The 59,696-nt window shown below is 42.4% G+C and overlaps 1 protein-coding gene across 1 annotated transcript; it reads right to left on the reverse strand.

Annotated features, from left to right (window-relative positions):
- Positions 1-9,743: 9,743 nt before the first annotated feature.
- pcsk1 (proprotein convertase subtilisin/kexin type 1) lies at positions 9,744-36,835 on the reverse strand. The gene is made up of 14 exons (XM_023997151.2): positions 36,408-36,835; positions 34,973-35,077; positions 34,604-34,726; positions 30,277-30,423; positions 28,971-29,047; positions 26,266-26,354; positions 20,565-20,737; positions 20,006-20,218; positions 19,781-19,881; positions 19,444-19,677; positions 17,583-17,740; positions 14,774-14,907; positions 14,414-14,575; positions 9,744-14,186 (listed from the first exon to the last, which is right to left on the reverse strand). Exons 1-14 carry the CDS (start codon positions 36,594-36,596, stop codon positions 13,752-13,754), a joined length of 2,340 nt encoding a protein of 779 aa, XP_023852919.1. The 5' UTR covers positions 36,597-36,835; the 3' UTR covers positions 9,744-13,751.
- Between the last annotated feature and the right edge of the window lie 22,861 nt (positions 36,836-59,696).

Here is a 59,696-nt window from a genome sequence, read left to right on the forward strand (position 1 = left end):
GGCCGCCACTCTGCTTCCACAAAAGTTCGACATCAGTCCAAACACCCCCTCCGCCTTGCGCACAACCACAACCACGCCCTCGAATGCAAGTACACATGCGTGTTGAGGTCCGTCCCGCTTCGAGGTTGGTAGAGCAGACAACCGTTTGACATTACTGCTCCAAAACTTCTGCAGTACAATTATAAACCAACGTTAGACGAGAACCGAATTTGATATCTTTTATATGTACGCATCGACCAAGAATAGTAGACATCGGCATGTAAATTCTGAATTCCATCTGCGTCGTTCTGACGCAATAACAGACTACCACTGTGATGACATTTTTACCTCGACCAAACAAGTCAGCCCATGTCCATGACACTGCTAACCGAGCGGTTCATAGAGAACGGTCATCTCCTCGATCCTGGTAGAGGAATTTAGACAATTTATTCCTCTGGCCCAAAAAGCTACCTGTCAGTGCAAATTCCCCTAGCGTTCGCATGTCCAATGCACTGCTCCCTTATATCCAAAACCCTCTGTGAACAATTCTGGGCATGTTGTTTTAGTAATGTTGACAACACAAACCTGCATCTACTTTCAATCCAAGTGCGGCCCCTTTCCTATACTCCCAGCAACCACCTTGCCACCCCCCTTTGTTGGCTTAATCTTCATGCTAGTAATCCACTGATCTGCGATTGATCAATCCAGACTTCCCTATATCTCCAAGATTGAGCATACTGGATAATTCTTTCATTAGGCATTCCCAGTACATCATCCCTCGTCCCATGTGAGATGTTCCAACTTGCTTGACCACCGATAGCTGCCCAACTGCCTAGCGTACTTATCTTTGCCAAAGGAAGATGCCCACTAACCAGAGATGTTATCAAAAATTAATGGTACTTGGACTAATCTGATTTGTTGACAACTTAAGGCTTCATTTTTAGAGGACACTTCCAACAGAGCGCCTTTTTCTTTAGTCGTCGCATCGGCGTACTAATATACTAAACTCGGTCCCACCAGTGCACGTTTCTAGGTACGGAGGCAAACATGAAAAACATCAAATCCAACTGATTCGGGTCAAACGGAGTTCGAGCTCCCGATGCGAAATCTAAGTGACTGCTATGTCCCTATCGTCCGCAGACTCCGATCTTGCACGGAAAGCATAAATGACCAAAAACAATGATTACTGGCCACACAGCTCAACACAGTTTGAACCAAACACCAAGCTCTGCCCAAGCTATCATCTCACCCCTTTTCCCTGGCCATCTCATTTTCCTTACAATGCTAACATAAGAATTTCCTTCGCGAACCACCAAACTACAACAGCTCGCCTCGAACGGATACTTGGCCAAACGCCCTGACAATCCAGTCTTGTAGAAGCTATTTTATCAGAGATTACGTGTGATCCCTCAGAACACGATTAGGTCACATCTGACAGTGAGCTCTATAATCAAGCTCCTCTGGGAGATGACTCCCATGATGCAACCTGAATCCAGAACGGACACCATCTCTGCAAGCAACCCTCCACATCAGCCCTCTATTGATAGCAAAGAGATAAATCCAGTAACTGATAAGTAACGACAATCATTTTATGTTACCCACTGTTGACTGGTTAAGTGGCCAGAAGGAACCTCGAACCCTCCCTATAGGACACATTGACAGCCCGCTAGTGTCTCGTCCAAGAAGGCACCTTAAAAGACTCTCACCCTCGAAACTAAGCTCTCTGGTCTATGAATTCAAGAATTGATTCTCAGTGCCTGTAAACCACAATTTCTACCTACGGGGATTGAACACTTCCTCATCGGCTACCCATCCCAATCTGGAGCCTGTCTGTGCCAACTATCCTCATGTCGAAAGATTTTTTTCTAGCGCAGACTGGTGTAACTAAACCTCCACAAAGAATTCTCAAGTGTAGCGGCACCGATGACGTCCTGCATATTCTCAGAACATCTCTCTGTGTTTATAACCATTACTCCAACACTCCGGACCTTCGACTCTCAACAGCGACACATGACCGTTACGCACCCCCGCCTTCAGACCGACAAGCCCTAGATAGCTTTGGACAAGTTTCTTCCTATGTACGCGATAATTTCCCAACACAGACCCAGACTTTATAACATACTGCCAGTGATCACTAAAGCACTCTTCAGAGACTCTGAACATAAACTTACAGCTGATGCTAGCAACTCTCCCCATCAAACCTGATCAGATGCGGTTGATGGATTATAGAGTGCTGAAATGAAAAAGAAATAACTCTCAACCATTTTTCCCATAATAATCATGATGTCCAGGCTGGTATGGCTCAACCAGACCCAAAAAAGAACTCTGTGCTTCCACTTGCCAAAAGGATTCAACAACTAAGTAAATAAGTTAAGTGCCCGTACAATACTATAAATTCACTATATCCGCGTTTTAACTATATATATAACTTCGCCCAAATTTAAACCTTTTTGCTTTATCCATTATGATATATGTTGTATTAGTGATGCGAGGGAAAAACGAATTGATCAATTTAGAATAATGCTGTACGTAACCAACATGTGAAAAGTCGAAGGTCTGAATACTTTCCGACCCTGTATACCTATAATGAACGTTTTTGTAGGTTGTAGTATACTGTAGTATTTACTGTTGTATATATGCGAACATTACTGTTGTATTTACTATAGTGTTTTTGTTTTATTATCTTTGACATAGAAGTGGAGGCTTTCTCCTTAAGGACACCTACTGGAGAAATAATGTACCATAACCTGTAGGTAGTTAGGACTGGGGTCTGAACGGATAACCTGTAGGGAATATATGCAAATAAAATACTTTAGTATTTACTATAGATAAAAAGTGTACTGTTTTTGTGGACTGTAGCGTTCTTGCGAACATTACTGTAATATTTACTGCAGTGTTTTTTTGTCGATAACACTGTAGTATTTACTATAGTATTCTACAGTATACTACAGCATTATATAGTAAGTACTACACATGATCAAGGGATACTACAATTTGTAGTATAGTATTCTGCAGTATACTACAGTTTACTACAGAATTCTATAGCAAACTGTAGTATGTTTTCATATGGGTTTATAGGCCGCCTTTGTACTTATTCTGAAATTGAGACCCTCAAGAGTTTCAGACTCTTGTCCAGGTCATAAATGCAATGATGAATAGTTCTTAGTTGGCCCAATAATAGATTTTACAGAATTATTGGGGGGAAAAAGTGTGCTCAACGATGAATTTTCTTGTGGTCGTGTTTATTGAGATGTATCGTTCTCAAAATATGTTTTCTGTCAGAATAAAATGCCCCTTTGACAGAACCACATTTAAAGAAATGTGAAATTATTTACATCAATCAGTCACCGTGTGCTGCTAGCCATCATTCTAGAGGCTGCTGGCCATCATGCTAGAGGCTGCAAGGTGAGGTACAACTGGTCTAACCTAGTCATATCATGTAATGAGAAAGTAGAAAGTAGGCTAAGGAGAGAGAGTCCGTGATCCTACATCTGGGTTTGTCTAAGCAACAGCTTAGCATTATTGAGTTAAAACTAGTGGTATAGGACCCCTGTCAGCATTCTTCAAGTAGCATGTTTAAATCACTTATCCCTTTAATCAGTGTTCAACGTTAATCAGTGTATAAAAAGGACCGTAGCTGTTTGTTTGAAGATTAAACCAACAGATATGCAGATAGCATACAGTGYCTTCCGAAAGTATTCACACCTCTTGATTTTTTCAAAATTTTGCTGTGTTACAAAGTAGGATTAAAATGTTATTCTTGTGGAAGAAAAATTGGAACATTTGTAAAAAAGTTATGAAAAATAACAGTCAGCTTTAATTTGATGGTATTTTCATCCATATCGTTTAGAAATTACAGCACTTTTTGTTCATGGTCCCCCATTTTAGAAGAGCAAAAGTATTGGGACAAATTCACTTATGTGTATTTAAAGTAGTAAAAAATTAAGTATTTGGTCCCATAAGTTTACAGCCAAAAGAACAAAAAATGCTTCACTGTCCTGTCACATCTGCTCCTGCAATGCCCTCTACTGCTTATCCTGTGTCTCCTTGACCTGCCGCCACTCCCCCAGTGCTCTCTCCCTCTGCCGCTCTGTGTGTGTGTGTGTGTGTGTGTGTGTGTGTGTGTGGAGACAGGTGTGCTGGAGTCAGAGCAGATCCCCACCAGCTAACCTGTTCCATAATCAAGACCACTACAAATACTCAGCCCTGCCACTTCCACGCTGCCAGATCGTAATCTCTGCTCAGTCAGTCTACGTTTCTAGCCGTTTGTTACTATTCAGATCCTGTTGTGCCTGTTTTCCTTGACCGACGCCGTTTTCCTCTCCGCTACAGTTCTGCCCACTCTGACTCTGGTCCCTGTCTCCAGTCTCCACGTCTCGTCATCCTGCTACTCTGTCCTGGATTCCCCACTCTACTATTCCCTTGGATTCCCCTCCGGACCTGCTTACCCTGTCTTAACCAAATCAAATGTATTTATATAGCCCTTCTTACATCAGCTGATATCTCAAAGTGCTGTACAGAAACCCAGCCTAAAACACCAAACAGCAAGCAATGCAGGTGTAGAAGCAGCGGTGGCTAAGGAAAAACTCCCTAAGAAGGCCAAAACCTAGGAAGGAACCTGGAGAGAGAGAGAACCCCGCCTAATGAAGGGGTGGACCAGTCCTCTTCTTCGGCGTGATGTTCGGGGTGAGATATTATTACAGAACATGGCCAAGCATGTTAAATGTTCAGACAATCAAAGGAAAATTAACATGGGTCAAATACATAATAATACAGTAGTTGTCGAGAGTGCAACAAGTAGCACCTCAGGAGCAAATGTCAGTTGCTTTTCATAGCCGATCATCTAAGAGTATCTCTACCGCTCTCGCTCTGCTGTCTTCTAGAGGTTGAAAACAGCAGGTCTGGGACAGGTAGCACGTCAGTGAACAGGTCAGGGTTCCATAGCCGCAGGCAGAACAGTTGAAACTGGAGCAGCAGCACGGCCAGGTGGACTGGGGACAAGCAGGAGTCATCATGCCAGGTAGTTCCTGAGGCATGGTCCTAGGCGTCAGGTACTCCGAGAGACAGAGAAAGAGAGAAAGAGAGAATTAGAGAGAGCATACTTAAATTCACACAGGACACCTGTGTAAGACAGGAGAATACTCCAGTATAACAGACTGACCCTAGCCCCCGCGACACAAACTAACTGCAGCAAATAAATACTGGAGGCTGAGACAGGAGGGGTCAGAGACACTGTAGGCCCCATCTGATTATACCCCGGACAGGGCCAAACAGGCAGGATATAACCTCACCCACTTTGGCCGAAAGCACAGCCGATGCCGCAAGTCACCCGACTAGAGCGGATACTCGTTCAACCACCAACCTTACCGACTCCTGAGACAAGGCCGAGTATAGCGCCACAAAGAGCCTCCGCCCAGGCAACAAACGCCAAGGGGGGCGCACAACACAGAAGGAAGATTCAGAGGTTGCAGTTGTTACTCAACCCACTCAAGTGACGCTATCCCCTCCTAAGGGATTCCGGCATGCGACAGAGCTACCCACGTAACGCCTAGTGTTGACCTCGAGCCCCTGTTAATAGGGTTAGAGGCAGAGAATCCAGTGGAGAGAGGGGGAACTCGGCAGGGCAGAGACTCAGCAAGGGCCGCGGTTTGTTGCTCCATAGCCTTCCGTTCACCGCTTCACACTCTCCAGGGCCAGACTACCTGCAATTCATATGACCTACTGAAGGAGATGATTCTTCAGAAAAGACTTAAAGGTGAGACGCGGAGTCTGCGTCTCCCACATGGGTTGGCCAGACCATTCAAAAAATGGAGCCTCTCTAGGAGAAAGCCCTGCCTCCAGCTGTTGCTTAGAAATTCTAGGGCAATTAGGAGGCCCGTAGCAACCGTAGCGTACGTGACCGTAGCGTACGTGTAGGTATGTGCGGCTGGACCAAATCGGAAAGATAGGTAGGCAGCACCCCTCTCGCGTCCAGCCTCAAGCTCCGCACCTGGTTTCCAGCAACCCGCCTGAGCTTCCCCTGACATGCACTCCATCTCCCCACTGTGTTTTCCAACAAATACCTTGGTTACTTCATCCCAGTCTCCTCGTCTGAGTCTGCTCTTGGTTCCCCTGTTCTACTCCGCATAACATGTCCCAATAATTACATAAGTGATTATTGTTAAGTATTCAACCCGCTGTCAATACGTTTAGAATCACCTTCGCAGCGATTACAGCTGTGCCCATCTACCAATATGTCCCTTTTGTGAGCGCAATGGAAAAAACTCCCTTGTCTTTTGTGGCGTTTGAATCATGCGTGTTTTGAAATTCACATGGCTTCCAAGGGTTGAGAGGACCTTACAATTATCGTACGGTGGGGGTACAGAGATGAGTGAGTCATTCAAAAGAATCATGTTAACCACTATTAACTTTCAAAGAGTGAGTCCAAGCAACATTATCTAGAAAGTTAATACATTTTACTCCTGAAAAACGTATTTTATAATTAAAGGTACTTGGCCATTAACAAGGGATTGTATGAGATACTGGTGTGTGGAGAGAGGTAGATGACCGCAAGACTTAAGAGGTTTTTAAACTGGGGACTGTAGAGATAACCGCTAAAGATATGACAGAGACATACACTCACCGCGCAGACAGAGAGAGACAGAGAGGCAGAGAGAGACGACAGAGAGACAGGCAGGAGAGACACAGAGAGACAGCAGAGAGCGAGAGAGACCACAGAGAGAGAACCAGAGAGAGAGGAGACAGCAGAGAGGAGAGAGACACTCAGAGAGAGAGAGAGAACACAAGAGAGGAGAGAGAGAGACACAGAGCGAGAGAGAGAAGACACAGAGCGCGCGAGAAGGAGGAACAAATCAGAGAGATTGATTCCTGGTTTAAGGAGAGAAGAGAGGGTTGAACGGGATTGGTAAGTTAAATGGAGGGAGAGAGAGAGACATACAGAAGAGAGAGAGAGAGACAGTCAGAGAGAGGGCCGATGAGAGAGACACATGAGAGAGGAGAGAGAGACACAAGATCAGAGAGACGAGAGATGATAGAACACGCAGAGAGAGGAGAGAAGACACAGAGAGCACGGCCCAGAGAGAAGAACAGAAAAGACGATGAGCGAGGAGAGGAGAGCGAATCAGAAGAGAGAAGCGAGACAATTGCAAGTGTATACATTTTTGAGTGGGAGAGCAGCCATGAGACACAGAGAGAGAGAGTAGAGACATATTTGGGGGGGGGGGGAAAACTGCCCTTTTGTGAGATAGCGGGAGGAGCAGAGGAGAGCGCACAAGAGAGAGAGAGAGGAGAAACAGAGAGAGAGAGAGAGAGACAACATCAGTTTAGAGAGAGATGGAGCAGACACCGGAAACAGAGAGAGAGAGAGGAGACACAGAGAGACACAAGAGACAGACGAGAGACAGAGAGAGACAGACGAGAGAGAGAGAGAGAGAGGAGAGTTTTAACTGTTATGGTGTATTTGCAGATTCTCTGGTCTGATGAAACCAAGATTGAACTATTTTGCCTGAATGCCAAGCGTCACATCTGATGGAAACCAGACACCGCTCATCACCTGGCAATACCATCCCTACAGTGAAGCATGGTGGTGGCAGCATCATGCTGTTGGGATGTTTTTTAGCGGCAGGGACTGGGAGACTAGTCAGGATCGAGGGAAAGATGAATAGAGCAAAGTAAAGAGAGATCATTGATGAAAACATGCTCCAGAATGCTCAGGACCTCAGACTGGGGCGAAGGTTCACCTTACAACAGGACAATGACCCTWMACACACAGCCAAGACAACGCAGGAGACAAGTCTCTGAATGTCCTTGAGTGGCCCAGCCAGAGCCCGGACTTGAACATGATCGAACAGAGACCTGAAAATAGCTAGCTCTGAAAATGAAGCATTGATTTGGGAAGAAATGTAAGTCCACGTTGGGAATGAGAAGAATGCACTCACACTTTCGAAGTGTGACAAGTTGGAATTCTTTAAGTAGTGAAATTCTCTCTCAATATCATTACAGAACTTGTAGGCTGTGTCAATTTTTATAAAAACCATGAAATCAACGACAGCCATGACCCATTTTACAATTACCTGAGATGTGAGTATTCACAGAGAGAGGAAAGGGAGGTATAGAGAGAAAGAAATAAAGAGTGAAAGAAGGAGAGTGAAAGYGAAAGGAGAGAGGGGGAGGAGAGCGACAGTGAGAGACCGAGTAAATGGTGAAGTGAAAGCGTGTTGGTGGCAAAGTTGGACTGACCTGAGAGCAGTTTGCAGAGTGGGAACAGCACCATGCTCTGGACACACAAGATGCTGCAGCATGACTTGGCTTTGGGCTAAGGCCTGGATGTCTGCCAGGAAACTATTCTTTCTCTTTCTCTACGTCTAGCACTCTTTGTAAAGCTATCAATTCTTGTTCTCCATCATCTGTATTTGTGAGTTGTGTTTCTCTCATATCCCACTCCCTTGGCTTCCCTCCTCTCTTTCTTTTCTCCCCCTCTCCTTTCACTCTTACCCCATCAGGCTTCTGGACTCTTTTCTCGGGCCAAAGCAACCAGCTTGTAACGATCGTCTTGATGAGAATGAGCGGACCAAGGCGCAGCGGGTGATGAATACATAATGAATATTTATTAACAGAACGACGAAACACGAAATAACACTTGAATAGTACAAAATAACAAAACGACGTAGACTGACCTAAAACATGAGAACTTACATATACACGAAGAACGCACGAACAGGTACAGACTACAAACAAACGCTTCAGTCYCGTGTGGTACGAACATACATACAGACACGGAAGACAATCACCCACAAACAAACAGTGAGAACAGCCTACCTTAATATGGTTCTCAATCAGAGGAAACGTCAAACACCTGCCTCTAATTGAGAACCATATCAGGCAACACATTAACCCAACATAGAAACACATAACATAGAATGCCCACCCCAACTCACGCCCTGACCAACTAAACACATACAAAAACAAGAGAAAACAGGTCAGGAACGTGACACAGCTGTGTTAGGAATCTCGGCTGATGGGATGAGTTTGGAGAGACAAGATATGGAGAGGGACGGAGATGATAAGGAATGGAGGAGAGGAAATTAGAGAAGAGGAATGAAGTTGCCTTCATCTGTACAATACTKAAAATACAGGATAGGTGAAAGCGATGAGGTGCTGGGAGTCCTCTTTGCAGGTTGGCATTTATTTGGATGACTCATGYACTGGAGGCAGCTCTGCAGGGTCCTCACTACCTAAGCTGTTGTTATGTTAAGTAATACCATTTGATTCTAACCTTAACCCTTACCTTAACCACACTGCTAACTTTATGCCTAATCCTAACCTTAAATTAAGTCCAAAAAGCACATTTTTACAATAGAGCCAATTTTGACTTTGCCTCTGACCCATCTAGTGGAAACCGTTCAGCTCGGCCTCCAGGACAAGATTCATGCCAATAAACGCCAACCTGTGTCTGGTTTCACCTGTCCAGTTGTGTTGTAACTGGAATATAGATCTACAGTGATAGAACTCAGAATGTTGTCTATATGAACTGAAATGTCTATATGATTTTGTTTTCTACATGATCTGAAATTTTTATATGAACTGAAATGACTATGTGAACTGAAGTGTCCCTATGAACTGAAATTTTAAATTAACTGAAATGTCCATGTAGTATGAACTAAAATGGCTATATGACCTGAAGTGTCCCTATGAACTGAAATGTCTATATGAACTGAAATGGCAGATCACAGTTGTAATCCCAACAACTCAGACACACTCACCAGGTCACTTTGCAGTTTATTACGATAAATCTCATTTTGTACATCCATACATAAATACCGACATATTTCAGCTCTTGTGAACAACATTGGACAGAAGCATCAATCAAATCCAAAATATAAACAAACAGATCAACAACACTGGCTACATTGAAAGATGTATAAATTACAGGATGCATGTAAACTATTCTTCATCTGTCATCTTAATCTTTCACTTTGTTTGGCAGAGAGCAGGGCTAGAGCCAATACCACAGAAAACAGGGGATTCTTACCACTGTAGTGTATGGGGCTTTACATACATAGGGCTACGTAGCACATTCATAGCAGTTCCTAACACTGTCATAATCACTACATAAGCATTTATACATGCAAATGTCAGCTAAGATTATCAACCGCAAGTTGCCATAAGATAATGCAGTGACATCTACCGACCTGCAGTTGAGCATAAACGTGAATGTTTATGTAGGGCATATGAAGGCATTATACATACTATAAATGTGTTATAGTTTTTTTGTTTGAAGCCCCGCCTACACTAAAGTATAACTGGATTGAATCATGAAAGTCCACTAATACCAAAAATATTGTATAAATGAACATATCCAAAAAGTTGCATATAACCATGTAGTTTGTCATAGCTGAATCAGAGTTAGTTAGGTAACATAGATAAATAAGATGTTTTATTTACTTTATACTTGTCATTAGAATGTCTTCTTTTTGGACTATACTGTCGGCAGTTGCATTTTCCTTTCTTCTCTAGGGAAAAGTCACTTGGGGCCCAGAGAGGGGAGAGGTCAGGCTTGTCTTTTACATGTCTGGTAATATGTAGAATATCAGAAAGGGAGAAGTCAGGTTTGAACRTTGTCTTCATATGTGAATCATCTGTGAAACCATGTGAAGGGCTCCACTATGTCTGTACTCCAGYCACTCCCTCCTTTTCCCATTGGGGGGAGGAGTATGGCAGTGTCTGGAACCATTGTATGTCCCCTCTGATGTTGCACTTATCTTTCATAGTATATGACCTAGAGGCTCACTCCCCTCCGTGAGCTTGTCCAGGAGGGGATGTATTTGAGATGGGAGTATCTAGAATTGACAATTGATATATGCCATTGGATGAGGTCATGTTTTGGTACTAGGAAGTACCAAGAACRRRAWGTAGAACCTCGTCTAAGAGACCAAACTGAACGATAATTTATAGCTAATGCTATCTGGCTATGGGATACTCCTCTTTCAAGTAAAAGGCCCTTTGTGAAGTTCCTAAGATCTGTGGTTTGTCATGTAAGTTGAGAGGGGTGTATCTTGGCTATAAAAGATACTAAGAATTGTTTTTGTAAGCACTCTCAGAGAATTCATTTATAGACACTGAATTGATCTGAGAGTCAAAGGGCTATGGTGAAGCTCATATAATTAAAGATGGAGKTTAAAATATAACTCTGACTTGTGTGTGGTTTGTAAACTCTCCTCATTTAGTAATACAGGAAATTACCACGACAAGTTGTGTCAATATGAGTTTGTAAATGAAGTAACATCGAAGCCTGTTTTACAATCACCCAAACACAGGAAAACTTTTACAAAATTTGGCAGCACAACAGTTTGGCAGTGTTCATTTATATTAATAATTCCATTTAGTTTGTATTAATATAAACCTAGAATTTGACTAAATCTAAAATAAAATGACTAAGGGATTTATATATATATATATATATTTTAGAAAAATATTTAATGCAGCATTGTACTTTTGAAAATAAAATGAATCAAATTGCACAACATTTGTATAATACTTAAAAAATAAAAAATGTATAGTTATTTTATATTATCAGTTAAAATACATAAGTATTCAGATGGTTTCAACATTGCCAATTTGCAAAAGCTTCAATCATATTCATCATATCTATATATATCTTATAAGGTCGAATAACATCCATAAAAATGACACAACCAATTGATTCTTGGTCAGTTATCTTCCCAATTTMTTTTGTTTTAGACTGTATGTTGTTGTTTAAAAAATAAAATATTTAAAGAATTTCCCCAAGGACTGAACTTTTTTTTTTTCCTCAAGAGAACCGGGTAAAAGACTGCCGTTCTCAAACRCTCCAATGCTTTGTTGACACCCTGTGAAGAATATGCCACATATCAACATCTTTGAGCTTTCAGTTTGAAAAACAATCAGTAGGGGGACTGCATTTTTTATGCATATTAAAGTATAGTCGCAAACCTAACTTGAARTTGTGCATATATCTTAAAATCACATTCCTCAAATTAGGATTTGGGCTTAAGTTACAGTAGCACAGTGAGTACTTCTMCTCTTACAGAAAACAAATACATGACAAAATAAATATGTCAAAGTATAAATATTAAATAGATATTTCAGAGTTGGAGTTTAGAGAGGTGGATATTTTAGAGGCCAAGTATATTTAAAAACAACATTACAATCATTGTCTTTGTATAATATATTGATCATGTCAGTCATAATAGAATTATGAAATGTATATTCTGAAGGTAGCATGCTCAAGCAGGTGGTAGAGTGAAGGGAGAATAGGGCTGTGTCCCAAAAGTCTTAATGTTATTTCCTCATCTCCTTCTCTTGTCTCCCTTTTTTCAATACCACTGATAGGTAAAGGTGATAAATAGAGCCTCAAAATATAATTTATATACTAAATATATACAATTATTAATATTAATATTTTTCTCGTTGTCTCTTGGGCCCGTTCACTCAAAAATCAAGTTTGTTTTGTCTGACGTTTTCATACTCCAAAAGTTATGAACAGATGAGTCTACGTCCCGTGTCAAATCTTGTGTAGATCCAGCTACATATATATGCCAAATCTGTGATGAATGGAAATACCTTTCCTTAATCTGGAATGAATGGAAATACATTTCCTTAATCTGGAATGAATGGAAATACATTTCCTCATTTTATTCAGTACGTATATTTTTTTCATTAATTTGGGATTGAGGCATACAGTTGGATCTAAAAAACACATGTCCTGGTACGTGGACTCATCTCGACACCAGACGACTTTTGATGCCTGAAAACATCTTACTAACTTTTGTTTTGAAGTGAAGTGTCCCTTTAAGACTATTGGGACCCATCCTGCGGTGGAAAGATGGCTGGAGGAGGGGGTGGAATGATGGTGGATAGAGGTGGATAGATGGCTGGAGGAGGGGTGGAATGATGGTGGATAGAGGTGGATAGATGGCTGGAGGAGTGTGGAAGGATGGTGGATAGAGGTGGATAGGTGGCTAGAGGAGGTGGTGGATAGAGGTGGATAGATGGCTGGAGGAGGGGGGTGGAATGATGGTGGATAGAGGTGGATAGATGGCTTGAGGAAGGGGGTGGAATGATGGTGGATAGAGGTGGATAGATGGCTGGAGGAAGGGGGTGGAATGATGGTGGATAGAGGTGGATAAATGGCTGGAGGAGGCGGATGGAATGGAATCCTAGTTGAATCTAAGTATGCCTCTTTTCTTTCATGCATACTGATCTTAGAAGACTGAATCAATATGGCGGAAGTCTATGGGCTAGCCAGGTTTCACTACATTAGGAGGAGTGGGAGGAGGAAGAGGAAGGGAAGCCACTTGCGGGAATTGAGATGCAACCGACCTACAACTGTGCAGAATGAAAGACAGATAGACAGAGAGACAGGCTGGAATGCTGCAAGGTAAGAAAARCAGAGTTTTGGAAAAACAACAACACGTTTGGCTGGAAGAGTTTCTCTCTGGCTTTCACTCTCCCCCTCTCTCGCATGCTCCTTCCATGCCCAGCCGCCGCCTCCTCACCCTATCTCTCTCACACCATACCCCGGGGTGGCCAATCTTGACCAAGGAGAACCGCAGGGCTGTGTAGGCTTGAGCCCAGCACTAACACACCTGATTCAACTACCGATAGTTAACTAAGCACAATCTTCAATGTAGACCATGATTAGTTCAATCGTCCCTGAATCCTACAGGGCTGGATATGTTGGGTCTGGAACAAAAGCCTGCACACACTGAGTTCCACCCCATGCCCYCCCYCCCTCACTGCTTGTCGTCAGAGAGCATGTTGAAGAGTGCCTGCAGCAGCCGGTCATCTCTGTGCTTGTAGGGCTTGGCGCTGTAGAAGCCGTCACTGTAGTCGCTGTAAAGGCTGTCATCCTGCCCGGCCTGCTGGTACTGGTTGATCCTGTCCAGGGCCTGGTACAGCTTCTGGGGAGCGATGCGAGGGCCTGCTCCCCCTGGAATGGAGTGTGGCCTGCCCTGGTGCTGCTCTCCCCTGCTAGAGGAGGCCTTTTCTGGGGACTGAGGCAGGGCGGTGGGGGTCTGCCGGTTGAAGGCYGTCTGGAGGAGACGCAGGAGGGCCAGGGAGGGGGACAGGGGTGGGGAGGAGGGTCTCATCTGCTTCATCTTGGGGGTGGCGGAAGGAGGAGGTTGAGTCTTCTGCGGTGAGTGGGCCTCAGCCTGGGTGGACAGTTCCTATAGGGTTGGATAGAGAGAAAGACAAACAAACATACAGACAGAAATAGTTTAGTGGATGAGGTAAGTAAGTTACACAGAATTGCATTTGAGTTCTGACGACAGTCGACAGACCGTATATGCACATGTATATTTAACCCTCTCATATGTAGACACTAGTATGGTTCGGGAGATAATAAATATGAAGTTAAAAAGAGGTGTAACGTCCCTTTAATTATCGCGCTCACCTCCATCATGTCGTCCATGTGCTCTACTCCTCTACGGTCATTCTGGACAGCGTTGTAAGGGACGTACACTCTGGGTTTCTTCATGTGCTCGGGCTTCTCTGACGTGCCGTGGAGAATCAACTTCCAGGTCAGGATCTGGCCTTCATTCTCCATCCGCCCGGACTGACAAAGGGAAATAGAAAAAGAGTGTAAAAAAACACCCTGTTTAGACAATATGTTGATACAACACAATGCCTATGCTATGTGGCATTTGGAGCAGTTCGACCACAGTAAATGGCCAGCTCCATTTTCTATAAAGTTCGAAATCGTCTAAACAAACTTTACTGGAAAGTAATGGATTGGAACTATCCCTTGACTGACCGTGTCAGTTATCTTGAGGGTCCAGGTGCCAGTGGGGTCTTCTCCCCAGGTGTGAACAGACATGAAGTCCCAGTTCCTGAAGCCGTTAGATGACATGTCCCTCTCTCTCTCTGCCAGCAGGACCGTGCTAGTGCCTGATACCAGAAAATAATAATGGTTCATATAGCCTTGTTTGGCTCCAGTTTTCAGTTTTATATTGTATGTATGTGTTTTTCGGTTTTACTATCCTGGGGACCAAAACTCTTCACAAGGATAGTTAAACAAGGAAGATTCTGACAAGTTGGGACATTTTGCCGGTTCCCACAAGGAAAAAGGCTATTTTAGGCTTAGGGGTTATAGCTAAGACACACCGGTAGGATTGTCAAACGTTTGCCTGCCGACTGAACTTAGCACCTCTGAACAGTGTCAGCAGTCAATCTCATTTGTGAAATCATCAGATACTCAGTTAAAATACTCCAAACCAGAAGGTGGCAATAGCGTTGTTTGTCAATGCATGTCTGTGTGTGTTGCTTATGGTCTAGATTCCAGTGTTAGTTAGCTGTGCTAATGTTGCTATTCTGTAGAAAGTCCTTGTTGACACTAGCCAGATGGCCACAGCTAGATAACTACCTAGCAATATGACGAATAAATAATTTAATTCTCCACACTCTCCATAATCCCATACTGCCAGTGCCAGCACATAGCCAACTGTTTAGCTAGCTAGCTAACGTTAGCATATTTGCTAAAGGACACTGATCTAATTCGGCAGCTAACACAGGCAGCTGTTTCATGTAAACCAGCGTGATTTAATTGTAATGTCAATACTTGCTACAGTGGTTAGCTAGCTTGGAGGAAGTTTTTAGTGTTGTGTGTATTGCATCTGTGTACTTACTATAACTAGCTACCATCCCATAGCCTACATTGCATATGAAGTGTGACTGGCTCATCTGTGGATGTACAGAGAAAATGCCTTCTTTAAAAAAAAAAAATTGTTGTCACCAATGTCGGTTGCCCCATGTGGGGGTTCGTGCTCTCTAATTGGCTCAAATCAAGTTGTTGGCCACTATTCTACAAGTAGAAATGGTAGGTTTGTCACTACCGGGTCAGCACGCAGCAGGTACCGCTTTTGTTCTAGCAAGAGAAGTAACGGCCTCCCACTGTGATGAGTACCTATCGGCAGTCTATTGGTAGTGAGATTCTCGGTGTGCTTCATGCTTTAAGGTTACATTTACGGTTTGGGTTAGAATTAGGCTTAGGAGTTAGGGTTAGGGGATAAGGTTACTTGTTATGGCTGCAGGGGGCGTATTGAAAAACTGGAAAATATGTGCAAATTTTCAAACGGCCTCTTAATCAATTTTTGCTCTTACAATATGCATATTGTTATTACTATTGGATAGAAAACAGTCTCTAGTTTCTAAAACCGTTWWAATTATTTCTCTAAGTGGAACAGAACTATTTTTACAGTCCATTTCCTATCCGGAAGTGAGATTTCCAAAATCGATGTCGCTCTTCGAGCCCTTGTCTATAAAAGGGCAGGTCACTTAGGACTGTAGAAACACGTCATACGCCTTCCTCTGGGTGTCATGCGGAAGTGAGAGAAGAAATCAGTTGATTATCTCGTCCTGTATTTGAACACAGCCTCTTTGAGTGAGTATTGCGCAGTTTATTTTTCTTTCTGGGCACGAAGTAGCACCTGGACTCGGCTCCTGGAAAACACTCTGTAAAGGTGAATATGATCTCTGGCTTYGATTTTATTTGATACATGTCACAATATCATCCTAAAGTATGTTATTTCAATATAGTTTAATTATATTATTGAAATGTTTTCTGGACTTTAGACGTGATGCGACGCAATAATTTTTTCAAGATGGAGAGGTTAGCGTCGCACTGCCAGTGTGCTTGCTAATTCAAGAGGGAAATTGTTCGTTCTGGATCGAAATAAAGACGTTTCTGAACAAAGGACCCCTTGGAGAACATTCTGATGGAAGATCCACAAAGATAAGGACCCAATTTGGGATGCTTTTTCATATATCTGTCGAACTGTGCTAACGCTACCGTTTGACTAGAATCAATGTTGCTGTGTGCTAGCTATTGTAGTAAGCTAATACAACGATATATTGTGTTTTCGCTGTAAAACACTTCAACAATCGGAAATATTGTCTGTATTCACAAGATATTTGTCTTTCATTAGCTATCCACCATATATGTGTCTGAAATGTTTTATGATGAGTAATTAGGTAGTTGACGTTGGTGTCTATTTTCTCTGGCTACTCCCGTGCGATTTCTGACTGTAGCTATGATGGTAGCAGTAATGTAAAACTGATTTATAGCTAAAATATGCAATTTTTTTGAACAAAACATAGATTTATTGTGTAACATGTTATAGGACTGTCATCTGAGGTAGTTTTTTCTAGGTTATTTAGGTTGGTTCTAGGTTAGTTAGGTTGGCTTGTGCATGCTACTTGCATCCTACTTGTGCTGTGAAAAATGTCTGTCCTCTTTTTTATTTGGTGGTGAGCTAACATAAATATATGTGGTGTTTTCTCTGTAAAACATTTAAAAAATCGGACATGTTGGCTGGATTGACAAGATGTTTATCTTTCAAATGCTGTATTGGACTTGTTAATGTGTGAAAGTTAAATATTAAAAAAAAATAGATTTTGAATTTCGCGCCCTGCATTTGAGCTGGATGTTGTCATAGGTGTACCGGTGTCGGGCTGCAGCCATAACAGGTTTTAAGGGTTATGGTTAGGAAAAATAGGATTTTGAAATGGAATCAATTGTTTGATCCCCACAAGGATAGTAAAACAAACGTGTGTGTGTATCTAACCTGATGGGGATGTGAGTGTGATGTGTAGGTCTCCTCTCCTGGTGTACTCGATGCTGGCCTCCACTTGCACATGCTCCAGTGAGAGGACAGCGTTGTCCTGGCCATTACAGGCCTTGGTSGGGATCTCAATGGTGATCTCTACWGCTGCTTTCAATGCCCTGGGAAAAAGACACAGCACAGGAAGTTAGTACTGTGGTTGTACTACCACCATAACATACCAAACCAAACAACATTGGTTCAACGTATACTGGCCATGATTCATACATTGTAACATCGAATACAGTCAGACAAAACATGTTCTCATTATAAATCAAAATATTGACATTTAACTACTATTTATTGGTYATATTGGTATGTATCCACAAGTTACATATTACTTGTGGATACATGTCAACATTCTGACATATTTCTAATGAGAGTTGTCTGTCTGAGTATATTACATGAATATTACATGTTATATTGACCAGGTATGACAACATATACATTTGGATGGCCAGTGGTTGGCTCAGAATCAGGGTTAATCCGTATATTCACCCAGGACGTGAATGGATGGAGCAATGACACACATGGAGGCTTAAATCCTCTGGATTATACAGAGGTGGCGTGATCATGATGGCCTAGGTCAGAGTTACCTAACTGCTGGACCCCCAAGGGATTTTATTTGGCCCTCAAAATTTTCTGAGCAAAATAAAATAATGCTTTTAAAAAATATCATTTTTTTATTTTTATTGTTGGACATAAAAGACTTAATGATGATCCCTGGCCTAGGTAAAAAGGAAACTGGGTGGCATGCCAATGAGTCGCTTAATCCCTGCTGCTTGGCAAAGGGACATGATCAAGAATCGGGTTGTAGAGACATGTTTTGTGTTTGTAGTCACAAATAACTTCATCCATAGCTAATATTGTCTTCATGACCTAATCTCTCCCATTGATGTTTGGTTAGCAGAGGCAAGTAAGGCTGTTAAAGGAAATCCGAACTGTGGACTACAGTCTCTTATAGCCTGTAAACTACTGTCAGGGTAAGGAACCATCACTGTAAACTCTAAAATAACAAACATATCCTTTGAACTGAAGGTCATTTGGAGGATGTAGCCTAGGGCTGGTGACTAAACTATCTAGCGCTCACACGTCCTAAGGCAGTTAATCCGAAATGAAGGTAAACAAAACATCTGCTCAGATAAAAAAAAATCCTTCAGAGGTTTAATCTGGAAATAAATGTTGGCTTTGCAACATTTGCCAGCTAGCTTTAGCTCTAGCTTTAAACTCCTAAAGCCTAAAAACCTAAAGTTATTAGTAAATAGAAGATTTCTCCAAAGATTGTTTGAGCCTTCCATTAAAGAAATCTAAGTCGGATCCTAGCTTTCCTATCAATACAGACCGTGGACATACATACACACACATGTGCGATTATGCACGTACGCATAACATAAACACACAAAAACACAAATCTCCGGCTTTCATTTGACTGTTGTTATAATTGTTCCATATGAGAAACAGGTCAAACTACAGATGTCATTAGAAGAGCCAAAATGTAAGGACATCTCAGGACATGGGATTCTGTCCCTCATGGAATTATCGGTGCACTCTATAAATTTGCTTGTCCACCGGAATTAGTCTGAATTGAACAATACATGAGGGCAGGTTAACAGCACTGGGTCAGTAGCCGAAAGGTCACTGGTTCGAGCCGTCTAGGTTAAGAAATCTGCCAATGTGCACTTGAGTAAGGCACTTAACCCTAATTGCTCCTGCTCTGGATAAAAGCGTCTGCTAAATGACTAAAATGTAAATGACAAATGCAAGTATGTTATGTCAGAAGGATTAGATGTTTCTGGTATACTAGAATGTTAGAGTGTCTTTGTACCTGGGCTGGAAGGAGTCGTCCCTGATTATGCACTGTTTCTTCTCAGGGACGTGTTTCCAGGTGGCCGGGTCGGCCAGGTCCACCAGGGCCTTGGCATTGAGCAGGCCGAAGCCAAAACGACTGTTGACCATCAGGCCTGCCCCGTTCCTCTTCCAGCCGGGGTTGTTGGCCAGTGGGTCGAACTCAGACGTCCACACCACCAAGTGCTGCAGATCCCTCCACGTCAGCTCAGGGCTGGGGTGAGGGGTTAGTGGGGATAGACAAATAAGAAGTCCGACATGTCCCTAAACACCTATTTCATTAGTGGAAATCGTTTAAGTCATGATTGTTGCCTTACTTCTGTTCCAGTGCCAGGGCAAATATCCCAGCAGCCAGTGGGGCGGAGGCGGACGTTCCTGTGTGTGTCTCTGTGCATTCATTATGCAAATCAGCACTGGTCTGCAGGAAGACAGAAGTAAACAAAGTTATCATAGTTATTATAACGTAAAGTAACAAAATGTGACACGAACACTAATCTCAATTATACAGTGGTGTGGGGGACCTGGGACCTAAGGTCACTCACTATTCTCTGGTCGGTGTAGTCTCCGCTGCTGTAGGCGGTAGCTAGGGTGGAGGAGCACTTCTCAGCGTACCAGGGGGACAGGCCCTGCTGGGAGGCACTGCTGATGGAGATGGTGTAGATGCTGTCTGTGTAGCCGTCGCAGTCGCAGTTGTCCCCCTGGCGGCCCCCGTTCCCTGACGCCCACACGAAGATAGAGCCCTTCCCTCCCCGGCCCTGAGGGGAAGGAGATGGGTGAGGAGTTAGTGTTAAGTTTGTTTTTAGTAGCCTTTTGCTTAGGTTCCTTGTCTAGCTTCCCTTTTTTTAAATCAAATTTCAATGTATTTAGATGATTTGTTTGGATTTTAGTTTGTTTTGACTTCTATGTGTTAAAGTGGAATAATTATGTTGGAATAATAATATGAGTTCCTTATTTATAAATGAGTCATTATGAAGTGTGGAGTGCTGTTGAAGGGTCAATTTTACAATCAATATGAACTTGGTGATACAACAGAATAACATGATGTAGATTCATGGGATGCTATTTTTTTAAAGGGAAAAAGAGAGGACTTTGGTGTGTTACCTTCTGGATGCCGTACTCAAAGGCTTTTGACGCAAGGCGACCGGGGCCCTCGACCGTCTTGCCATCATCGTTGGGTCCCCAGCTGGCACTGTAGATGTCCACGTGGTCCGAATTGAAGCCAATAGAACTGGCCTCGATGGCATCCGTCACAATACCGTCCAACATGCGGATCCCTGCAAGTCAACATGATGGAACACGTCAGGGAAATATTTGATTGACTGTAGTTGAAGTGTTTTGAGTCATACTTTGCACGTGGTTCGATCTTGTGCCCAAATATAAAACATGTATCAAATCAAATTTGATTTGAGACATGCGCCGAATACATCAGGTGTAGACCTTACAGTGAAATGCTTACTTACAAGCCCTTAAACAACAATGCAGTTTTAAAGAAAAATAAGTGTTAAGTACAAAATAGATGAGTAAAAAATAACAATAGCGAGGCAATATACAGGGGGTACCGATACAGAGTCAATGTGCGGGGGCACAGGTTAGTCAAGGTAATTGAGGTAATATGTACATGAAGGTAGAGTTAAAGGGACTATGCATAGATAATAAACAGAAAGTAGCAGCAGCGTAAAAGAGAGGGGGACAGACGGACAATGCAAATAGTCTGAGTAGCCATTTGATTAGATGTTCAGGAGTCTTATGGCTTGGGGGTCGAAGCTGTTCAGAAGCCTTGCCGTGCGGTAGCAGAGAGAACAGCCTATGACTAGGGTGGCTGGAGTATTTGACAATTTCTAGGGCCTTCCTCCGACACTGCCTGGTATACAGGTCCAGGATGGCAGGAAGCTTGGCCCCAGTGATGTACTGTACCGTACGCACTACCCTCTGTAGTGCCTTGCGGTCGGAGGCAGAGCAGTTGCCATACCAGGCAGTGATGCAACCAGTCAGGATGCTCTCGATGGTGCAGCTGTAGAACCTTTTGAGGATCTGAGGACCCATGCCAAATCTTTTCAGTCTCCTGAGGGGGAATAGGCTTTGTTGTGCCCTCTTCGCGACTGTCCTGGTGTGTTTGGACCATGATAGTTTGTTGGTGATGTGGATACCAAGAAACTTGAAGCTCTCAACCTGCTCCACTACAGCCCCGTCGATGAGAATGGGGGTGTGCTCGGTCCTCATTTTCCTGTAGTCCACAATAATCTCCTTTGTCTTGATCACATTGAGGGAGAGGTTGTTATCCTGGCACCACACAGCCAGGTCTCTGACCTCCTCCCTATAGGTTTGTCATCGTTGTCGGTAATCAGGCCTACCACTGTTGTGTCATCGGCAAACTTAATGATGGTGTTAGAGTCATGCCTGGCCATGCAGTCATGAGTGAACAGGGAGTACAGGAGGGGACTGACCACGCACCGCTGAGGGGCCCCCGTGTTGAGAATCAGCATGGCGGATGTGTTGTTACCTACCCTTACCACCTGGGGGCGGACCGTCAGGAAGTCCAGGATCCAGTTGCAGAGGGAGGTGTTTAGTCCCAGGGTCCTTAGCTTAGTGATGAGCTTTGAGGGCACTATGGTGTTGAACGCTGAGCTGTAGTCAATGAATAGCATTCTCACATAGGAATTCCTTTTGTCCAGGTGAGAAAGGGCAGTGTGGAGTGCAATAGAGATTGCATCATCTGTGTATCTGTTGGGGCGGTATGCAAATTGGAGTGGGTCTAGGGTTTCTGGGATAATGGTGTTGATGTGAACCATGACCAGCCTTTCAAAGTACTTCATGGTTACAGACTTGAGTGCTACGGGTTGGTAGTCATTTAGGCAGGTTACCTTAGTGTTCTTGGGCACAGGGACTATGGTGGTCTGCTTGAAACATGTTGGTATTACAGACTCAGTCAGGAACAGGTTGGAAATGTCAGTGAAGACACTTGCCAGTTGTTCAGCGAATGCTTGGAGTACACATCCTGGTAATATGTCTGGCCCTGCGGCCTTGTGAATGTTGACCTGTTTATAAGTCTTACTCACATCGGATACGGAGAGCGTGATCACACAGTCGTTCAGAACAGCTGATGCTCTCATGCATGCTTCAGTGTTGCTTGCCTCAAAGCGAGCATAGAAGTAATTTAGCTCATCTGGTACAGTGCCTTGCAAAAGTATTCATCCCCTTTGGAGTGTTTCCTATTTTGTTGCATTACAACCTGTAATTTAAGTTGATTTTTATTTGGATTTCATGTAATGGACATACACAAAATAGTCCAAATTGGTGAAGTGAAATAAAAAAAATCACTTGTTTCAAAAAATGAAGTGAAAAGTGGTGCGTGCATATGTATTCACCCCCTTTGCTATGAAGCCCCTTAATAAGATCTGGTGCAACCAATTACCTTCAGAAGTCACATAATTAGATAAATAAAGTCCACCTGTGTGCAATCTAAGTGTCACATGATCTGTCACATGATCTCAGTAGATATACACCTGTTCTGAAAGGCCCCAGAGTCTGCAACACCACTAAGCAAGGGGCACCACCAAGCAAGCGGCACCATGAAGACCAAGGAGCTCTCCAAACAGGTCAGGGACAAAGTTGTGGAGAGGTACAGATCAGGTTTGGGTTATAAAAAGATATCCAAAACTTTGAACATCCCACGAAGCACCATTAAATCCCTTAATAAAAAATGTAAAGAATATGGCACCACAACAAACCTGCGAAGAGAGGGCCGCCTACCAAAACTCACGGACCAGGCAAGGAGGGCATTAAGAAGCAACAAAGAGACCAAAGATAAACCTGAAGGAGCTGCAAAGCTCCACAGCGGAGACTGGAGTATCTGTCCATAGGACCACTTTAAGCCGTGCACTCCACAGACCTGGGCTTTACAGAAGAGTGGCCAGAAAAATGCCATTGCTTAAAGAGAAAAAATAAGCAAACACGTTTGGTGTTCGCCAAAAGGCATGTGGGAGACTCCCCAAACATATGGAAGAAGGTACTCTGGTCAGATGAGACTAAAATTGAACTTTTTGGCCATCAAGGAAACGCTATGGCTGGCGCAAACCCAACACCTCTCATCACCCTGAGAACAGCATCGAAGCATGGTGGTGGCAGTATCATGCTGTGGGGATGTTTTTCATTGGCAGGGACTGGGAAACTGTTCAGAATTTAAGGAATGATGGATGGCGCTAAATACAGGGATTCTTGAGGGAAACCTGTTTCAGTCTTCCAGAGATTTGAGACTGGGACGGAGGTTCACCTTACAGCAGGACAATGACCCTAAGAATACTGCTAAAGCAACACTCGAGTGGTTTAAGGGGAAACATTTAAATGCCTTGGAATGGCCTAGTCAAAGCCCAGACCTCAATCCAATTGAGAATCTGTGGTATGACTTAAAATTGCTGTACATCAGCGGAACCCATCCAACTTGAAGGAGCTGGAGCAGTTTTGCCTTGAAGAACGGGCAAATATCCCAGTGACTAGATGTGCCAACCTTATAGAGACATACCCAAAGAGACTTGCGGCTGTAATTGCTGCAAAAGGTGTCTCTACAAAGTATTGACTTTTGGGGGGGTGAATAGTTATGCATGTTCATGTTTTAGTTTATTTTGTCTTATTTCTTGTTTATTTCACACACAAAAAATATTTTGCATCTTCAAAGTGGTAGGCATGTTGTGTAAATCAAATGATACAAACCCCCCAAAAATCTATTTTAATTCCAGGTTGTAAGGCAACAAAATAGGAAAAATGCCAAGGGGGTGAATACTTTCGCAAGCCACTGTAAGCTCTTGTCACTGTGCAGCTTGCGGCTGTGCTTCCCTTTGTAGTCTATAATAGTTTGCAAGCCCTGTCACATCTGACGAGCGTCGGAGCCGGTGTGGTACGATTCATTCTTAGTCCTGTATTGACGCTTTGCCTGTTTGATGGTTCGTCGGAAAGCATAGCGGGATTTCTTATAAGCTTCCAGGTTAGAGTCCCGCTCATTGAAAGCGGTAGCTGTACCCTTTAGCTCAGTGCTGATGTTGCCTGTAATCCATGGCTTTTTGTTGGGGTATGTACGTACAGTCACTCTGGGGACGACGTCATCAATGCACTTATTGATGAAGCCAGTGACTAATGTGGTGTACTCCTCAATGCCATCGGAAGAATCCCGGAACATATTCCAGTCTGTGCTAGCAAAACAGTCCTGTAGCTTAGCATCTGCGTCAAATGSAGGGCGAGGGAGAGCTTTGTACGTGTCTCTGTGTGTGGAGTAAAGGTGGTCTAGAGTTTTTTTTCCCCTCTGGTTGCACATTTAACATGCTGATAGAAATGAGGTAAAACTGATTTAAGTTTCCCTGCAGTAAAGTCCCCGGCCACTAGGAGCTCTGCTTCTGGATAAGCGTTTTCTTGTTGGCTTATGGCTATATACAGCTCATTGAGTGTGGTCTTTGTGCCAGCATCGGTTTGTGGTGGAAAATAGACAGCTACGAAGAATATAGATAAACTCTCTTGGTAAATAGTGTGGTCTACAGCTTATCATATACTCTACCGCAGGTGAGCAAAACATCGAGACTTCCTTACTATTAGATTTCGTGCACCAGCTGTTGTTTACAAATATACACAGACCGCCGTCCCTTGTCTTACCGGAGGCAGCGTATAACCTGCTAGCTGTATGTTATTCATGTCGTTGTTCAGCCACGACTCGGTGAAACATAAGATATTACAGTTTTTAATATCCCGTTGGTAGGATATGCGTGATCGTAGTTCATCTATTTTGTTATCCAATGATTGTACGTAGGCTAGTAGTACTGATGGTAGAGGCAGATTACCCACTCGCCGTCGGATCCTAACAAGGCACCCCACCTACGTCCCCGATATCTCCATCTCTTTCTCATGCGAATCACCTTGTCTGAAGTAAATCCTTTGTGTCCGACTCATTAAAGAAAAAATCTTATTCCAGTACGAGGTGAGTAATCGCTGTCCTGATATCTAGAAGCTGTCACGCCCTGATCTGTTTCACTTGTCCTTGTGCTTGTCTCCACCCCCCTCCAGGTGTTGCCCATCTTCCCTATTATCCGCTGTGAATTTATACCTGTGTTCTCTGTCTGTTTGTTACCAGTTCGCTTTGTTCGTTCAAGCTAACCAGAGTTTTTCCTGTCAGCTCCTATCGTTTCTCTTTTCTAGTCCTCCTGGTTTTTGACCTTTGCCTGTCCTGACCCTGTACCCGCCCGCCTGACCTCTCTGCCTGACCCTAAGCCTGCCTGCCATCCTGTACCTTTGCTCCACCTCTGGATTACTGAACTCTGCCTGACCCTGACCCTGAGTCCACCTGCCGTCCTGTACCTTTGCCTTACTCTCGATTTTCGACCCCTGCCTGCCTTGACCTGTCTTTGTCTGCCCCTGTTGCCACAATAAACATTAACATACTTCGACAGTCTGCATCTGGGTCTTACCTTGATTCCTGATAGAAGCTCTTTTCGGTCATTAGAGATGGAGGTAGAAACATTATGTACAAAACATTATGTACAAAACATTATGTACAAAATAACGCAGAAAAAAACCACACAATAGCACAATTGGTTAACTGGTGTAGGCCTACTTAAAGATCTGATAGATTTTTTTTTTAGCTACCTCCTCTGTGGAACAGGTGCCCAATTGTTGCTCAGTCATTTGGTAAAGTGGTGTTGCGTAATCATCCACTCAAAAAAGTAGGCTGCCACCAGGACAACTTCCCTTCCAGCTGCTGTGTGGGTCACCCAGATACACACACACACACACACACCAGGTGTGCTTGCGTTACATCTATTACCTCCAACTTTGGAGTTGTACGCCACCCCGACTCCACATTTATTGTTGTCTGCCTGCATGGCGATCTCACCGGCACACCTGGTCCCATGCCTGAGTACATACAGAAACAGAACACACAATTACAACTAAACATAACTTTTTCTTTACAATCTGTCCCTAACGGAATGAAGTTATATTTTCATATACACGTAGCAGTGGATTCAAAATACACCAGTCTGATCCAAACTTTTGTGAACTGGTTTATGGTAAATCTCAGTATTGCTTACAGTAAGCTTTAAAATCTCATCAAAACATTGCCGATCCACCATAAAACCTCTGGAAGAGTGCCAGCATCACTCGATTCACTTCGGTTTTGGTTACCGAAGATCCTTCATCTCATTATGTACTTACCATCGAAAATATTGATACTGAGGGGAAATCTTGTCAATTGAAAATGAAAGGCCCTTTGGTTTCATGTCATTTGGCATGCTTATAAGAGACAATAAACAGCCTGCTGCTGGAGTCTAAATTATACAGAGAGCTCCCAGAGTAGATTGACAACAAAAGAGTGGGTGGGTAGTGGAGTGGGTTGAGTGTGTGTGTTTTTGTGTGTAATCCTCACAGCTGTTATAGAGTGAGTCCCCATTTAAAGGAGAGAGAGAGAGAGAGAGAGAGGAAGGAGCATTGAAACATTGAGGGTTTTAGTAAGTGGTTTTCTGTGTGATTTTAACGTTTCCCAACAGATGAAGCCATTTTCTCTCTCTCCCTCGGCTTCAAATCAAATTCCGACGATGTGATGTTGTCAGAGGTAAAATGGGCTCTTTTCAGTTGTTATGGTTAGGATCTATCATATAAATAGATTTACTATAATTATACTCTCTCTAATATTGTAATTCTACATCTATGGGATCTACCACCCAAGCAAACACTACCAGGCACAATGGCAGATAGTGGAAAGGTTTAGTCGATAGCCTGACTTTCATTCTGGTGAACTACTTTTACTGACCCACACACTAACCTATAACCTACAGTACAACATATAGAGTACCAGTCAAAAGTTTGGACACACCTACTCATTCAAGGGATTTTCTTTATTTTTTATATTTTCTACATCGTGGAATAATAGTGAAGACATCAAAACTATGAAATAACACATTTGGAATCATGTAGTAACCAAAAAAGTGTTAAACAAATCCAAATTTATTTTATATTTGAGATTCTTCAAAGTAGCCACCCATTGCCTTGATGACAGCTTTGCACACTCTTTGCATTCTCTCAACCAGCTTCATGAGGTAGTCACCTGGAATGCATTTCAGTTACGAGGTATATGGCTCGCAGGCTAGATCTCATGGACATGTAGTAGAATAATTCAATATACAGCATTTTCCGGTAAATGTTAAATTGATCAGTCTATAGATTCCCAGGGAAATGTATTGCTTTTTTTAAAATTCACATTTACCGTAATATATAAAGCAAATCAGCGAGGAACCCTATCGATATGACTGTTATAACATTATTTTACATCAACAGCTCCAGTTGGATCATCTGTGTGTGTCTGATACACAAAGGAGATGATTGTGGACTTCAGGAAACAGCAGAGGGCGCACCCCCCTATCCACATCGAAGGGTCAGCAGTGGAGAAGGTGGAAAGTTTTAAGTTCCTGGGCGTACACATCACAGACAAACTGAAATGGTCCAACCACACAGACAGTTTGGTGAAGAAGACGCAACAGCGCCTATTCAGCCTCAGGAGGCTGAATAAATTTGGCTTGTCACCCAAAACCCTGACAAACTTTTACAGATACACAATCGAGAGCATCCTGTCGGGCTGTATCACAGCCTGGTACGGCAGCTGCACCGCCCTCAACCACAGGGTGGTGCGGTCTGCATAACGCATCACCGGTGGCAAACTACCTGCCCTCCATGACACCTACAGCACCCGATGTCACAGGAAGGCCAAAACCATCCGAGCCACTGTCGGTTCACACCGCTATCATCCAGAAGGCGAGGTCAGTACAGGTGCATCAAAGCTGGAACCGAGAGATTGAGAAACAGCTTCTATCTCAAGGCCTTCAGACTGCTAAACAGCAATCACTAACTCAGAGAGGCTGCTGCCCACATTGAGACCCAATCACTGGACACTTTAATGAATGGATAACTAGTTACTTTAAACAATGCCACTCTAAATAATGCCACTTTAATAATGTCTACATGTCTTACATTACTCATATCACATGTACATGTATATACTGTATTTTATACCATCTACTGCACCTTGCCTATGCCGCTCGGCCATCGCTCATCCATATATTTATATGTACGTATTCTCGTTCATCCCTTTAGATTTGTGTGTATTAGGTAGTTGTTGGGGAATTGTTAGATTACTTGTTAGATTTGTGTGTGTTAGGGTGTTACTGTAAGCCTGCCCCCTTCTGATATGGTTATTTAATCAACAGAGAGGATGCTGTAACTAGGAAGTGAATTACATGGGTTTTATGGCGGCCTTCAGACTGCATGGGACCCGATCCATGATGAATAACATTCTCTATTACTACTGGAGTCATGATCATTTTGATTGGATACTATGCTAAATATGCATGTAAATCATGAATATACAAATTATGGTTTGAAAACAGATGAATGTGTGCGAAAGTCCTACACACCTCTCCCATATGTCACAAATAGCCATGATATCAGGTATGTCCCTGAAATAAATAACCAACTTACTTGTTCTCATTGGTGGAGTCGTACCTGGGGAAGGGGTCAGAGTCGTTGTCATTGAAATCGTAGCTGGCTGCTGCGTCCTGGATAAGGACGAGACAGGGAAATCACAACAGGATTCAGAACCCAATCTGGCAACCCACTTAACAGGTTACTAGACCAAGGGCCAACCTATTGTCACTGAGAGGGACTGTAAATAACATCTATGGATGGTTGAACACCAGACAAGAGGAACATGGAGGAAATTAGGGCTGAAACAAAGCCATTTGGTTTGAGAGAGGGGAATGTATAACATTTGTCAATATGTCTTTGTCTTTAAGGTTTATTGCTAAAAGGTTGAAGTAACTGAACAAGACAATATAATCTGCAGTTAAAATGAGCGTGTGGACAATGCATCTAATAATTCAAAAGTTTTACACTTGAATCAGAATCATTAAAACCAGTCTGCTCTAATGTACAAGAAAACAAATAAGCGCAAGAAAATTACTTTTAGTGTCAATTAAGGCAAGAATGAATCTGTGAAAATTATGCAAATGAAAGCAGAGGGCATCGATGAGTGAAGATGGATGGGCGTCTCACTTGAGTCCATTGATTAATCACAGCCATGCTAATTATAGCCAGAGTCTATTCTATCAGCCTTGTTGTCATACTTCCTCTCCCTCCCCCTCTCTCTATCTCTCTGTCTTTCTTTCTCTCACAATCTGCCTCTCTGTATGGAGATTCTAGTGCTAGTCTGTCAATGCCTGGTGTCAGACAGAGAAATTACTGTTTGCCACCAAAACGCAGAAATCTCAAGATTCACAGATTTCCTCTCATTTCAAGATTTGAGAAATGTGCCAACATGACTGTCTAATGAGCTTTGGTTCATAAAAAAAAAACACCTGACCCCCCAAAAATAGTGTTCAAAGTCATCGTCTCACTTGCAATTGGGTTTGGCGGCCTAAATGTTGATTATTTGAAACTTTAACAGAAACTTTTTCAAAATGTGCAAACACAATAGTCACTAGCTAAGACTTCTTCACTATAACCTTTAACCAACTTGAGGAAAAACCTTGATAAATGCTAAAGACAACTTTGCAGTTATACTAGCCAAGTATTATATCTGTCAACGCAGCAACTACATAATAATCTAGAACCACAATAACTCCAGTTCTGTCCTCAATGCACACTATACAACCGTCATCACCACCTATCATATAGCAATTTATTACTGCTTATTAGTGCTTCATGAATGGCTGTGTAAGTGTCACCGACATTGCTATGGGAACGCTCTCCCTTACTGATGTCTGTTGCCGTGGAAACGTGGTCTTACATAGTTGGGGTAGATGTCAGTGTGGTTCCACTCCAGACCGTCGTCCAGCACGGTGATGACCACTCCTTTTCCTGTGAACCCTTTCTTCCACACAGGAATCACGTGGAGGTCCAGCTTGGGCAGGGAGGACGACGTCCGAGTGTCTTGCTGGAATGGCCGACACAGAGGGGGAAGAGGAGAAGGAGAGAGAGAAGGAGAGGGAGAGTAGTTTAAGTTGTTTGTAGTTAAATCATGTGCACAGTACATTAAGCAATAAAGGCATACTGCGGGATTTTGGCAACAAGGCCCTTTATCTACTTCCCCAGAGTCAGATAAACTCATGGATACCATTTTATGTCTCTGAGTGTAGTTTGACAAAATCCTGAAGTATCCCTTTAAGACAAGATCTAATGACATTGGCACTGGATTTACATATAGGAAGTAGCTCCCATACAACGCAAATAATGGAAAAAGAACAGCACAGCTGTGGTGCCTTAAGAGTGAGGTACTTCAACTAAATTGCGTCTGTGAATATCAAGTATCATAGGCCAGTATCCAAAACAATGGAGAAAGGTCAACTGAAGATGGCCACCTCGCTTTGCTAGCTCCATCTTCGCTAATGGAGGCTGTCATGTCCAAAGTTGACCTTCAGGAATTCATGATCAGCTTGTTGCTTTCTTTGTCCTGGCTGAGTCCACTCTCTTGACCACTTACAGTAGGAAACCCTTGGCGTAGAGAGCATGCAGGTTAATACTTCAATCCAACAAAATTACTCAACTAAGTGGATCACTGAAGACCGCACTAAGGTTGAGAATCTTGCAACGCGTAATAAAACAATAATACTTCATGATTGTGTCATTGTGCGAGACCAAGCCTCTATCACCTCTACCAAGCCTCTGTCTAATCAGTGATACCTTTAATGTATTTCATGTAAATGTATGTGTATATGTTTGGGGTACCCAACTAGTGTTAATTGGCTAATCAGTAGGGAGTGAGAGTGCAGCGGTCCTCCCTGAGGGGAGATGGGATGATTCAGAGCAGGAGAAGGGACTAAAAAAAGACTAGGAAAGTCTTGGAGCTGCTGTGTTCCCTCCCGCATTATGCACAGACACTGCAGAACGCCACCCAGTGCAATGAGTCATCGCTGTGATCTCTCTATCTCTCTCTTGCTCTCTGTCCTTTCTCCTCTTCTCCTATCTCACTTCTTCCTATATCTTTTGCACCCCCCCTTTCTATTTTTCTCTCTCTTGATCCCTCTTTCTTTCCCATTTCTCTTCTCTTTTGGGCCGTCTCACTTATCTTCCCTCTCTCTCTCTGTTTTTCTCCGACTACTAGAGGAAGTGAAGAGATGGGGGGTGGTAGTGGGAGACTGGAGACTGACTCCGTTTGAATGATCATCAAAACCCTCCGATTCATCCTTACAACACAGATACCACACCATTCATTTCTACAACAGGGACAGTTGACAAAACAATAAAATGTACAACATTTTCCCCCTATAGATATCCTACCAAATGACCAAAACGTATAAATGTGTCAGACTATCAAATATTCTGTAAGAAATCAGGCTGTGCGGTCCTGTTGACGGCTTCTGTAGCTCCTTTGTCTTGGTATCGTATTGGATGACTCATCTATTGACTGACACGTAAGCTGTGGGCTCCAAACAGCCCTGCTCGCACGCACAAGCAAACATTTAGAATGGACACTTACAGTAAACAAACACATCGGCATCCACACACGCTTACAGTACGTGTACAAACTGAAACCTGCACACACACACACACACACACACACACACACACACACACACACACACACACACACACACACACACACACACACACCTCTTGACAGAGGGAGTAATCTAAATGTATTATGAGTCACTCCTTTGATTGCATTATCAGGCAGTCACCCACTCCTATAATCTCTATCTCTCTCCATCTCCCTCTCTAAACATCACTTTCTCCATACAATCCTTCTCTCCATCCCTCCTTCTCTCCATTATGTCTTTCTCCCTCACTGCCTTCTTCGCCTCACTCCAACCCCCCTTCAATTCTTCAATCCATCAGTACCTCCATCCCACTGTCCACGTCATGTTCTTCATTCCTCCCTCTGCCCTTTTGCCTCTCTACGCACTCCTTATTTCCTCTCCTTTCACTATCACTTTTTTCCCTTCAACTTCCATCTCATTCTTGATATCCCTCATTAGCTTTATCTCTCTTCCTCTATCCTTCGTTTTATGTCCTCCCACACACACCCTTATTTATATTTTCCCTTGGGGATTACTACTATTTCATTATTTATTTATCTTTCTTTCATATTTGATATCCCTGACTGAAAGTCCCTAGGGCTGGCCTAGACCAATCAGAGGGCTGTAACAAATGAGTGGACAGGTGTAGGTGTTTGTCAGCTATGCCCTCTCAATGGCAGACATAAACGAGCACGTCATGACCAATTCAATTAGGGTCATCAGCCCAGATGAGTAAAAAGGATCCATCTGGATATATTTTCTTATGTCCTACAGTGAGTGACTCAGTTCATTAAGTTCAGGGAACATAGAAAGAATGGACAAAATACACACACTGACGCACGTAAACATACTCAAACACACACACACGCACGTGCACACACACACACTGACGTACGTAAACATACTCAAACACACACACATGCACGTAAACATACTAAAACACACACACACTGACGTACGTAAACATACTCAAACACACACAAGCACGTAAACATACTCAAACACACACGCCCATGCGCACACACACACACACACACACTGACGCACGCAAACATACTCAAACACACTGACGCACGTAAACATACTCAAACACACACACTGACGCACGTAAACATACTCAAACACACACACACGTGCACACACACACACACGTGCGCACACACATGTCCTATCATTATGAGATAACAGATGTTGACTTAGCCAGCACTGCTGCCATGGAAAACAAATAACAAAATTAGAAATAATGACTCGCTGCATTTAATAAATGACCAAATACCGTTACAAAAGTTCTCTCCACTCTCACAATAATTGCAAGGGGGCCATAATAGCGTATCAATGTTAGCAAAATCCTATTGGCACGCAATTATAACACAACCTGTAAAAGTAATGACATAGAATAAAATAGTAAAAATGGAGAATAGGTTGGTTCAGCCTAATCCTAAACACAGGATGAAGTGGATGTGTCTGTAATGTATCTGGTAGGGAATACATAGCTGTGACACTATCCTCCACTGGCTTGGCCTCAGTGGGCTGAAATAGCCATTGTGTACGGCTAAATTGGGTCTTAATGTGTGACAGCCTTTTCCGTTCCACTGGATTATGGTTGGAGAGAGTGAGTTCCCTTACAATCTCCTGCCAGGCCAGCATGTTCAATTAAACAAATGGGTCTTTTTACTGGGATTTTGAATGATTACTAATTCCTTTGACTATTGCAGAGTTAAAACCTTTCTTTCACATTTCTCAAGTCTCGCACATACATATTCATGCGTGATCGCTGAAGATATTTGTCTCATCCTCACACACGTGCATGGCAATATAGACACATGCTGTTCCTCACACATGTAGGCTTTCCTTTCATTTGGACAGATCCTAATTGTGATAGGCAACAACATCAATAAATCTAAGTCTTACGCAAGACCTCTAATGAACTGGTGCTATACACACTTCTCTAAAAGGCTTGTGAGGAAGCTGTCCGTCCCTGCCAGTACTGAATCTCAGGGGCTCTGGGATTGTGTTAGCCTGGTCCCAGATCTGTTTGTGCTGTCTTTCCAATAYTCAATGACTATGACCATTAGGAATTGCCACGACAGCACAAGCAGATCTGGGACCAGGCTAGGATTGTGTTTGTGAATCAGGTCAAACAGAAGGCAGCAGCAGACACCAGCCGGATCTGAACTGACATCACTGATAGTCGGGTCAGAAAACATATTTTAGATTGCTGTTTATTCAGCGTTTCAGTTCTGGCCCTGGCTATTAGCCACCATGACAAGAAATTACCAAATAACTACACAGACAGACAAACAACCAAATAACCACACAGACAACCAAATAACCACACAGACAACCAAATAACCACACAGACAACCAAATAACCACACAGACAACCATTATAACCACAAGACAACCAAAATAAACCACACAGAACAACCAAATAACCACACAGACAACCAAATAACCACACAGACAACCAAATAACCACACAGACAACCAAATAACCACACAGACAACCAAATAACCTAGACTGTTCAAAGTGTAATTTTACTCACTGGGTATGACTTATAGGAAACATATGGGAACATGTGGTTCTTTGGGACTTACCAGGTACCACTGCTGGTTCCACATGGGGTCATTGAACAGCTCGTCCACCGGACAGTCCCGGCATGACCCCAGTGACGCCCGCTTACTGCGCCGCTTCTCATATTGTTGCTCCGCCCATGATACCTTGACGCCCAAAGAGACAGAGAGATATTAGAATTCTGCCATATTTAGGTTTATGCTGTATATTCGCTTACTTAGCTAATTCACACACGCAGGTGTTTTATTCTGAAAACTGGAGGTATTTACCCGTGAGAGGAGTCTACCAGAAGAGACACAGACACACAGTGTGTCCAATATGGCACTATAAAGGAAATAGGGTGCCATTTCAGACACGGCCATAGACAATGTTACAGATAGAGGACTGTTTACCCGATCATCTTCGGACAGGCGTTTGGTGATGTGATCGGCACTTCGTTTCGTCCTGCTAGGATGAGTCTGGTGTTTAAACAAGTAATGGTTTTCTAGCGCCCCAATCTGCAGACAGGAGGAGAGTGGTGGGTTATTGAATATTTCATAGCGGTGATGTAATACCATTATCCTCTTCCTGTCAATCCCATAACATAGGACTGCCTGCAATTATTAATGCAATAATTATTAATTATATATTAATCAAGTGCCTTGGGTCATATTACACCCGGAAGTACATCTCCCTTTAAAATTCTTGAACAGCTTGTTGAATCAGTACCTTCGATCATTCTCAAACATGGGCAGCTGATGATATTAAATTATTATATTATATAATGACAGGAAGGCAAATACCACCACAACAGCAATAGGCCTGCTAGTTTCCTTATTAGTTATATTTATAGCCGGCCTTGTTTAGCAATTTCCTGGGAAAGAGAAACACAGCTAAACCCACTGAATCTAAAGGTGCTTATCAGAATAGCATGCACATTGTGCAAATAATGAGTCAATCACAGATACTGCTTAAAAGAAAAATAACACTAATCTAGGATACGAGTTACTCTGAGCCACAGTTTAGGCCTATTATTATTATGTAGCTGAAATGGTATCATACCCATCCCCCTGGCTGAATGGAAACACAGGTTAACCATTGACCTGTGTAGTCAGAGCGCTAGTTTCCTCTGAGTAGACTAGAGAGAGATCCCCTGGGGGTGTATAGGCCTAATGTGTTTGTTTTGGACAAGGTAGAAAGTAAATTACAACATTGGCGATCAACATATTTACAGAAGGGGGCTATCATCAGTATACAGCACACAATGAGTCATTGTTACAGTCTATTACATGAAATATGGATTGGATCCCCATCTTTCGCCAAAATACATTGATAGACTAATTGTTTGTACTTGTTTGATGATATACATGTACTTATTATAAAGTAACAGTGATACGCAAATACACTGATTGTAAAACAACTAAAAAGCCAATAATGGACATTTAATAGGTTACACGAGGACCGAGTTTGTGAAACCCTGGGTTACACTATTGAATTTCCCTTCTCACTCTGACCAGATTTATGAAGATGATTGACAGAGTGCACCAATCACAATAGTTGCGGTTTTTAAATCTCAGTTAATGCATAAGTTCAGTAAGGATGCTGTCTGTGTAGACTTCAACATCAGGAACAAGGCTGCCATGGCACCCTCCATCTCAGCTTTCAGCTGTATACAACCGAATGAATACTACTAATAAAAAAGTGGAATACTGATACCAAGACAAGATACTGAGCCAAATTGAACACAGAAATATGCATATTAATTGTATAGTGCAAAGAGATACACTGTTCCAAGACCACAATTGTGTGGAGCGAACTTGTTACTGCGTTGCTGTGGCTCTAACCTACCTGGCGGACTACTCGGTAGTCCAGTTCTTTGGCAATGGACCTGGCGGCGTCCGGTCCTCCGGGAATCTCCACCGCCCATTCGTTGAGGTACTGTCTGTCCCCGAATGAAGCATTCACGGAACGAGCGATGGAGCAGAGAACCGCAAGAGCACAGCACATCACCGTTGTTGGGCGACATCTCATTTCCATCTCAGAGAAAATACGATTAGATTAAAAATATATTTGATTGATGCTCTTGGAAGGCATACAAGACAACAAATTAAAAACAAAAACGCAAGTAATATTAAATAAATTGGTTCGCCTTGCATGTATTTTTTCCTTCAAAGTGCAGGGTGGGAAAGAGTACCTGTCACGGCGTTATTGCCTTATTGAACCATCAAGGAAAGCAATCGGAGAGTAAACCTTGGAAGGGGGCGAGAATATTTACACGTCAAATTACGAATCGGTTCTGACGTCAACGAGCATACATACCACGGGGTAGGGTCTATGTTCGAGTCCCGAGAGAGACACGCGGAGAGAAGGAGCGTCAGAGGGGAGGGGAAAGTTATATCTAAAAATATCCCTGTATTTTTTCATTCAAGCTAGTTGGGGTGACAATGAATACTACTGTAATAGTAATGCATGTGCACCAAACATACAGAGGAATATAAATGTAGCACCATACTTCTCTAATGTTTAGTCTACGTGATAGTCTACTTTCCCCCCATTCAAGAATATCGTTTTTTAAATAGAAGAGACCCCCACCCTCGTAACCCCGCCTCACTAACGCATAGTCTATGTAAGCCTAGTAGCTATCATCTGAAGCACGCCCAAACTGAATGATTATTTTTATGTTGCGTTTTCTCGAGGATTTTTATTTTCGCTGTGCATGGGAAATGCAAGAGCAAGAATAGGTTAATATAGGTAGTATAGCTTTCAGAGACCACACTACTTGAACGGGGATTGACTATTAGCCTATGTGTGACAAATCATGCCAGCATTGCAATGTACGTCTTTGATATGTGTAAAATAATGCCACGACTTAATTTCAATACCTTAGATTGACAATTTTCATCAAGTGTATCTGTTACAAGCACCCCAAAGGAGAGCTCACTCCGACGGAGGCTGTAGTGACGGCAATGTTGCAGCGCACATCACTGGAGTGTAGACGCTGTTTCAGCACCACGGTATTGGACAGCTTCACGGGCGAGGACAAGGTTCAAGCAAACATATGGAGAAATTATTCCATCAGGGAAAAACGTGGATGATTGAAATATATATTTGCTGTGTGCTTTGAATATAGCTTGTATATTATAGCCTTTTATACAACAGCCTGTATAATTTGGACATATCACCTAATACTAGGCATAAGGAAAGGAATAACAGTCAATTTTGCTTGATCAGGCCTTCTAATTTTCTCTTTATAACAACTACATTAAAAAAGTAGGCATATTATGGCCGGGGCTTATAATAAGTAGCCTAGTCTATTGGTATTTGGTAGGCTAAGTAGGGTATGGTATTGTATATTGTTATGGATTCATTTATTAAAAATTCCCACCACTATTAAAACCACTTACAAATGAGTTTGTGCTTCGTTTTATTCAATGCTAAGCAATCGTCTACATAATAACACGTGTGGCTGTAGTTACAGCAAACATTATAATGTAGTCTATTCTAAGAAGAGACATTGGAGTTAAATTAACCCGGCCCACTTAAAACGCGCACTCACACATTATTCATGCTAATTCTATGCTCTCTCATCTCATCAAAGCAAGAAGCGCGTCGTGCGTCAAACTCACTTGGTTGTAAAAAAGAGTCCTATTTGATGTTGTTTCACTTCTTGGCAAGCTATTGTGCTGTGTTTGAGCTCGAGCGGCAATATCAATTGCTCTTCGTATTGTTCATGCTGATTGGAGTGATGCCCTCAGTCCAGGTGCGTGCGCTCAACAATTGCCCATTGGCGGGAACTTTCCTTCACGCCCGCACGCCTGCTCTATAAATTAAGTCGTACACGTGCTGGTCTTACATGATAATATGGCTAGGTAGGGTTTCTGGTTTCTTTCCCAATTCCGAAATATAAAATATCAAAATCAAATATCAATATCAAATGCCAATATCAATCAATATCATTATTATCAGGCTAATGAACGTCTTGGAATTGTGTAGGCTACAAAATCAACTTTGCTAAACTTTGTTGATCTCCATGTTCTACCACAAATAAACAAACCAACATTTCAGACCTTTCATGAGGGAATTGAAATGATAGCCCAATACAGACAGTCAGTATACTAAACAGATTTATTTGAAGTGGACATGACCTTTAACCCCAACATTGAAGAAATTACAGATATTTGGACATGAAACTGTTTACTAAATCTATACATTGAGCCTAGAGTGATGAGGTAGGATGTGGAGACTTGCCCTCTCAGGAGCAGTGAGACCTCTTGTCATCTTCTCACCTGGCAGTGAGCATAGAAGATAGGAGCAGATCTGGTGTGTAATCCACCTCAACCTAGCAACACCTGTTTGCTTTAGCAGAACACTCACTCAGACATGGCCTGATACTTTAGTCTGAAAAACAGGCTGCAGAGGACGAAGAGGAAGAGATGCTATAACTCAGACATTTTAGAAACCGAAACATATTTTTGTGTGAGGCTATTAGTCCATTGACTGCTATGTAAGCAAGAAAAAATACACACAAAAAAACATCAAAGGAATATTTCTGAAGCTTTTATAATTTTTTTGTGTCCAATCCACCCTCTCATTTTGAACAGAGGGTAGGCTACAATGTAAAATGGAGGAGGAGGAAGAAGAGGAGGAAAAATTGAGGGAGGGAAGAGAAACTACTATAAACCCTTGACAAAGTACTGTATACTTAAATGTTAAGTGTTACAAAAGATAACTTAGGGTCAAAAGTAGCCTATAATAAAATGACAATCCTGGATTTAGTAGAACAAATGAGCTGCAGCAGTCACAGGATGTATGTTTCACCAAAGAAGTTAGTGTTCCTTCATGCAGTGTTCCTTGTTGGGAGTGCAGACACCACACACGAACCACACACACCACACAACACCACACCACACACACACACACCAACACACACACACACACACACACCACACACACACACACACACACACACACACACACACACACACACACACACACACACACACACACACACACACACACACACACACACACACACACACACACACACACACACACACACACACACACACACACACACACACACACACACACACACACACACACACATCGCCCCACAAAGCTCTTCTTTGAATCAGGTACAGTGGGGCAAAAAAGTATTTAGTCAGCCACCAATTGTGGAAGTTCTCCCACTTAAAAAGATGAGAGAGGCCTGTAATTTTCATCATAGGTACACTTCAACATGACAGACAAAATGAGGAGAAAAAAATCCAGAAAATCACATTGTAGGATTTTTAATGAATTTATTTGCAAATTATGGTGGAAAATAAGTATTTGGTCACCTACAAACAAGCAAGATTTCTGGCTCTCACAGACCTGTAACTTCTTCTTTAAGAGGCTCCTGTCCTCCACTTGTTACCTGTATTAATGGCACCTGTTTGAACTGTTTATCAGTATAAAAGACACCTGTCCACAACCTAAACAGTCACACTCCAAACTCCACTATGGCCAAGACCAAAGAGCTGTCAAAGGACACCAGAAACAAATTGTAGACCTGCACCAGGCTGGGAAGACTGAATCTGCAATAGGTAAGCAGCTTGGTTTGAAGAAATAACTGTGGGAGCAATTATTAGGAATGGAAGACATACAAGACCACTGATAATCTCCCTCGATCTGGGGCTCCACGCAAGATCTCACCCCGTGGGGTCAAAATGATCGCAAGTACGGTGAGCAAAAATCCCAGAACCACACTGGAGGACCTAGTGAATGACCTGCAGAGAAGCTGGACCAAAGTAACAGAGCCTACCATCAGTAACACACTACGCCGCAAGGACTCAAACCTGCAGTGCCAGACGTGTCCCCCGCTTAAGCCAGTACATGTCCAGGCCCGTCTGAAGTTTGCTAGAGAGCATTTGGATGATCCAGAAGAAGATTGGGAGAATGTCAGATGAAACCAAAATATAACTTTTTGGTAAAAACTCAACTCGTCGTGTTTGGAGGACAAAGAATGCTGAGTTGCATCCAAAGAACACCATACCTACTGTGAAGCATGGGGGTGGAAACATCATGCTTTGGGGCTGTTTTTCTGCAAAGGGACCAGGACGACTGATCCGTGTAAAGGAAAGAAGGAATGGGGCCATGTATCGTGAGATTTTGAGTGAAAACCTCCTTCCATCAGCAAGGGCATTTAAGATGAAACGTGGCTAGGTCTTTCAGCATGACAATGATCCCAAACACACCGCCCGGGCAACGAAGGAGTGGTTCGTAAGAAGCATTTCAAGGTCCTGGAGTGGCCTAGCCAGTCTCCAGATCTCAACCCCATAGAAAATCTTTGGAGGGAGTTGAAAGTCCGTGTTGCCCAGCAACAGCCCCGAAACATCACTGCTCTAGAGGAGATCTGCATGGAGGAATGGGCCAAAATACCAGCAACAGTGTGTGAAAACCTTGTGAAGACTTACAGAAAACGTTTGACCTCTGTCATTGCCAACAAAGGGTATATAACAAAGTATTGAGATAAACTTTTGTTATTGACCAATCCTTATTTTCCACCATAATTTGCAAATAAATTCATTAAAAATCCTACAATGTGATTTTCTGGATTTTTTTCTTCTCATTTTGTCTGTCATAGTTGAAGTGTACCTATGATGAAAATTACAGGCCTCTCTCATCTTTTTAAGTGGGAGAACTTGCACAATTGGTGGCTGACTAAATACTTTTTTGCCCCCTGTATATAGATCGGCCCTAGAGGCCCTATCACCTAACAGTATTGCTTTTTTCCAGGTAAGGAAAGCCCAAGTCTAATGGTATACAGAATGTCTGTGGAGCCATAACAGCTGAAGAACCCCCTGCCACAAGGAAATGACTGTACTGTTAAGGCTCATTGGAGACTGTCAGCCGAGGAGACGTGTCAACGTGTCACAAAAGACAGTACCGTATGAAGATAGGCTAAAACTGCTTCTCCAATAGAAATCCACTTGTAGGCGATGCCATGGTGATGTTGGCTAGCTAAGCTCATGTGTGTAGAAACTGTCATCAGGTCTAACCTGCCAAACTGTGCATGTGCAGACCGTCAAATCAAAGGCACTCCTTCGACATGAAATTGTTTTTAACGAGAGAAAGTTTGTCACTTTCGCTCAGTGGGCTCCCCAGAGGAGTAAGGGAGGACCATTCTCCTCAGTGAATTTCATAAAAAATTGAAATTGTAAAACACTTAAAAAGCAATCCTTTTCAGATAAAACAAACATTTGTGACTGTAATCACGTCACCAAATAATTGATTAAAACACTATTTCCAAAGAATGTCTACAGTAGCCTCAACAGCACTCTGTAGGGTAGCACCATGGTGTAGCCGGAGGACAGCTAGCTTCCGTCCTCCTCTGGGTACATTGACTTCAATACAAAACCTAGGAGGCTCTTGGTTCTCACCTCTTCCATAGACTTAATTATGACAACTTCCGGCGGACGTCCTCCAACCTGTCAGAGATCTTGCAGCATAAACTGACATGTTGCCCATCCAATCAAAGGATTAGAAAATTAATCTAGTACTGAAAGCATAAGCTACAGCTAGCTAGCACAGAAGTGCATAATATGTGGTGAGTAGTTGACTCAAAGAGAGAGAAAGACAGTAGTTGAACAGTTTAATGAGTTAATTTCTTTCAAAATGAAGGAGAAGCAAGCGAGAAATAGAGAGAGAGAGAGAGATTGTCTGTTTTTTTCACTTTCAGTATCTCTTACTTAGCTAGCTAGTTTAGCCTACTGAAACACCCTGCTCACACAGATGGATGCTATGTTAGCTAGCTGGCTATGACTTTCCAACACAACACTGGAACTCTTCCAATTCAAAATAAGCTTTTGGTTTTACAAATGTATTGCCACCGTGCCCACTGCTTACTGACTGTATACTGTAACGTTACTGCATGATTGTAGCGAGTTCACTAACACGTTAGTTCTATTAGCTATGCTGACTATGAATTTACTTTAGCTAATTTGGTGACAACAATGTAGGCTGTGTGTAGCGGTTTGGCTTGGAAATGTTTTTTTCCCGCCTCGTCGCATACAGCTGATGTGTTGTGCATTGAAGTCCACGATTGAAGGGACAAGGTGAGAGGAGGAGAGCGCATAGATGTGAGAAGGACTATGATAGGTGAAAATTATCTGTTAATTGAATGATTAGAATATTCCGCCCTGAAACATATAATTGTATGGAATTGATTAGAATGTATAAAATCATAATCAATAAATGTGTAGTCCTAGTCAGAATTAGGGTAAAGACAATATGACTGTATGGTATTATAAACACAGACTGTCTGAGCTTGGTGCCGACCTGACTAGAGATTTGGGAGAGAACGGGGAGCACGTCTCAAGGACAAGGTCACTAATCTCTGTCGGCTGGGTAGCAGGACATGTGTGTGTGTATGGTTGTGTGTATGTGTGTGTGTATGTTTGTGTGTATGTGTGTGCGTATGGTTGTGTGAATGTGTGGGCGTGAGAAGTCAGTATAAAATGAATTGTTTTCTATTCTTGACTTTAGAACGTTCCCGTGAATAAACCTTTTAGCTGGGCCTCCGTCTGTTTCATTCGACTAGGATCTTACAAATTCTGGTTTGCAGACTGAGGAAAATAATTAAATTGGGTTATGTACCTGGAGAACATAATTCTCTTATCAGACTACAACGTGGCTGCTATGAAAGTGTACTGTGTTTATGCGTGATCAGGGGTGTATTCATTCCGCCGATTCTGTTGAAAAATAAATTCTTAAACGGAAGCAAACGGAACAAAACGGGGATAAACATACCTGAATTTGTACAATAGAAACGCTTGTTTACAACTGTTGGGCTAATGATTATACCGTATATCAGCTAGATGCAGGAAAAAGTGTGCAAGACGGTATTGAATGTCACTGTCTGTCCATGTGTCACTGTCCATGTGTCTGTCCATGTGTCACCTCAAATGTGCCTCTCAACCTGTGTGCACCTATGTTGTAAACTGTCATTCATAGGCTAGGTTATAGCAACCTCATGATGGGTATAGGGAAAATTTGAGTATCATGTAGTAGCCTAAACCTATCAATGTTACATTGAACTGGGTGAATGGAATATGTATGAGTCATCCCATATGCTGTAATAGAAATAAGGCCATGCTCATGAAAATATATTTGTCCTCACTTATCTTAAACAGCACTGACCACCGCTTTAAAAAAAATAWTATTATTTTTATTTCACCTTTATTTAACCAGGTAGGCTAGTTGAGAACAAGTTCTCATTTACAATTGCGACCTGGCCAAGATAAAGCAAAACAGTTCGACACATACAACAACACAGTTACACATGGAGTAAAACAAACATACAGTCAATAATACAGTAGAAAAATAAGTCTATATACAATGTGAGCAAATGAGGTGAGATAAGGGAGGTAAAGGCAAAAAAGGCCATGGTGGCGAAGTAAATACAATATAGCAAGTAAAACACTGGAATGGTAGATTGGCAGTGGAAGAATGTGCAAAGTAGAAATAGAAATAATGGGGTGCAAAGGAGCAAAATAAATAAATAAATAAATACAGTAGGGGAAGAGGTAGTTGTTTGGGCTAAATTATAGATGGGCTATGTACAGGTGCAGTAATCTGTGAGCTGCTCTGACAGCTGGTACTTAAAGCTAGTGAGGGAGATAAGTCTTTCCAGTTTCAGAGATTTTTGTAGTTCGTTCCAGTCATTGGCAGCAGAGAATGGAGCAGGTAGAGCGCCAAAGGAGAATTGGCTTTGGGGGTGACCAGAGAGATATACCTGCTGGACGCGTGCTACAGATGGGTGCTGCTATGGTGACCAGCGAGCTGAGATAAGGGGGACTTCACCTTGCAGGGTCTTGTAGATGACCTGGAGCCAGTGGGTTTGGCGACGAGTATGAAGCGAGGGCCAGCCAACGAGAGCGTACAGGTCGCAGTGATGGGTATTATATGGGCTTTGGTGACAAAACGGATGGCACTGTGTAGACTGCATCCAATTTATTGAGTAGGTATTGGAGGCTATTTTGTAGATGACATCGCCGAAGTCGAGGATCGGTAGGATGGTCAGTTTTACGAGGGTATGTTTGGCGGCATGAGTGAAGGAGGCTTTGTTGCGAAGTAGGAAGCCGATTCTAGATTTAATTTTGGATTGGAGATGCTTAATGTGAGTCTGGAAGGAGAGTTTACAGTCTAACCAGACACCTAGGTTTTGTAGTTGTCCCACATATTCTAAGTCAGAACCGTCCAGAGTAGTGATGCTGGACGGGCGGGCAGGTGCGGGCAGCGATCGGTTGAAGAGCATGCATTTAGTTTTACTTGTATTTAAGAGCAGTTGAAGGCCACGGAAGGAGAGTTGTATGGCATTGAAGCTCGTCTGGAGGGTTGTTAACACAGTGTCCAAAGAAGGGCCAGAAGTATACAGAATGGTGTCGTCTGCGTAGAGGTGGATCAGAGACTCACCAGCAGCAAGAGCGACATCATTGATGTATACAGAGAAGAGAGTCGGCCCATGAGGTTGGAGTAATGACATGTTCAACTACTTAAGACATTGTCTCGAATCTAGGTTGTGCCTTTATATTTTGAGAAAATTATAAACTAAGGAATACTTTTTTCACTTATTTCATTGACTTTTTAAACCCCAAACCTTGGTCTGGTCTGTTTTGATCTGTTTCACAAGCTTCCCCGCAAGTCTCGCGATGTTGCGCCTCTGGGTTTAGAAACTCACTCTCCAGGGGGGACAGCAGCTAGCTCGTCTGTGTAGCAATGACTTGTTTTCGCTTGTTTTCTGTGGAATAGAGTGCTACTGCTAACAGAGTTCATGGTCATTGTGGCAGACGTTTTTATCCAAAACAAATTACAGGTATCACATTGATTCAGCATATGTGACTTGTGTTGGATTTGAACCCACAATCATGGTGTTGCTAGCAGCCCACTGAGCCAGCAGTGGCATCTTTTTCTATAATAACATAATCAGACTTTGTTCTTGATGCTGTGCACTAGATTTATATGCATTCTGCAGTAGGCAACACACATACTGTATCTCATCCACACGCACACACACACACACCCCATTTAACAGTATGTATTCAGTGCCCTTTCTATTGCTTACAGAGCAGCAAGACTAATGGAGACCACAACATGGTCTGTAGGCTGCTTGGAGAACACCCACTCCTCACTACATTTTCCCTTTGGGCAGCTAATCTACATGGGTATGGTTGATAGCACAAACATCACATTTAAGACAGTGGTGACTGCTACTCTTGTAATAAAGTCAGAGACTTAGATAAACATCTATAAAGGCAGATGACAGAGATGGTCTTGAAGTCTCTATCCCCAAAATCAACCAAAACATATTTAGGATCACAATATAACCCTTCTCTGACGTTCATTAAAAACGCTATCTTCTTATTTTCTCTATCCCTCTTTCTTCCCCTCTCCTCTGTGTCTCTACTTCTCCTAGTTTAACCATGCCATTCGTCAAGGATGTGTGGTTGTCACGGCAACCCCTCTCTCTCTCTCTCTCTCTCTCTCTCTCTCTCTCTCTCTCTCTCTCCTTCTCTCCCTCTCCCTCCTCCATCTCTCTTACGGCTTTATCGGCAACACAAGGAGCAGATTCAATTCTTCCCATATCTCACCTAACGAGCTATGACAAAATGCCCAGATTAGAATAGAAGGGAAGAAACCAATCTGCTCAGACAAGAAGGGGTGGGGGATGGAGATATAGGAAAGGAAAGAGGGATGGTTAGAGGGAGGGAGGAGTCAGAGAGAGGGAGGGTGATCTTCAGGGGTCCCTCCATCTTATGTAACTGAGGAAATATATCTACCCCAATGACAGTGGACATACACAATAAACACAAAACAAACAAGTCCTTAGCATTCTATTTATAATTATGATAATAATTAATGGGTTTAAGTTGGTTGCCTTTTACTAAGCTCCCAATGGCTTTACATTGTATGGGGGTAGGTAGCTCACCCCATCCACCACCAATGTGTTGTATCCATCAACTCAAACCTGTGGAACCACCTGCTTTGGAACGATCTTTGGATACAGACATGTTTTGTCGTAACCTCGTCTACAGTTGTAACCGCACTGGTCTGGAAAGGAGGCCGTTTGTTAATGCAATATTCGCTCAGGAATTGGGCGCCGGATTTGATTGGTTCTCTCAAATGTTTTTTTTTTCTTTAGAGACCTCTCGTTGTTTGGATTTGAAAATGGAGACATTGTAATGGAAGGGGGCAGCGCTGGGGGCTGTGTGTGGCTGTGCGTGTGGGTGTTTGAGTGAGAAGGACACAGAGGAGAGCCAACCAGTAAAAGCACAACCCCCTTCATTATCAACACATTGTGCTGACAACATCAAAGAGCCATTCCAGACTTCAAGAGTTAGGTGTTAGCCAGACTATAGGGAGCCATAAGGAGGTTGTTACAAAGGGGCTCCTGTTGAATTCTCAATGTCTGAAGGAACCCCCTGATTCCATACAGAGGGTTTAGCCATTAGTCAAGTCCCACCTTAACTGCTGGAAGAAGTGATTGGAAGTAATGGGGACTCAGTAACCACTGGGCGGGGGGCTGTGTGTGTGCATTGAGAGAGTCAAACAAAAGGAAAAAGGGTAAGATATTGATAGAGAGATAATTAGAGGTTTTCTCTTTCTTAGCCCTTGCTGTCTCCCATGGGCTATTTCTTCATACCAACTGATACAGGAACAGTTCTACAAACTGCAACCAACCAGGCTGGAGCATGTGAAGCGTGGACATGAGAATATGTGCATATGAATGTTATTGTTGGAAAAATTGACAGATAAAGCATAAACAATTATATGCCAGGAGACAAAAGAGGGACCAAAATACCAATCAGTTATGTGAACACTTTCCCTCCCTCTGTACCCCTGCCATATAGATTCCCCTGAGAGAAATCCAGATTGAGGGGCAAGTGAGAAACTGTATTGATATGACCAGTTGAGATTGAGCCAAGGTCCAGGCAGTTTCTGTAACGGGTGTCGTCGGAAGGAAGAGACCAAGGTGCAGCGTTCTTTGAGTTCCACATAATTTAATAACGAAGTGAAACTTTGAAAGGACAAAAACAATAACGAATACTCCCTGCACACAAACAAAGAACAAGATCCCACACAGAAGGAAGGAAAAGGGCTGCCTAAGTATGATCCCCAATCAGAGACAACGATAGACAGCTGCCTCTGATTGGGAACCACACTCTGCCAGAAACAAAGAAATACAAAACCTAGAAATAAAGAACATAGAATGCCCACCCAAATCACACCCTGACCAAACCAAAATAGAGACATAAAAAGGCTCTCTAAGGTCATGGCGTGACAGTTTCAGTCCTTGCCAAGCCTCGCTTGTCGCCGTGTGTGTTTGTGTGTGTGTTTGTGTGTGTGTGTGTGTGTGTGTGTGTGTGTGTGTGTGTGGTAAACACACCAGCTACTTGAGCAAATAATGTGAAGAGAGGACAGAGTGGAGGCCATCATCAAGCATCAGTGTGTGAAAGACAGTTACTGACACATCTGTCTGCCTTAGAGTCCATTGATTCTCCATTCAGGTTAGGTGAATGGAGAGGACTGCGGCAGACTCAAGAGATGGATGTCAGCCCAGAATTCAATTGCCACAGATAGCATTTCAAAGCGTAATCAACAGCAAACAATACATATCTGCATCTACCACAATTGGGATTCAAACAGATATTTTCAGTACAATATCTCCACAATTTACCGCTGTCAAAATGTCACCCTGAATGTCACCCAACCTCCAACACAACAATGGGGCTCGTAGACCTTGGAAACATTACTCCAACGTTTGTGCAGTAGCGATAGGCTTATCAGTGTGGAGGAGATACAGCCTGAAGGTCAGCTGTATCTGTAAAAGCCATCGCCACGGTTCACAGTGTTATTGTCACCTCTCAGACCTATACCAGCAGTCCTCCTGCTCAGGTCTGAGCTCTACACAAAAACCCTGCTGGCCACACTTTCATCCATGCGAGAGAGAGAGAGAGAGAGAGAGAGAGAGAGAGAGAGAGAGAAAGAGACCGGGGTAAGGGGTAGGTGGGAGAGGAAATTAGAAAGAATGGGACTGTTCTATGAGTCTTGTTTACAATCCTTACCATATAGGGGAGACTGGGGGCAATTGTAACACGTTGAATTTCTCGAAACAGAAACAAGCTTGAGTGATGAAACTCACAGAGTATATTTTTCACTGGTCATCCCCAAAGCCAGCATCTCCTTTGGCCGCCTTTCCTTACAGTTCTCTGCTGGCAATGACTGGAACGAATTGTTAAAATCACTGAAGTTGGAGACTTATATCTCCCTCACTAACTTCAAGCATCGTCTGTCAGAGCAGCTTACCGATCGCAGCAGCTGTACACAGCCCATCTGTAAATAGCTCATCCAACCAACTACCTACCTCATCCCCATAGTCGTTTTTTGTTTTTTTCTGCTCTTTTGCACACCAGTATTTCTACTTGCACATCCTCATCTGCACATCTATCACTCCAGTGTTAATTGCTAAATTGTAATTACTTCACCACAATGGCCTATTTATTGACTTACCTCCTTACTTCATTTGCACACACTGTATACAGATTTTCTATTGTGTTATTGACTGTATGTTTGTTTATCCCAAGTGTAACTCTATGTTGTTGTTTTTGTCGCACTGCTTTGCTTTACCTTGRMCAGGTTGGAGTTGTAAATGAGAACTTGTTCTCAACTGGCCTACCTGGTTAAATAAAGGTGAAATAAAAAATAAATAAAAAATACGCACATATACAGTGGCAAGAAAAAGTATGTGAACACTTTGGAATTACCTGGATTTCTGCAGAAATTAGTAATCCAATTTTTTCTTAACTTCATCTAAGTCACAACAATAGACACACATAGTATGCTTAAACTAATAACACACAAATTATTGTATTTTTCTTGTCTATATTGAATACATCATTTAAACATTCACAGTGTAGGTTGGAAAAAGTATGTGAACCACTAGACTAATGACTTCTCCGAAAGCTAATTGGAGTCAGGAGTCAGCTAACCTGGAGTCCAATCAATGAGATGAGATTGGAGATATTGGTTAGAGCTGCCTTGTCCTATAAAAAACACTCACAAAATTTGAGTTTACTATTCACAAGAAGCATTGCCTGATGTGAACCATGACTCGAACAAAAGAGAACTCAGAAAACCCAAGATTAAGAATTGTTGACTTGCATAAAGCTGGAATGGGTTACAAAAGTACCTCTAAAAGCCTTGATGTTCATCAGTCCACGGTAAATGGAGAAAGTTCAGCACTGTTGCTACTCTCCCTAGGAGTTGCCGTCCTGCAAAGATGACTGCAAGAGCACAGTGCAGAATGCTCATTGAGGTTAAGAAGAATCCTAGTGTCAGCTAAAGACTTACAGAAATCTCTGGAACAATCTAACATCTCTGTTGACGACAATACGTACAGCACTAAACAAGAATGGTGTTCATGGGAGGACATCACAGAAGAAGCCACTTCTGTCGAAAAAAAACATTGATGCACGTCTGAATTTTGCAAAAGTGCACCTGGATCAGCGCTACTGGAAAAATATTCTGTGGACAGATGAAACTACAGTTGAGTTGTTTGGAAGGAACACACAACACTATGTGTGGAGAAAAAAAGGCACAGCACACCAACATCAAAACCTCATCCCAACTGTAAAGTATGGTGGAGGGAGCATCATGGTTTGGGGCTGCTTTGCTGCCTCAGGGCTTGGACAGCTTGCTATCATCTATGGAAAAATGAATTCACAAGTTTATCAAGACATTTTGCAGTAGAATGTTGGGCTATCTGTCTGCCAATTGAAGCTCAACAGAAGTTGGGTGATGCAACAGGACAACGACCCAAAACAGAAGTAAATCAACAACAAAATGGCTTCAACAGAAGAAAATACGCCTTCTGGAGTGGCCCAGTCAGATTCCTGACCTCAACCCAATTGAGATGCTGTGGCATCATACCAGTTCATACCAGACATCCCAATAATATTGCTGAACTGAAACAGTTTTGTAAAGAGGAATGGTCCAAAATTCCTCCTGACCATTGTACAGGTCTGATCCGCAACTACAGAAAACGTTTGGTTGAGGTTATTGCTGCCAAAGGAGGGTCAACCAGTTATTAAATCCATGGGTTCACATACTTTTCCCACCCTGCACTGTGAATGTTTACACGGTGTGTTCAATAAAGTGTATAATTGAAAACGTGTAATTGTTTGTGTGTTATTAGTTTAAGCAGACTGTGTTTGTCTGTTGTTGTGACCTAGATGAAGATCAGATCAAATTGTATGACCAATTTATGCAGAAATCCAGTTATTTCCAGAGTTCACATACTTTTTCTTTCCACTGTAGGTTCTCTCCCTGCTTGAAACGTTACAGACAAATATCTCACTATTTGCAAGTTTTATGGGCAAATGTTATTTTTTTAGGGGTGGAAGTAATTTTTTCCACCGGCTGTATTTTTTGTATACTGCCCTGAGCATTAATGTCCAATAATTCAAACTAGTATAATTGTCTTCACTATACAGTATGTTGGCTAAACATGGACATGAATGACGTGTCACTATTGTTGTTTCTTGCTAGGCACATGAAGTTTTGTCATGGTTGCTGGGTTAGGGGCAATTTAACACATTAAAATGACCCTGAGCTAAGTTGCCAAATTATGAAAACAAGTGATTATTAAGATTGTATAAATTATACATGAATTATACAAATACTAAGTTTAGATAGCCTTGGGGTCCTGTAGAGTGCCAAATAAGTTGTAAACAGATATAACCTGGGCACCATCAGACTGTTCAGATGTTATGTATGGCCATGCACAAACATGGGTGTTACTGTAATTATTGGTTATGTACAAAGAAATACTAATATTTTTTGCAAAATCATTACATTTGTCTATCATATGATAATTCATGAATATGAATTATCATATTATACAGTAAAAGACAAACTGTCACAAAAACTGTTACTTACAAAAACTGTTATTCAAAATACAGAAATTTGTCTTGTATGATGCATTTTGCATCATATGGTTACATGTCTTGAAAACATGATTGTTTACAAGCAAAAAAATGTGGGACTATGTCAACAATGGACTAATGAAATGAATACCAAAATATAGTTTTTGGGTGGAGTTTTCCTTTAAGTGGATGTATTGACCCCAACTACTGTTACAATTGCACAGGGGCAAATGTAACGACCAGACTTTTCAGATTAAAAGCAATATTGTGATCTGACCATCTTATGTACAGATATATACATGGTATGAATGATTAGGAGACAGATATCAGTTTCTTATATAAAACAATGGCTGTCCTAGTTCAAGTGGTCCCTGAGYGACAGGGTAAAAGACAAAAACTGTTACAATTGCCCCCCGTCTCCCCTAATGCCAAACAGTATTCCAATTATATTATATTTGGATGAATAGATTTAGATGTATTTAGTCCATTCACGTAGATTTTGAAACAGGGGTCTTCTTGACCTCCAATAGTTTAGTTCTACCAGTAGACTGGAAGTGGAAGCAAGAAAGTTGCCTTCTTTTCCAAATCGAATCAAATTAGACAGTGAATTATCTCACTAGGCACGCTCTTCGATCCCAAATAAAACCTACACAACAGAACCTAATCAAATATGCTTAAAAAACAAGATCACAAAAAAGCTACCTGCTACCATATAGATGTAGATGACTCAACAGCTGGATGAAGTTCTCTTTATAAAAACACATAATCTAATTGAAGACGATAGGGATTTCATGGCAATTATTATGAAGTACTTTTCATTACCTGGAAAGAGAGGCACTTCAACAAATGACATCATCATCTCTGAGCCTTTCTGCTTCCCAGAATCTCCTAGTTGTCAGCATCTAAAATTATCCCTGTCACTCATTGTTTCGAAAATGTATAGGCTACGAAAAAGCAGCCTACATTTGAGACATCCAACAAGCTACCAAGGAGAGCACTTGTTTGAAACAATCCCTGGCTGAAAACAAACCAGGTGTGTATAAGTGGTGCACCTGTATCTTTATAGGAATAAACAATCAATGGCCACTGTTAGACACTATAGACTCGTGCTCAAGAGGACCAGTATTGGACTGTTGCCAATACTCTCAAAAACCCTCATCTCATCAGGGTAATCTACGTTTCAAACAACAACTAAGAGGTCACCGCGCCACTTTTTTGGTAAACAGCTGAGAGATAGGGCTGGAGAAATGTAACCACTCTCAAATTCATAGATTCAATTTATGGATGCAAGGACTGACCACCCGTGAGATCAAAATGATCTTAACCATGTTTTGAAGCTATACATTTTTAGTTTACAATTACACTGTTTACAAACATTGGAGTTAAACCAGTTTATATTTTGGGCTCTGATGGGGTGAGACAGTTAGTTGAATTAAACCCATGAGGGATTTATAAGTTATAATCCTCAAGAATAAATGACTATAAATGGCTACTTTAAAAGTTTAAAAAATGCATACCAACCCCAGATTTCCACTTTAATGGTACCACAACAACTTCAACTACCAAGACAACTGAAGCAAGCACACACATTTTCTTCAGAAAATGTATATTTCTTTAGTTGTGTTTACAATTCATAAATAATTACAATAAAATAACAATATTTTCAATAAAAGGTGTTTCTTTATTATTGAAAACCAAGATTTATTTTGCGCATTGAACTCTCAAGACAGCCAGGGGATGGAGCCCATGTAATCATTCCACAGCTTGAGTTGGTCAAAGTTTGTCTTCACAGTCTTCATTATTAAGTCCATCAACGACCCATCAGACCACACCCACCTGCCCTCCTTGTCAGTGTCATACAGCCCGATCCAGGTGTACCTCTCTGCAGGGTCTTGACTCTTGACCAGCTTCTGGATAAACTTGTGTTCATTCTCACTATGCACTGAGGCCAGGTTTGCTTCCTGAACCACACAGTAAGATTCAGTGTCGGCCCAATCCAATTGTGAAGCAACGTACTTATAGCAGTGTCCGCTAAAGCTGTACCAGCCCATGTCGCAGGATTTTTGGGATAGCTCTTCCTCCTGGTCTGGCACGGTCCTGTTCAGCATCCAATGCCAGGCTGAGGAGAGAGACGAGGAATACTAACATGGTGCTGAGTGTTGGTGCTGAGTGCTGATGGGCAGACACTGGGAGGTGAGCTGGGTTGCAATGGGTCCTGCCATTTTAAAGTGTGCTGGTGGCCATGATATCATTGGTATATCTTTTACAACTAAGAGTGAATGTTATATAAATGTACTATTGGCTTCAGCTTTTACAGAAGCTGCTTAGTTAATATATTTAACTTCAGAGCAACAACAAAAAAACTAATTCAAAAAGTGTAAAAATAAATAAATAAATAGTGTTATTTTTTCACAAAAAGTGTCAGCAGCTCTACAGCCCTTTCAGAAAAGTGTAWTGGCATGTAAGCCTGGGGTAATATGAGCTCTGCAACTGTGTTCTTCCATTTATTTTTCCAACAAGTGTTGATACAAGGCTTCTTGACAAACAACACACATATTTGAAAATGAAATTTTGAAGGAGTGGATCTACAGTAAGCAATTCTAGCGAGTGGTTAGTGTTATAGTTCTGAGCTCAGTTCAGACAGAACTTTCCCATTGGCCTTTATGCTGCGTTCAAAACAATTGGACACTGGGAACTGGGAACTCTCCGACTTCCAACTTCAGTGCGTTCAAGACAACTGGGAACTTGAAAAAAAACTAGCTCGATGGGAAAAATTATTTTGAATGATCGTCCAACTCGGAATCAGAAGTCGGAAACTCTGGCGTCTTTCTAGAGCTCCTAATTTCCGACCTGAAGATCACTGACGTCATGATTTGACCTGGAGTCCCCAGTTCTCTTGAAAGCACCACAAGGCTCAATCTCAGCATCCCCCCAATCCAACATTCTCACAAGGTCTCATYCAATGATGTATACTGAACAAAAATATAAACTTAACATGTAAAGTGTTGGTCCAATGTTTCATGAGCTGAATTAAAAGATCCCAGACATTTTCCATTTCTCTAAAATGTTGTGCACAATTTGGTTTACATCCCTGTTAGTGAGCATTTCTCCTTTGCCAAGATAATCCATACTGTAGCATATCAAGAARCTGATTAAACAGCTTGATCATTACACAGGTGCACCTTGTGCTGGGGACAATAAAGGTCCACTCTAAAATGTGCAGTTTTGTCACACAACACAGTGCCACAGATGTCTCAATTTTTGAGGGAGCATGCAATTGGCATGCTGACTGCAGGAATGTCCACCAGAGCTGTTGCCAGATAATTTAATGTTMATTTCTCTACCATAACCCGCCTCCTACGCAGTTTCAGAGAATTTGGCAGTACGTCCAACCGGCCTCACAACCACAGATGACGTGTAACCACACCAGCCCAGGGCCTCCACATCCGGCGTCTTCACCTGTGGGATCGTCTGAGACCAGCCACCTTGACAGCTGACAAAACTGTGGGTTTGCTCAACTGAAGAATTTCTGCATAAACTGTCATAAACCATCTCAGGAAGCTCATCTGCCTGTGGGCGAGAGGTTCTGATGTCAACGTGTAACAGAGTGCCCCATGGTGGCGGTGGGTTATGGTATGGGCAGGAAAGCTTCGACAGCGAACACAATTGCATTTTATCGATGCTAATTTAAATGAACAGAGATACATGATGAGATCCTAGGCCCGTTGTCGTGCCTTCATCCGCCACCTCATGTTTCAGCTGATAACGCACAACCCATGTCACAATGATCTGTAACAATCCTGGAAGTTGAAAATGTTTCTTCGGATTGAGGCGACGCCATGTGCGACTACGTGTTTTCCGTTTGCTCCCGTGTGGATTTTTAAAGTTTATGTGAATTTTGCAGCAAACCGTATTTATTCATATATTATTTTTGAGTATCCCTTCCCGTAAAACCAAGAACTTTACTTCAAATGCAGCATGTCGACAAACATAAGGCCAAAAGCATGACTTTGAGAAAAACCCGGCCTACAAGACACACTCTCATCACCGCCCTCTCCGAGCCTGACGGCCCGGGACTGACACTTTACCCGGGGCGGCTTGCCTGGCGGCGCTGAAAAACATTCTCGAGGCCATCAAACTACTACGCTCTGAATAGTTGAAATGAAAACGGAGGTGGTGCTACGATTGAGGCCCGAATAAAGGAGGTTTCTGATACTTTAAAAGCAGATCTAACCATCCTGCGGAACGAGACGGTGCCAGCAATCACATCACTCAAAACAACAATGGCGTCGCACACTACAACGATTGCAGCACTGGAGACCTCCTCACAAATGTCTCCGACTAACTACATCCCTGGAGCTGACGTGAAACGCCTAGTGCGATTTGAAAAAGGTGAAGGAGAGCTGTGTAAGTTAGAGGAATTCTCTCGCCGCAATAACCTGAGACTTGTATCAGTCCCAGAGTCAGCGGGAAATGCCTGCGCCCACGGATTTCGTTCTGGGCCTGCTGAAGATGTTCTTGCCTTAGATGAAAAGCCCCTGATTGATCGTGCCCACGCGTCGCTGCGCCCAAAGCCCCGGATGGGAGAGGCCCCGTGACATAATTCTTCGAGTGCACTTTTTCCATGAGAAGATGGAGGATTCTCCGACGAGCCGCAATACCACTCTGAGCTTTCAAGGACAGAGCTTCTCCATCTACCAGGACTACTCCCCCCACTGTTTCCAGCAGCGCGCATCTTTCGGACAGGCCAGACGACTACTACGGGACCATCCAGGTGTGAAGTACGGACTGCGATTCCCGGCCCGTTTATGGCTATCTCATGATGGTAAAGACTACACATTTGAATCTCCGGATTAGGCTCTCTCTCACATTCAACGTCACATCAATAAGTCTTGAACTTGCTCATAGTTCAGCAACTGTTGCTTGCGAACTGTGGATAGTAAGTAACCCACCTGTGGACAATTATGTTTTAGCACAACATGCTAATTTTGTATAGTTGGGGATTGGCGAATTATTTGTTTACTGCATCCGTTTGCATTGACCCAGTAAACAGTAAATGCTTCCCGAGGCGACACGTTTTTTGGGTCTTCAACTTAAATTTTAAAAAGTTCTGAGAGTCATTTATCCCAGCAAGCGTTCAACTTGCGCACACGTAGTTTTTTGGTCTTGGTTGTAAGCTGTCTCAGCATTCAACTAGACAACTATATATAAATAATAATTATTATTATTTTTGATTGTCTTACTACGATTTCCTTACTTCAAATTGTTTTCGCTGAGAGCCTTTATACATTTCTTTATTTTCTTTATTTTCTCTCCAAATGCCTGTTATAAGACTGGGAATATAATTATATACATCTACAAGTGGTGCTTTTGTAATTCGTCTGCACAAGGGATTCACTTTTATTTTTTTATTTAAAAATTATTAATCTCTTTTGCTGTTTGATCCACCTAACAAAACGTGACTTTAAGAGCGGACTGTGGGTTTAGGTTTAAGACGCCACCTCTCACAGACATACTGTGCGAAAGAGAACATGTTCTATTTAGGCTTGTACCTCGTTTGGGAGGTATTGTCTGGGATAGGGGGAGGTGGGGGGAGGGTTGAATTGTTCAGTTCTAATGTTGTCATTCTGTCTTTTTTGTTTTTTCTCTGTACTTTTTCCAAACATCTACCACCGTACATTATTACTCTGAGACAAGTTATTCTGGGGTTTTGGGCGCTCATTGCTTTTCCATTCTATGCTCTAATACAGGTTGTATAACGGAATGCCCGAGGGGCTGAAACAAGCGATCAAGTACATTTCGTGGAACATCAAAGGGTTAATAACCCAGTGAAGCGTAAGAGGGTGTGAACACAACTTAAAGTTGAATGCAAATGTTGCATTTCTACAAGAGACTCACTTGAGGACTGGTGAGCACTTTAGGATGCGTAAGACTGGGTTGTCAAAGTGTTCCACCTCAACTTTCATTAGTAAATCAAGAGGGGCTGCCATTTTGGTTGATAAAGCTACTCCCTTTGTAGCTTCTGAGTATCGCTGATCCTAAGACGATATGTCATATAACCGGAAACTGTTTTCTACCCCTCTTGTTTTGGCTCTAGTGTTTATGCTCCCAATTGGGATGACACAAGTTCATTTCTTCCTTTTTGTCTGCTATACCAATTTAGATTCTCATTTGTGATTTTAGGGGGGATTTCAACTGCAAAATGTCCCCAGTTCTTGACAAGTCCTCACCGAAAAACTACAGGCCCATCTAAATGTGCCCTACTTTATCCAAGCCTTTCTTCAGAAATATGCCATGTTCGAGGCCCTTGGCGTTTCCTACATCCTACAGATAGACAGTATTCCTTTTATCTTCATGTTCATCAAACATACTCCCGGATTGATTACTTCTTTTTTGACAAAAAACTTCTGCCTAACCTTCGGCAATACTTACAAGAGTATTGTTATTTCTGACCATTCACCATTATGCTTGAACTAGAGTTTCCCCAGCGACCTCCTATGTGTTATCATGGCGTCTTAACACCATTTTACTCTCAGATAAGGAGTTTGTCAATTTCATTCTTCTGAAATCACCTTATTCCTAGAAACTAATTCAACACCAGGTATGTCCTGCTCTACCATATGGGAGTCTCTCAAAGCATACCTACGTGGCCAAATATTTCTTATACAGGCCAACCAAAACAGAGTTTGCCGTCAGCGACTTCGGGACCTGAGCGGAATCCATAGCCACATTGGATGAGAAGTATGCTACGCCTTCCTCTGATCTGCTAAAAGAGCGCCAACTACTCCAATCTGAATTGATGAGCTTTCTACAGGCAAGCTGAAGACATTCTCTTGCGGAGCTCGGTACAGAGTGTATGACAAGGCGACAAGGACAAGTAAACTCCTTGCACATCAGATCCGTAAATCTGAGCCTCACGTTAATCCCACTAATAAGGACCCCGTCTGTGCCACCACAAGTTATACATAAGAGATCATGATCAATTCAAAACAATTTTACTCTGCCGCTATACACACTGAACCCCTCAAACCCTTTGCTGATTGATTCCTTCTTTAATGCTGAAATATGCCTTCAATTGATACAGACACCCATGACTGTCTAGAAGAAGAATATACACCTGAGGAGATTGCAACAGCAGGTCGTCCGCAATGAAAAGTGGTAAATCACCGGGTCCGGATGGTTTTCACAACCGAATTTTACAGACGTTTCTCTGTCTGCTTTGCCCATCTTGCTCCGACTATTTGCAGAGTGCCTTAATACCTCAAAGCTACCGCCTAGTCTTTATCAGGCTTCAATTCATTACTATTAAAGAAAACAAAGAACCCCCTGGAATGTGGATCCTATCGCCCAATCTCGCTTTTAAACTGTGATTACAAAATCCAGCCCAGACTTTAGCCATCCGTATGGAAGGCTCGCTGCACGCAAGTAATACACTCTGACCAGACTGGCTTTTGAGAAAATAGGCATTATTTTTCAATATTAGGCCCTTATGAATATACTGTACTCCCCAGCGTCGGAGGACCCAGAGGTGGTGGTCTCACTTGATGCAGAAAAAAGCGTTTACCGCGTTGAGTGGGATTACCTAACAGCTACCCTTTATAGATTTGGCTTTGGCCCCAATTCATTGCGTGGATAAAGATTTCTTATTTTTCCCCCATGGCTTCGGTACGACTAACAACTTTCCTCTGACTATTTCCCTTGCACCGCGGATCCAGACAGGGCTGTCCACTCTCCCCTTGTTGTTTGCTTTGGCAATCGAAACTCTCGCCATTGCACTACGCTCTAATGATGCATTCAAGGAATATATCAAGACGCAGAGAAGAAAGTCTCGCTATATGCGAGACCTCCTTTTGTTTATCTCTAACCCTGATACCTCATTGCCCACGCGCCTTATCTGTTCTTAAAAGGTCGGATCATCTCAGGGTACAAGCTGAATCCAGGCACTAGAGTGAGCTGTTACAAAGCTGCTTTAAATCCTCTCTTTACAGTTCTCAGTTTAGATTGTCCGGGATCAATCACCTACTTGGGAGTTAAATGACAAGAAATATTCAAATCTGTTTCAGGAAAACTGGTTGCTCTAGCAGACAGTTTGAAACAATCTTTTACTTTTTGGAATTCGCTACCTCTTCTCTTATCACGGAAGGATAATTCATAAAAGAGGTGTGCCCAAATT

Source organism: Salvelinus sp. IW2-2015, linkage group LG11, assembly GCF_002910315.2.
Source record: "Salvelinus sp. IW2-2015 linkage group LG11, ASM291031v2, whole genome shotgun sequence".
NCBI lineage: Eukaryota > Metazoa > Chordata > Actinopteri > Salmoniformes > Salmonidae > Salvelinus > Salvelinus sp. IW2-2015.